Source organism: Quercus suber, unplaced genomic scaffold (genome assembly GCF_002906115.3).
Source record: "Quercus suber isolate HL8 unplaced genomic scaffold, Cork oak 2.0 scaffold_166, whole genome shotgun sequence".
Classification (NCBI taxonomy): domain Eukaryota; kingdom Viridiplantae; phylum Streptophyta; class Magnoliopsida; order Fagales; family Fagaceae; genus Quercus; species Quercus suber.
In genome coordinates this window covers 179,454-251,542 of record NW_027069627.1, presented here as the reverse complement: position 1 = coordinate 251,542, position 72,089 = coordinate 179,454, and the positions used below count along the sequence as shown (strand labels likewise).

General features: G+C 36.2%; 5 protein-coding genes across 5 annotated transcripts; 3 read left to right on the top strand and 2 right to left on the bottom strand.

The window, feature by feature from the left end:
- Positions 1-37,452: 37,452 nt before the first annotated feature.
- On the top strand, positions 37,453-38,382 carry LOC111986921 (uncharacterized). The gene is made up of 2 exons (XM_024018618.2): positions 37,453-38,066; positions 38,175-38,382. The coding sequence occupies exons 1-2, from the start codon at positions 37,453-37,455 to the stop codon at positions 38,380-38,382; spliced, it is 822 nt and encodes a 273-aa protein (XP_023874386.2).
- Positions 38,383-49,276: 10,894 nt separating this feature from the next.
- On the top strand, positions 49,277-51,837 carry LOC112013995 (large ribosomal subunit protein eL13z). The gene is made up of 5 exons (XM_024046374.2): positions 49,277-49,414; positions 50,084-50,199; positions 50,348-50,481; positions 51,123-51,281; positions 51,368-51,837. The coding sequence occupies exons 2-5, from the start codon at positions 50,091-50,093 to the stop codon at positions 51,587-51,589; spliced, it is 624 nt and encodes a 207-aa protein (XP_023902142.1). The 5' UTR covers positions 49,277-49,414; positions 50,084-50,090; the 3' UTR covers positions 51,590-51,837.
- A 4,423-nt stretch (positions 51,838-56,260) lies between these two features.
- Positions 56,261-57,684, bottom strand: LOC112013991 (borneol dehydrogenase, mitochondrial). Its single transcript, XM_024046369.2, has 2 exons — positions 57,489-57,684; positions 56,261-57,278 (listed from the first exon to the last, which is right to left on the bottom strand). The coding sequence occupies exons 1-2, from the start codon at positions 57,524-57,526 to the stop codon at positions 56,507-56,509; spliced, it is 810 nt and encodes a 269-aa protein (XP_023902137.1). The 5' UTR covers positions 57,527-57,684; the 3' UTR covers positions 56,261-56,506.
- Positions 57,685-64,154: 6,470 nt separating this feature from the next.
- Positions 64,155-67,278, bottom strand: LOC112013999 (exonuclease 1). Its single transcript, XM_065777866.1, is given in 10 exon segments — positions 64,155-64,292; positions 64,390-64,428; positions 64,547-64,613; positions 64,615-64,741; positions 65,303-65,426; positions 66,158-66,231; positions 66,329-66,503; positions 66,796-67,005; positions 67,147-67,190; positions 67,193-67,278. Coding segments are annotated over 10 exon segments (924 nt in total). The 5' UTR covers positions 67,227-67,278; the 3' UTR covers positions 64,155-64,262.
- A 152-nt stretch (positions 67,279-67,430) lies between these two features.
- On the top strand, positions 67,431-71,666 carry LOC112038942 (exonuclease 1). The gene is made up of 6 exons (XM_065777848.1): positions 67,431-67,447; positions 67,917-68,151; positions 68,253-68,304; positions 70,689-70,911; positions 71,005-71,151; positions 71,302-71,666. Exons 1-5 carry the CDS (start codon positions 67,431-67,433, stop codon positions 71,087-71,089), a joined length of 612 nt encoding a protein of 203 aa, XP_065633920.1. The 3' UTR covers positions 71,090-71,151; positions 71,302-71,666.
- Positions 71,667-72,089: the final 423 nt, after the last annotated feature.

Sequence of the window (72,089 nt, the reverse complement as noted above, 5' to 3'; positions counted from 1 at the left end):
AATAGTAAACGAGACACAAACTTCCATTATGATTCTGAAAGGTGGTAGGATCCATGTAAAAGTGAAAGTTTCTTATCATTACAAACTAACTGATCTCATAAATATAAGTAGGGCAAGATCCAAAAGAAGGGGGGTGGGGACATTGTTTGAGGGGAGATCACAAGAGAGCTAGAGAGAGGGATCAGAGAAATAGAAAATCATCCTCCATTGTTGCATGTATATCTGGTAGCAAGAAAACCACCTCGAGTAGCCTGGTAACTGAGTTTTTTGGGCTTTAGGTTAGCTCCACCATTCGTCTTACAGGTCTTTTCCTTTTTGAACCTTCCATTGTGAGCTATTCTCTTGTTCTTACACACAAATTAGTTGTGGCTTCTATCTAAATCAAGTTAAACGGATTCTATCCTCCACACCTATGTTTTATAAATTATCAAGATACCAACAATTTGATTTTTTTTTCTTCAAAATATGTTTATATAAAACCAAAAGAAAATACTTAAATAACTATTAATCAATTTTCAAACAAAAATTTACAGTTTAGTAACAGGGAATATAGACAAAGACATGAAAGTATTAATTTAGGACTCATCTTGATCATACTATTGTTAAATATTATATAGGGTCTAATTCTACTTACCTAAATAATTCATCTTTTGCTAAGTAAATAGCCGGGGAAAGGGGAGTAGGGTTCGAACTCACATATTGAGCCACAAACGGAGCCAATATTAGTGGACTTTCACTCAAATCCCTAAAACAAGTTTTTTATTGCTTGATTTATAATAATGTTTTCAAAGATTTTTAATTAAATTCAAACACAGTTTTATATAATATATTTTTTTTTTGTACTTTTTTTAACCTCTTCGGATCCGAGGACGCATGACTACTCGGACATATGAGTATCTCCTCGGATGGTATACGTGCTCATCCCCAGGCGTCCCCCATTGGCGTGGGCTTCCGACTGAAGGCCTTATCTCATCGGATGAAGAGTGTTCCTCATTCAGGGCCTCGGGCCCAATAAGTTGGGCTGGGTTTTTCTCCCCCCACAGATCTAATTCTACTTACCTAAATAATTCATCTTTTGCTAAGTAAATAGCCGGGGAAAGGGGAGTAAGGTTCGAACTCACATATTGAGCCACAAACGGAGCCAATATTAGTGGACTTTCACTCAAATCCCTAAAACAAGTTTTTTATTGCTTGATTTATAATAATGTTTTCAAAGATTTTTAATTAAATTCAAACACAGTTTTATATAATATATTTTGTATTGTACTTTTTTTTTTTTTTGATAACCATATATTTTGTTTTGTGTTGTATTGTATATTTGTATTGGTCAATAGAGATGACCCCTCTTTTCTTTTTTTTTTTCTTTAGTAGAGTGATGTTACCTACACCGAAAAAAAAAAAGCATCAAATCTTTCACTCCCTCACAAGCATTCACCTCATCTAGCCCCATTGCAACACACTTGTGAGAGGGATTGAAAAATTTTGGAGCAATTTTTTGGTAGCTGTAGCATACTAGCATTTCAGTTTTCCTTGTGTTGCTGATTTGGTAAGAATTGAACCAATTACACTTACATATGCATCCTCTGATCTGTATTGTGGAAGTTTTCATGGAAAAAAAAAGGTGCTGATTTTTTATTTGGCAAGGTAAATGTTAAATTATGTTTCAACACCAAAACTAAACATTGTGGGCTCCCAAAAAAAACAATGCGTGTGTTTAAACACTAAAAACTGTAGGCTAAAAAAAAAAACAACGCGTTTAGTAAGGGTGTTTTTTACTGGAGGGCTTGAGTTACGTTACTCATTTTAGGTGTTTAATTACTGAATTTAGAAAACTCCTCTTACTATTTTTCAATTTTTAAACAACGTTGCTCAATGACACTTTTGTAAATATGTTGAAAATCACGGGCCACTTGATTATACAACACATAAACTAACTTCTCTCTCTCCTCAAATAAAAAAATATTAACTTGTCAATTTAAAAAAAAAAAAAAAAAAACACACATACACACACACATACATACCAAATACACAATTATATTTTTTTTACACACTGAAACATGTTATTTGAAATATACCAAACACATTTTTTTGCTTTATGAATACTGTAAATACGTGTTTTTACAACACTTTCTAAACCATAATTTTCACATCATTTTAAATAACGATACTAGAAATCTCCAACTAAACAAACCCTAAGCTTGCGAGCACATAGCTAATGGTAGTTTTCATAAAAAAAAAAAATGCGCTGATTTTTTATTTGGCAAGGTAAATGTTAAATTATGTTTCAACGTCAAAATCATAGCTTCTCTCATTTTATCATAAAACGTCGCACTATGACTAGAGGAATTTGGAAGAGCTGCAGCCACCATGAAATAACTCGAACCCTTTTTACTAAACTTGAGAGAAATGAAGAATAAACAAGTACACACATTTCTGGCAAACATTTTCTCTGTGAATTTTCCTTTTAGTTTTGCGGAAGACTAGAAAACCAAGATTTGTTTGGTCCCCTTTTTTTTCTAGCCAAGTATGCATTTGTCTACATAATGCATTTGTCTATATATATATATATATATTTTTTTTTTTTTTTTTTGAGAAATAATGCATTTGTCTATATAATTGCATGCTCTGCGGCTATCATTGGATGTTGATATGACAACAGGCCATAGAAAATCCCTGCCAAACACGGATGGTTCATTCTATCCATAATGCTTAATAAATAGTGCCATGTATTCTTCTTTTTCTAAGGGCTATATATCTCCACAATATTTTCACAATAAATTATAAGTGTTAAGTTGTTATTGATTTTAAATTTTTTTTTTTTTTTAGAAAGTTATTGATTCTAATTTGAGTCAACCACTTAAATTATATTTTTATCTACCAATAATAGCCATTAACAACTTACCACTTAAAATTTATTGTAAAAATATTGTAAAAATAGTAGTCCTCCTTAAAAAAATGGCAAAATATATATCAAGATCTAGAGAGGGTATTTGGTATCAAATGATACCATGTCAACGGTATCAAAATCCAATAAATGTGAGACATATAAAAAAAATAAAAAATAACTATCCTACTAACAAACGAAAAATATGTGTTAATGGGTAGTTATTTTTGTACACATGTCTCTTGTTTATTGGATTTTGATACGGATAACATGGTACCATTTGATATAAAATACTTTTCCAAGATCTGAGTGCAATTATTCTAACATGACAAAGACTAGACAAGATATGAATGAAGTTAACTGTGGGGTACAAGAATTTAAATAAAACACTTGCGCCACGTGTCATATCCATGGCCGAGGAGTCCATTGCCAAGTCGAGGAGTCCACAAGCTCGTACATTAAGGCCACGTTAGTGCCACATTGCCAGAGGAGGTCCTACTACTGAGAAAAAGTTTCGGAGAGGGGTTAGCTCTAACATGACTAAAGGGGTGGTGGCTACCTCCACATTTAATGCATTCCACCAAAACTCCTGGCTATATTTATGTGAAGTAGACCCTTGAACAGTACTACCTTGATCGCCGCAACTCACAAAGGGTTTGGGAAGGTGTCTGATGGGACAAGCACTCAAGTGGTGTACCGAACGATCAACAAATGGAAAGCTAGGATTGCCTGAAGGGAGCTATATAATGTAAGAGACCCTCCAAATGAAGGGGGGACACAGAATCAGTGGGGAGAAACACCATAGCATTAAGAATAGCAATTTTAATCAAATCTAAGAAAGAGATATTGGAGAACTACCCTCCTCAGACATTGCCAAGGAAGAATTTCTATACACCACATCTGTCTAGTCATTGTTTTTCCTTGTTCTCATATCCGCTTTAGCCCATTAGGGTCGTTGTCATTTTGTTGAAACCTAGCTTTTTAGCTTACTTTTTACAAATTTATTGTATTGGACTCTTTGAGCCTTAATCCACTCATCCTTCGGATGGGAGGACCAAAGTGCTGATTTTTTATTTGGCAAGGTAAATGTCAAATTATGTTTCAACATAATTTTATCATTTTATCATAAAACGTCACACTATGACTAGAGGAATATGGAAGAGCTGCAGCCACCATGAAATAACTCGAACCCTTTTTACTAAACTTGAGAGAAATGAAGAATAAACAAGTACACACATTTCTGGCAAACATTTTCTCTGTGAATTTTCTTTTTAGTTTTGCGGAAGACTAGAAAACCAAGATTTGTTTGGTCCCCTTTTTTTTATAGCCAAGTATGCATTTGTCTACATAATGCATTTGTCTACATAATTGCATGCTCTGCGGCTATCATTGGATGTTGATATGACACCAGGCATAGAAAATCCCTGCCAAACACGGATGTTCATTCTATCCATAATGCTTAATAAATAGTACCATGTATTCCTCTTTTTCTAAGCACCAGCAAAAAAAATATATATGTATATATATATATGTGTGTGTGTGTGTGTGTGAGAGAGAGACATGTCAAAAAAAAAAAAAAAAAAACCTATCCCACTAACAAATGAAAAACATGTGTTAATGGGTAGTTATTTTTACACACATGTCTTTTGTTTATTGGATTTTGATACAGATAACGTGGTACAATTTGATATAAAATATTTTTTTCCAAGATTTGAGTGCAATTATTCTAACATGACAGAGACTAGACAAGATATGAATGAAGTTAACCTTTGTCTATCCTAACTCCGAAGACTAAGAGACTATTTGGTTAGGGTGTTTGAACAACAGTTTTCGATATTTAAACACTGAAAACTGTGGGCTCCAAAAAGACAACGCGTGTTTTTAAATACTAAAAACTGTGGCTCCAAAAAAAACAACGCGTTTGGTAAGGGTGTTTTTTTTATTGAAGTGTTTGAGTTACATTGCTTATTTTAGGGTGTTTAAACACTGAATTTAGAAAATTCTTCTTACCAATTTTCGGTTTTTAAACAACGTTGCTCAATGACACTTTTGTAAATATGTTGAAAACCATGGAGCCCACTTGATTAGACAACACATAAATTGACTTCTCTCTCCCCTTAAATTAAAAAAAATAATAATAATTTGTATTGTGGTTCAATTTAAAAAAAAAAAAAACACACACACACACACACCAAACACACAATTATGTCTTTTCACACACTAAAACATGTTATTTGAAACATTGTACTAAACACATTTTATGTTTTATGAATACTGTAAATATGTGTTTTTACAACATTTTTTAAACCACAATTTTTACATTATTTTAAATAATGATACTAGAAATCTCCAACCGAACAAGCCCTAAGCTTGCAGGCACATAGCTTATGGAAGTTTTTGTTATATAAATATTAGTTCTTCATCATCTTCGTAAATGTCAGCAAATAGATTTGACTAGAGGTACCGGAGGTGTTTCCACCGAATGAGAGAGAAAAGGTACTGGACAGAGGTGCTGTGCTGCTAATGCCATCACGTACGTATCTTTCTTTCATTGGAAACTTTGAAGTAACTACAATAATAACCAATTAACCTTTAACCTTTTTATTCGAATTTAAAAGTTGCGTATAAACCATTAAACCCCCTAAACGGCTTGATTAATCAATAGATTCAATATTTGTTTCAGGCAGTTTTTTTGCAAGATGGAAATTCTACTCTAACCTAATCTAAGTGTATATGTGTGCGAAACTATTTCCTACAGACTTAAACCCCGATCCTTGCTCTCCACACCCCATAAGCATTTAATACTTGTAGAATGACCATCGCGCCGAGAGTGCGTGGTGGTGTTTCAGGGAGTTAATTAGTCAAGATTCAAATCACAATAGTTAATATGGATAAACACACTTACAAGTTACAACAAGAATCATAAACACACACACAGAGACACTAAAGCAGTGTTTGGATACAGCGTTTTACGCATTTCCAACATATGCGTTTTCTCTTCCTTTTTTTTTTTTTTTCAAGTCATGATTGTTGACTTTCCCATGAACAGTGCATACCAGTGGGTCCCGTGCACTGTTCACAGGACCCACAAACTTCACTTTTCAGCAATTTTTTCATTAAAAATAAGTCCCACGGTATTATTCATACATTTAAAAATTATTTTGTTACAGTGTTTTCAATTTTTAATTTTCATCTGAATCCAAACGGACCCTAAATTTAGCAACAATTTCCTTGGACTAAAATCATAGACTACCCTAAATTCTCTGATCTATAAACAAAATTATGCCTTCATATCTTAACTAGCACGTATTTTTTTACACCCCCCCCCCCCCCCCCAAAAAAAAGCTTTGAGAAAAAAAAAATGATGAATTAATGACTATGGATGAGAGAAAAAAAATGATAAATGCAAAAACCAAACAATTTGACACAGAAATAATACCTTTAGTTTCAAACTACTTAATAGCATGTTTCACTCAAGAAAACTACAAGAGAGAGTATAGTTTGTTTCCCGTTTTCTTAGCTATATAGTACCTAAACGTACATACATAGCTAGCCTCCATTTTTTTTTTTTTAATTTTTATAACTGAAATTAGTAAAATAACTAATGAAAATCAAATAAAAAGAAATGAAACTATATATTTTTCAATCTCAATGTTTAAGCATTTTATAGTCAAGAAAACATAATCATTAATAAGATTGATTTTAAACAATTATTTTATTTTAAAAAAAATTAATTCAGAAGACAAAGTGTGAAGGGATGGGGCACATTGACATACTAGTGGTTGATGTCTTCAATTCAATAATATCACTTAATTTAATGTATTTATTAACATTTTTTTTAAGAGGGGGCCGTTGGTGTGGTTAGTTGGTCATTTCCATTTTTAAGTCATCTTGGATTAACATAAGTCTTTTAAATTATAAATAAAATAAAAATAAAAATAAAAAGAGGGATTACCATAAGTCTTGAGCGGGGTTAGGTGTAATTTTCGGAAGTCTAAAATTTAAAATTCAAAGACATATTCTATGTTTTTTTTTTTTTTTTAAATATAATTACTATTTAAAACATTTATACTATAGGGAAAAACAAATTAGGGCCAAGAACATGGCCCCCGGTCTAAATATGGGTACGTCCTTGACATATACAAAGACAACATAAGATCATGAAGTGAATGCCCTTAAAAGGTAAAAACACTCTGGAGGCAAGCCATAATCAATAAATCCATTATAGAAAATTGTTGTGATATAAATTTTACTCACAAGACTTCTATATAGGGATGGCAATGGGGCGGGGTAACATTATGGACAATACCATATAATGTTACCTGTTCACATTATAGAAAATTGTTGTAGATGGGTAACATTATTTAGTATTGTCCATATTTGTAATTCAGTAGAGATGAAGCCATTCACAAACCAATTGGGACCATAGGCACCACCCAACTTTCAAAAATAAGTTTAAAATTATTAAGATTTTAAAATTTGGAGGATATTGATTTTCTCACACATGTTATTGTATCATATGTACAAATGACATATTTCACGTTTTAAATGTAAATATCAATAAAATAAAAAATGAATATTACATGTGAAATTATAAATATTAGTTGTGATGAAGCGTGAATTCATCAGTCGATATATGTAGACAAAAATGATCTCCGGCCTCCTGCAAGTATGTATCCTCGAGTGTGGTCACCGGTGTGGTATCTGCCACAACATCTCTGATGCCAAAGTCAGTATCAGAAGTTATTTAAGAATGAGCAATATAGTGTATCATAGAAATCTCACAGTATCTATCTCAATGTGTACGTACCTTCTTCTTGGCCATGTGGGGGCTTTATATATGTTGTTGTAGCCTCTAGCCGTTGGGCAATTATGGTGGTTCTTAACACCCCTCTGAATAACGTTTTCTGGCCTCATCATGTTGCTTTAATTCTATCCCAACGGTCTGTACAACTGGTTTTGTAACCGTCTAGGGTGTTTATTGGCGGCATTGAATGAGGCGTTCTACCTCGTCAGTGAACTGGGAACTCGTCAATGTAGATCTATCTCGTCGGCCCAGTTTATCTCGTCTATGCTTGATTTCGTCAGTCCCATCAGTTGCCCCCGGATTCCGTGGTCGTCATAACATGTCGTGTTGACCAGGGAAGGTGAAAAGTTTTGGAATTGTAAGCGGTTGTGTTCTTGAGCCGTATTAAATGCGTTGCAGCAGTGCCTTTTGGGTTATGGCCTACGTGGCATATTTTGATTGGGGGAGTTAATGCTCCATATGATGGGTCTTATTGATTTTCCCGCTGGTTTTTTAGCTTCCCAATCCTTGGTTTTAAAACCTCCCCTCTTCTTACTTTTCCCTTCTTACTTTTTTAAAAAAATCCTTCAATCATTGCTCTGACCCTCTTCTTCTTCACCCTTTCTTTCTGCAATTTCCCTTCCGACTGGTGTGCAGTGCGGCAACTTTCCTTATTCAAGGTAATTTCTTCCTTTTGCTTCCTTTTATTTTGCTTATACACATTGTAGCAATTTTCTGATCTTCCATTTCTTCTTTCCTTGCTGTTTTTCTTTCTTTTGTTTGGCTTCCTTCTGGCCTTGGGGTATCCAGATTTTCCTTACTTTTTGTGTTTTCTAGTTTTCTATGTTCAATAGTTCTGAGGTTAGATTAGACTACCCTTCGATTTCATTTCTTTTTGCTCGATTAGGGGGGGCGTTAGGAAATTTTCCATATCTTGAAAATTTCTTTCACGAGGGTAGCAGTTTGGCTGTTGTAGTGGCTGATTTATTGCCTCTACTGCGTCAATCAGTTGATTGGTTTGAGAATTTAGTGAAGGAGGGTAGGACGATGTCAGAAATCAGGTCTAGTGAGCTCGAGACTGGGTTATCGTCTAGCGGTAACCCAGTGGAAGAGGATACAGTCTTTTCCAATCCCCGTGAGGTTAGGGCTTTTTATGCCCTGGAGGAGGAGTGTGGGTTGCACACGGATACCTTGGGTAGATTTAGGGATAGATTTCAATTCCCAGATCGGGTTAGGGTTCGTCTGCCTGGTGAGGGGGATCAGGCCTGTCACTTCTTTCCCGGGGAAGTATGTTTCTATGAATCTGCCTTCGTCTGTGGATTGAGGTTTCCAGTCCATCCTTTCCTTATGGAGCTTTTGGACCGTTTTGGTATCGCTCCCGGGCAGCTCATGCCCAACTCGTGGAGGATTCTGGTGAGTTGTATGGGGATTTGGTTGGCTACTAATGACGGGGACATGCTCAGAGTTGACGAGCTTATTTACCTTTACCGTCTGAAAGCATCTAAAGAGCATAGGTACTACGAACTGGTGCCCTGGGAAAGAAGGACTAGGATCGTCAAGGGTTTGCCGTCCTCTTTCAGGTATTGGAAGTCCAGGTTCTTCTTTGTGTCTGGGGACGATTTTGAGACACCCTCGGGCGAGTTGTGGGGTGATCTCCCAAGGTTACGTCGTCGGTGGGAAACCCCGACTTTAGGTGTGTCGATATTTCTTCTTTGTCTCTAAAATTCTGTTGTGCTTACAACTATGGCTGCTAAACTCTTCTTCTTCTTCTCTTTTTTTTTTTTTTTTAGTCAAGAGACGACCAAAGCTTAAGAATAGGTACAGAGAGCGGGTGCAGAAGGCTATTGAGTACGCGCAAACAATCGAGAGTTGGGACGATCTCATTGATCCCAGGACTCTTTCGTTTTACTGCCTCGGGCCTGAACCTTCTGCCTTCGTCTTGCGGAATCTTGATATAGAAGGAAAAAAAAGTAAGTTCCAACTTCGTCAATATCAGTCTCTTTCTTCTTTCTTTTTTTTCTTTTTATTTTTTTCTTTTTTTTTTATTTATATTTGCGACTAATGTTCTTCTATTGACAAAAATGACGTCAAAATTTAATAAAGATATGTATGTGAAAATGAGGGCAAAGAAGGACGAGCCCTTGTCAAACATTGGGAGAAAGACTGTGCGCATGACCGGGAGGGGTCCATCTGCCACCCCGCCAACCTCCGTCACTCCCCTTGTCTCCGGTACTAAGACAATGAGGACTGCTTCTCCGTCTACTTCGGTGGACGAGCTCCCTACGCCCGTCTCTAAGAGGCCACACCTGACGGAGAAGGAAAAGGAGAAAGGGGATTCTCGTCACTCTACAATCTGGGGGGATGAGAGGCTGGCAGTTGAAAGGGCCCACAGCATCGTGACGGCTGACGATCTGAAAGCTCTTTCTGGGGTCCCTTTTAATACTGTTGCTGGTGGCCATGTGCACAAGCTTGTCCAGGTGAAGTGTTTTTACTTCTTTCATGAGCAATCCTCCCTCCCTTTTCTTTTTTTTTTTCTTTTTTTTTACTGATGACTTGGTACTTCTTTTTAGGCTCTGGGAGAAGGTTTGCATATCACTTCTGAGTATCTTACTCAAGAGGCTAAGCTGGCATCTCTTTCGTCAAGGGTGTAAGCTTTGGAGGGTGAAAACTCAAAGCTGAAGAAGAACCTCATCGACTCAATGGACAAAGCCACTTCTTTGAAGGAGAAGGTCAAGGTTCTGGGTGACAACTTTAGGGTGGAGCGTCAGCTGAACTTGGAGAAGGACGAGCAGCTTCAAAATGCCAGGGAATCGCTGAGGACAATCGCGGTTAGGTCTGTTGAGACTTTCCAAACCACTGACGAGTATAATACAGTGATCTTTAGTAGGTACTTTAAAGGCTTTAAGCTCCTTCGAAGGTACATGGTCAAGCATCCGACTGGAGTTGATATCGAAAACCTGGACTTGGAAGAAGTGGACAAAGAGATGGCCGTTGATGAAGCTGCTCAGTCTGTGGTCCTGCTGGTGATGGTCCAGAGAATGCTCCTGTTGACGATGCTACTGCTGTTGACACCCCTCCAGCTTCTGAAGCTTGAACCTGCTACTTATGTTTTAACAGAAATATTTATTTTGTTTGTTGATCAGTGCCCGTCGTGGCCTTTTTTGTAAATCTATTTTTGAAACATCTTTTTCTTTTATTTTGGGAACACTGTTTTAGCCCAGCGTTTATGGGTTTGTAAAAACAATGGTAATTTGCTTGTTTGCTCTTGGTTTTAACTTACTTCTTGTATTTATCTACGTTTGTAAGTTGCATGCTTTTAACTGCTCATGTGATGTGCTTGGTGAAGCTCTTGCATCTCCTTCTTTCCACTAGCATCTTTCGTTTCTATGAGATACACCCTTTTTGGAATGGTATGCGTTAGTAGCTCATATTCGTCATGGCGTGATTCTGCTACTTAGCCCTTTTCACGGATTTTGTGATCGTCAATAGCATATATCCGTCAGAGCGGAATCTTCCTACTTAGCTTTTTTTTTTTTTTTGGCCTTTTATGACTTACGCCTTCTTCCAAGGATCTTGTCATCATCAGTAGCTTATATCCGTCAAAGCGGAATCTGGCTACTTGGTCATTTTTTACTCTTTTTAACTTACACCTTTTTTCAAGGATCTTGTCATTGTCAGTAGTTTACATCTATCAGAGCGAAATCTTACTACTTAGTCATTTTTTACTCTTTATGACTTACACCTTTTTTCAAGGATCTTGTCATTGTCAGTAGCTTACATCCGTCAGAGCGGAATCTTACTACTTAGTCATTTTTGACTCTTTATGACTTACACCTTTTTTCAAGAATCTTGTCATTGTTAGCAGCTTACATCCATCAGAGCGGAATCTTGCTACTTAGTCATTTTTTACTCTTTATGACTTTTGATCGTATACACCTGCTTGTAGAGAAACATTAGCTGAATAACTTATTTATTAATTCCAATAATGAATAATGAATACATTTCACAATTGTGTTTATTGATGGTATTTCTTCAAGTGTTCTATGTTCCACGGCCTAAGGAGTCTTTACCCATCTATGGTTTCCAGGTAATAGCTGCCCTTCCTAGAGTAATGGATGACCTGGTAGGATCCTTCCCACGTGGGGCCGAGTTTCCCTTAAGTGGAATCCCTGGTAGCCAGGGTTACTTTACGAAGGACGAGGTCACCGATATCAAGTTGTCTGAGCTTTACTCTCTTGTTATAGTAGTCAGTCATCTTTTGCTGATATTCCACCATTCTGCTACAAGCTTTATCTCTTACTTCGTCTAGGAAATCCAGGTTGAGTCGCAAATGATCGTCATTGACTTCTTCGATGAATGCCTCCTGCCTGATGCTGGTTATTCCCACCTCAACCGGGATCACTGCTTCAGTGCCGTAGGTGAGTTTGAAGGGCCTCTCTCCTGTTGGTGTTCTCGCTATTGTCCTGTAGGCCCACAATACATTGGGCAATTCTTCTAGCCAGACACCTTTCGCATCGTCCAGCTTCGTTTTGATAATCTTAAGCAACGTTCAATTTGTCACCTCCATCTGTCTATTCGCTTGTGGATGACCTGGGGACGAGAATTGATTCTTGATGCCTAGGCCTGAGCAAAATTCCCTAAAGCCTTGGCTGTCGAATTGTCGTCCATTGTCTGATATGATCATCCTTGGAATCCCGAACCTGCAAATGATGTTCTTCCATACAAAGCTCTGGATTATGGCTTCGATTATGGTTGCTAACGCCTCTACTTCAATCCATTTTGTAAAATAATCAATAGCAACTAGTAAGAATTTTACCTGACCTTTGCCTTGGGGCAGCGGGCCGACAATGTTGATTCCCCACTGTGCAAATGGCCATGGGGATGAAATCGTCGTCAATTTTTCTGCTAGAAGTTGCTGAACATTTCTAAACCGTTAGCACTTGTCACATCTCTTGACGAACTCTGCTGCGTCCACTTGCATAGTGGGCCAGAAATAGCCTGTTCGAATTATTTTTCCTGCCAGGGATCTGGGGCCAGCGTGATCCCTGCAAACACCTTCGTGGATTTCGTTTAGGATGTACGTTGCTTCTTTCTCGTCGACACATCTTAGGTAAGGCATGGAAAAGCCTCTTTTGTATAGGGCGTCATTGAGGATTATGAATGTGGCTGCCCTCTTTTTGATCTTCCTGGCTTCTTCTTTGTTCTGTGAGAGGTGCCTGTCCTAAAGGAAGGATACAATGGGTGTCATCCAGCTGTTTACGCTCTGGATTGCAAATGTTGGAACCTCTTCGATGCTGGGGTTTTTCTAAACTTCCATCATCAGGCCTTCTTCCACCGCTCCTTAATCTGACGAGGCTATCTTTGAGACTTCGTCTGCCATCGCATTCTGGCTTCTGGGAATCTACACGAACTCCACCTTTTCGAACTCTTGAGCTAGATTCTTCATCAGTTTGAGGTACCTCTACATTCTTTCTTCTTTTACTTTGTATTCTCCCCTGGCTTGCCCAATTACTAGCTTCGAATCACTCTGGATCACCAGATTCTTAATTCCAAACTCTCTTCCAAGCCTTAACCCCGTCAGAATCCCTTCATATTCGGCCTTGTTATTAGTCGCTGGGAATTTCAACTGAACTCCATATTTTAGCTTTTCTCCGTCGGAGGTAATTATGACTACCCCTACTCCTCCTCTCTTATGGGCTGACGAGCCATCGGTCTGTATTGTCCATTGCTTGTGTTCGATGGTGAAGTCATCCTCGTCCAGGTGGGTAAATTTCGCGATGAAGTCTACTAAGGCTTGTGCTTTTATGGCCATCCTGGGGTGGTATTCAATATCAAATTGACTGAGCTCAATCGCTCACTGGACCATTCTCCCTACCGCCTCGAGCTTGCTCATGGACTTCTTGATTGGTTGGTCCGTTATTACTAGGATAGGATGCGCTTGGAAGTACTGCCTGAGTTTTCGTGAAGCTACTATCAGCGTGAACGTGATCTTCTCGATCTGAGGATACCTGGACTCAGCTCCCTGGAAGGCTTGGCTGATGTAATAGACGCGGAGTTGCTTCCCGTCTTCTTCTCGGATCAAGGCTCCACTGACGGCCGTATCTGACACTGCTAGGTACAAGTACAAGTTCTCACCTTCTTTTGACGGGCTTAGAAGGGGTGGATTGCTTAAGTAACGTTTGAGTTCCTAGAATGCAGCCTTACACTCGTCAGTCCAGGCGAAAGCCTGTCTCAATGTCTTGAAGAAGGGTAGGCATTTGTCCGTCGCTCTAGAGACAAACCTATTGAGGGCTGCAATCCTTCCTGTCAGCTTCTGGACATCCTTGACGGTCTTGGGCGAGGCCATATTGATTATGGCTTGCACCTTCTCTGGATTAGCCTTAATTCCCCTCTGGGACATCATAAATCCCAGGAATTTCCCTGAGACTACGCCAAAGACACATATACTGGGGTTCAGCTTCATATGATATTGCTTGAGGGTAGCAAATGTCTCTTTGAGGTCATCCAGATGGGTGAGTTCCTCTTTACTCTTGACGAGCATGTCGTCCATGTACACTTCCATATTCCTGCCTATCTACTTGCTAAACATTCTGTTTACCAATCTCTGATAAATGGCACCTGCATTCTTCAGTCCAAAGGGCATTACCTTATAGCAATAGAACTCTTAGCTGGTGATGAAGGCTGTTTTCTCCTGATCCTTTTCTGCCATTTTTATCTGGTTGTATCCAGAGAAACCGTCCATGAACGTCAGAAGCTTGTGCCCAGCTGTGGAATCTACCAACTGGTCTATTCTCGGGAGAGGGAAGCTGTCCTTCGGGCATGCTTTGTTTAGGTTTGCGAAGTCTACGTACATTCTCCATTTCCCTTTTGTTTTCTTCACCAGGACGATGTTTGCGAGCCAATTTGGATAATGTACTTCGCGGATGAAGCCTGCAGCCAAGAGCTTGTTAACTTCTTCAGTAACCGCTTGATCTCTTTCGGGTGCAAAAACTCTTCATCTTTGTTTGACAGGCTTCCTTTCTGGGTCTACATTCAGCCTGTGTTGGATGACTTCTGGAGGTATGCCTGGCATGTCATCGTGGTTCCAAGCAAAGACGTCTAGGTTTTCTTTAAGAAATTGAACCAGCTTTGTTCTCATCTCAGGACTTAGAGTCGTCCCTATCCTGGTCGTCTTATTTGGTTCTTCGTCGAATAATTCTACTGTCTCCAAGGCCTCCATCTTTTCTTTCTCCTTTTCTTCGATCGTCCATGTATGGTTCTCCTTTGCGCCCACGACGGCCTGGTAACACTCCCGAGCTAAAACTTGATCCTTTGACTTCTCCTACCCCATTCTCCGTTGGAAATTTTATCTTCAAGCAGTAGGTTAACGTGGATGATTTCCACTTGTTGAGCGCTGGTCTTCCAATGATTACATTGTAGGTCGAGGGACAATCTACCACCAAGAAGTCTAGATCATAGGTCAACTGTTTCGGGTAGGTTCCCATTATCACCGTCAACATCACTATGCCCTTGGGGTATACCCTGTCTCCACTGAAACTGACAAGGGGGGAGTCAAATGGACGTAATCTTTTTGGATCCAATTTCAACTGTTGGAATGCAGGGAAGTAAATGATGTCAGCGGAGCTTCTATTGTCCACGAGGATCCTCTTTGTGTTGAACCCTTCTATTGTAAGTGCTATGACCAGGGGGTCACTGTGAGGTTGTTTCACTCCCCTAGCATCTCCTTCATTGAAAATCATGTCCTAATCGGTTCGTCTTTGTTTCAACGAGGGTGTCATGTAAACGCTGTTCACCTGTCATTGATATGCTTTCTTAAGGGACTTGAATGACCCACCTGTCATGGGCCCTCCTACGATCGTCTGTATTTCCCCTATCACATTTTGAGGAGGCTGGTACTGACGGTTATTGCCCCTGGATGTGGACTCGTGCTGACCCTTGTTTCCATCTTGGAATCTATTGTATTCCCCTTTCTTCACAAACTTCTGTAGCTTTCATTTCTGTATCAACTCCTCTATCTGTTCTTTGAGATCTCGACAATCTTTAGTGTAATGGCCGTGGCCCTTGTGAAATCGGCAGTACTTATTCTTATCGTGGACGTTAGGGGATGAGTGCAATGGTCGCGGCCACTTAAGGTAATGCTCGTCCTTAATCTGCGTTAAGATTTTATCGACTGGCATAATAAGAGGGGTGAATTTTACCGCTTGTGGTCCCTTGTCATCCTTCCTCCTAACTCCGTCATTGGTCCGACGATTTGGGCGCTCCCGCTTTTGCCCTCTATGATCATCATCTTTCTTTTCTTTGTCCCCTAGTCTCCCTCCATCCTTAATGGCCGCTAATGTGTCTTCAGCGTTTATGTACTTCTGTGCTTTCAGGAGCATTTCAGCCATCATTTTTGGGGGATTCTTTGCGAGTGACGAAATGAGCTCTCTGGATCTCAATCCTGCCTTGAAGGTCGTCAGTTGCATCTTATCGTTTGCTTCGTCGACCTCTAGTGTTTCGCGAGTAAAGCGTTTCACGTACAACCTCAGAGTTTCCTTTTCTCCCTGCCTGATGGTAAGTAAATGATCCGCGGTTCTCTTAGGACGCTGTCCTCCAATGAAGTGATGCAAAAAGGCGTTGCTCAACTGCTCGAAATTGTCAATAGACGATGTTGGCAGCTTTGTGAACCATTCCCTTGCGACTCCTTTGAGAGTGGTTGGGAAGGAGCGACATAGTATTTCGTTTGGGGGCTGCTAGAGCCCTAGGGTCGTCTTAAAGGTGTTCAGATGATCCTGAGGGTCCTTTAGCCCATCGAATGGTTCAAGCTGGGGCAACTGAAATTTTGATGGTACTAGACACTCAAGGACCGCTAGGGTGAATGACGAATCTGTTGCCCTAACCATTCGATCTACACTTCGATCTGTTTTCTCCTTGATGGCGTTTCTAAGTTCGTCCATCTCCCTCCTCATCTCTTGGAGAAGGTCTGAGTTATGCTCGGTTGGAGTAGCGGGCCTTTGATGGTCACTTCTTCTGTGGCTATCTCCCTCGTCATCTCGGTTCCTTTTATATCGATTCTCTTCTTGTTGAAGCTGTAGCTTTAGCTCCTGATTTTGCCTGGTCAGTTCTTCAACGGTGGCTGCGAGGGCTTGAACTTGTTGAGCTAAGGCTGCAGAACCTGGATTAGACTCCATGTGAAACTATTCTTCTGGATTGAACACGAAAATGTCCTTCCCTACAGACGGCGCCAAACTGATGAAGCGTGAATTCGTTAGTCGATGTATGTAGACAAAAATGATCTCCGGCCTCCTGCAAGTATGTATCCTCGAGTGTGGTCACCAGTGTGGTGTCTGCCACAATGTCTCCGATGCCAAAGTCAGTATCGAAAAGTATTTAAGAATGAGCAATATAGTGTATCAGAGAAATCTCACAGTATCTATCTCAATGTGTACGTACCTTCTTCTTAGCCATGTGGGGGCTTTATATATGTTGTTGTAGCCTCTAGCCGTTGGGCAATTATGGTGGTTCTTAACACCCCTATGAGTAACGTTTTCTGGCCTCATCATGTTACTTTAATTCTATCCCAACGGTCTGTACAACTAGTTTTGTAACCGTCCAGGGTGTTTATTGGCGGCATTGAATGAGGCGTTCTACCTCATCAGTGAACTGGGAACTCGTCAGTGTAGATCTGTCTCGTCGGCCTAGTTTATCTCGTTTATGCTTGATTTCGTCAGTCCCATCAAGTTGCACAAAGCGTACATCAAACAATTGTAAGAGAATAAGTCAATGTAATGTGCAAAGTGCAAACTAGTCCAATTTCAAACACTAATGATGCCATATCCATTTATTTATTATTTTATTCTGTCTTTGACTCCTATAGAGTATAGAGTCTATAAGCTATAGTACCAAAATATTTCTGGTTTGGATGGTGGAAACACTATTACCCATCACTTATCACTCAAATATCATTACTTATCACCTTGTAGCTCATTTCTTATCACTTAAAAATCCTTAAGTTACATCCCAACTATGTTTGGCACTACAACCCGGTTAAAGTTTTCATTCCCAAAACTTAAAATACTCACCTTTATGTGGGACCCACGAATTGAGCATTGTGTTTGCCCACAGTTAGGCTACCCACGTGACCCTTCAGCCTAGTGTTGACACCTTATTTTGTACCCGCATTTAACCTCACTTAGAGGGTAAAATGGTAATTTTGCCTTGAAAATATGCATCTTGATTCTGGCCATTAGATCCTTAATCTCATTTCACCAAAATGATCTTGATATTGTAACGATCAAATCGACTAGTCATAAGCTCTAATCGAACCACCCGATTGAAAGTTATCATCAAATCAAGTTTTAATGGTCGAGATGCACTATCACAAATTGAGTCCGACTATATGTGATTATGAACAATTAATTTCAATTGGTTATAAGTGTAATCAATTTGAGATCAATGATATGTCATAATTTGATTAGTTAAGACTACATTTTATGATGAGGTTGCATACACCTAATTAATTAGATAATTAAACATTAATTATTCAATGAGTAATTTGTGTAATTATCTTTTAATTAGAGTAAATTTGAAACTAATTAAGTCTGAAATTGGAGTGATTGAAGTCATTTAATGTTAATTGGGAGCTAATTTGGGACTTATTAATGTTAATTGTGTTAAAACCATTTTCTAGCAAATGACCTTTACTCACCATTTTATTGATATCTCTCAAAATATTTTGAAAATGAGATAAATTTTCTCAGAAACTAGACATTTGAGGCTTTAATTTGAGTACAAGAACGAGACAATTTCAATAAGAATTGAGTTAGATATGATTTTTCGAAGTTGGCTCTACAGGCTATTATAGCAGTTACGGGAAAACCAAATTTCAGCTTACTCCTCATTTCTACCAATCTTTCCATTAATGCACCAGATTTACCTCAAGGCTAAAATGAGGTCTAGATTCACGATTCTTTGTCAACCCTCATTAAATGGCATTCCATTCGTATTTCCTCCATCACTACTATATAAACTCTTCCTCTCTTTCATTCTAAGGCACACAAAAACTCTCCATCTTCTCCTCTCTTGAGTTATAGGAAGTTCAGTAGTCTTGTCATATTTTGATCTTCTTGAGACTCAAGGTATTGAGTGAGACTCACTCTTCCTCTCCTAACTCTTCTTTTCCTCCACCCTTAGGACCTCCCTCAATAGTCTCCTCCTCCACCATATGGATCTTGCATAAAAGTATACCCTCTTTCCCTAATTGTTTTTTTTTTTTTTTTTTTTTTTTTTTTTTTTTTTTTTTTTTTTTTTTNAGTCGTTACTTTGGCATCAACATATATAAAAAAAGCACCAATGCAGCACCATATATCGCATAGATTAAACAATATAAGCTCTAACAAAGTGCTACAAATTTTCGATTTTCTGACAAAAAAAAATTTCAAAAACCAAAATTTGATCCAGAGTAGAAAATTGAAATTCGGTATGCTCTGTTTTGTGGAGAGTAAAACAGAGCATGTCCGTTGGTTGTAGTCCTCGTTGTTGCCATGGATTATGCTCTGTTTTGTGGAGAGTAAAACAGAGTAGTCCTCGTTGCTGTGCTCAGCCATAACGTCAAAATCAAGTCCGATGGAGGGGATTTTTATGCATAGAAACCGAGTCCTCTGGACTTGATTTCTATGTATAGACTCGTTTTCTGGCCTACGTGCAAACACAAAAACAGGGAATAGCTACAGTAAAATCGACTCCAGAGGACTCGAATTGTTAGAAATGAAATTAGTTTGAAAGTTTGCCTAACTAATGATATTGTTTGGGTTTGACGGTTATTTTCTAAAAAATCCCTCAGAACTAGTGTTTTAAGATATTTGATTAAACAAAATTACATATGACTATCGAACCTAGCCAACGAGTTGAGTTGGCAAGTTCCCAATGCCAATTAACAGGGCCTAAAGTAGCTATTTTAAGTGATTGAAACAAAACAGATTTAACCGTGGAAAACATCATAGTGATAAACTTATAACATAATTCTCTAGGGAGGATGACTTAAAATTTGATACGTGTAAAATGAGTAACTGTTTAGTTTAAAAACTCAGATAATCTACCCTGAATATATCAAAATGCCACAAACAAAAAAATAGAGTATACACGATCAAGTTTCACTTTTCAGTGAAGTGATTAGTACAAAAACAAAAAATGAATGGTGCAGCAACATTGTCCCCAATCAACATGTCATTACTAAGGTATTCAATTAAATTTTTTTTCCCTTCTACATATTTTAGTTTCTGATAATCTTCTTCTAAAAAAAAAAGTTTCTCATAATCTTTTATGGGTTTTACTCTGCTAGATTGTTTGGGCTTCTGACGCCAAAAGAGGCCCAGAACAAATCAAGCATTGAGCTAGTATTTTGTTCGGATAAAGTACTGGGCCTCTTACTTAGTAGCTTTGAAATAAGCTTTAAATTTGGAATAACTTTTAAATTTTTTTTTAATAGTATTTTTTTTTTCTCAAAGCCAAAAACGACAATTACCAAAACCGACAAGGATTAGGATACCAAACAACGACACGGATTAGGATTTTATTAATTATAAAAACCCAGAGACTCTCTCTTCTCATATAATATAATTTATTCTTTATTTTTTGTCGCCGCCGCCAAACCCCAAACAAAAGAGTTCAAAAACCCTCCTCCTCCTCCTCCTCCTCCCGACTAGCAATAGCATCATAGCTCTCTGTTTCCCCAAAATAATCAAACAAATCTTGAGGGAGGTTGTTATCAATTAAATTTTTTTTTCCTTCTACATATTTTAGTTTCTGATAATCTTCTTCTAAAAATAAAGTTTCTCTTAATCTTTTATGGGTTTTCCTCTGCTAGATAATTGGGGCTTCTGACGCCAAAAGAGGCCCAAAACAAATCAAGCATTGAGCTAGTATTTTGTTCGGATAAAGTACTGGGCCTCTTACTTTGTAGCTTTGAAATAAGCTTTAAATTTGGAATCTCAATTTGGAATAACTTTTAATAATTTTTTGAAAAATGTTAACATGTGCCGAGGATTGTTGGCTAAGAATTTATTTTAAAAAAATTTTAATATCACTTTTATAAAAATAAAAAAAAAACTATCAAAACATTAATTACTTTTTTTTCTTTTTTCATAAAAACTTTTTTTAATTAGATTGTTAATTAATGTCCTAGTGTCAAGGTTACTCTATTTTTTTTTAATGGTATTTTTTTTTTAAGCCAAAAACGACAATTACCGAAACCGAAACCGACAAGGATTGATTTGGGATACCAAACATCACACGGATTTTATTAATTAAAGAACCCAGAGTGACTCTCTCACTTCTCATATAATTTGTTCTGTCGCCGCCGCCAATCCCCAATCAGAAGAGATCAGAAACCCTTCTCCTTCACATCAAAAAAAAAAAAAAAAAAAAAGAAACCCAACAATAGCATCATAGCTTTGACAACAAAATAATCAAACAGATCTGGAGGGAGGTTGTGACAGCCACAAACGCAGACGAGGAGAATTTGCTTCCATGGATTCTCCTCATTCTCTGTTGCAGCCATCGTCGTGCACAGCCATAGTCAAACGCAAACGCCCAATCACTACTACTACTACTACTACTTCTATCAACGATCTTCCCGATTGTGTATTGATGGAAATTCTGGCTCCACTGTCGTTACCAACTGTGGTGTTACATTGCAAGTGGGTATCAAAACGCTGGTTTCTCTAATCTCTGCTCCTTGCTTTGCTCGACGCTTTATTACACTACACCCACATCTACACCACCCCTTTAGCCTGATCTTCTACTACCATGATTGCCACTTAAGCCGACGGCTCCTCATAACAACTAATTCTGAATCTGAATCTGAATCCGAATCCGAATCTGAATCCGAATCTGAATTGAAATCCCTGGCGTCTTATCTACACAATAAATGTGATCCTAATACTAGTTCACTTCTAGCTTGTTGTAATGACTTGCTGTTATGCCGCGTTAAAAGGGTGCAACAACATTGTCCCCCAATCAATATGGTCTCTTACTCTATCATCAATCCAATCTCTAGACGATGTCTCGCACTCCCTCCACGTTTAGTTCCGCATTTTCCTCCTCATGGTTTTTTGGACATACGGCTTGGAATTATCTGCAGCTTTGACTACAATAATGATAAACAAGTACAACTCAGTTCTAGTTCAGGTAGTGCTCATTCCTTGGTCCCGCACCAAGTTTAGCACCCAATTTAAGGTACACATTTTCTCTTCCGACACCGGAGAATGGAGCGACTCTGTGGTTTTGTGTCCTCCCAACCTGGACGGATTTAGCTTCTCTATCATCGCTTTACCCACTATCCCTTATAAAGGTTTTCTTTTTTGGTCTATTGATGGTGGCCATCTTCGGGTTTGATCCTTACAACAGTACATGTTGTGTGATTGAGAAGCCTGTACAATTGGAGCAAGGGCCGCAATCCTGCCTGAATATATGTTGATGCCAAAGTAACGACTGTTAGGACTTAAGAAAGCAATCTTACCTTTTAACAAAAGAATCTTTGAATTTCAACCAAAAAAAGAGACAGTAGTGGCATTATATAAGTTTATTTATACTCCTCCATTAATCATTATGTATGGGGATAGAAGAAAATTTTTCTTTGCAGTTTCTTTGGAGATATTAGATAAATTTTTGGCAATATGTTTCTTTACCTATCAGTTTCCTGAATATTTTGGCAAATGTTTTTGACCATTCCCGTCTTCTTGTGGTCAATGTCAAGAGACTTTACCAAGTTTATTAACACTTTCAATCAAGGACTTGCATCAAATCCTTTATTTGTACTTTTTGTTTCTGAATTTTAAATTAAATCTCGTGGTTGGATTTGGGTAGACTTCAACCATTACAGACAAAGGAGGATCGTCTAAATCGAGTCCAGAATTACAGAGAAAGGAGGAACGTCAAAATCAAGTCCAATGTTTTTTCTGCATAGAAATCAAGTCCAGAGGACTCGTTTTCTGTACATAGAAACCGAGTCCTCTGGACTCGATTTCTATGTACAGAAAATGAGTCCTCCGAACTCGATTTCTATGTACGGAAAATGAGTTTTTTGGACTCGATTTTTGGCGTCCACGGTCCTAGCTACAATGAACTCGACTCCAGAGGACTCGAATTGTTAGAAATGAAATTAGTTTGAAAGTTTGCCTAACTAATGATATTGTTTGAGTTTGATGGTTATTTTCTAAAAAATCCCTAGTTCTGATGCACATGCATGGCACGTGAAAAACTCTATCATAATATTTTTATAGCAAAAGATAAAAATGTTTTTTAAGGACGTTGATGTGCATTGATAATAGTTTAATTTTGCATATTTATATCATTGTTAGAAAGCATTATCATACTTATTTTGAGTTAATTCATGCATTTTATATTTGGTTTTGGAATAATGGTGAATAATCAATTTTGTACTTAATTGAATCTTATTGCGTGAATTTGTCTTTTGTAGGAGAATGAGATTAAATAAGTGAATTTGTGCAAAGAAGAATGCTAATGGGCTTTACTTTTACAAGGGTCATGATGAAGTTAAAGAAGGCCAATCCAATTAAATTTAAGTCCAATTGGAGAAAGGAATCAAATGAAATTTGCACTAAATCCAAGTCCAATTCGGATTAGGATTCCAACCTGCACATTAGTTAATATTTTTGGCATAACTTTCAGTTCAGGTGTCCAATCGAGATAATTCAAGTTGGGTTGGAAAGTTAACTTAAAGAGCTATAACTTTGTAGTTTACCAAAAGTCCGAATTTTGATGTTAAATGGGCCAAAATTGTCAGTTAAATGAAGCCTAAAAATATGATATTTTCTCCAAACGGGAATTCAACTTGTAATAGGATTTCTTAACCTATTTAAAGGCTCTTTAGGACAAAATTCAGGAAGGCGAATGCTAGGGCTGAGATGCAAAACAAAAAATTGGAGTAAGAGGCAGTGCCACATGTGGCTTCTCTATAGTTTTTCTTCATGATTGCATTTGTGACTATTTCTTTTTTTATTTTATTTGTCTAGTTTAATGTTTAGTATTTTATTCTTGTGTTTTATTTCAATTATCATGAGTAGCTAAATTTATAATTAGGGTTAAGAATGAAACCTTGTTAAGGATTATCAGTAATATTTATGTGATTTGATTTTTCCTACAATAATTGTTTTTTAATGATTTAAATTGTTCTTGCTTCATATTAGTTGATTAAGATGAGATTTTAGATATGAGTTCAATCATGTTTTTCTCATTATTTAGGATTTGTCTTAATTAATTAAATGTTTGGTTTTTTATTTCTTAATTTTAAAATTTGATATTTCTTGTGATTTGTTTGACTACGGATACAATTGATGATTTGATTTTATATATAGGAAGCAAAGAAGAGCATGCTTTAGATATTTAAATAGAAGTTTTAATGATAATATTTTCCATGGTAACAAAATTGATTTCTAGATTATTATGTAGTGGTTGGGAAAAATTAATGATTGTAAATATATGCTGATAAGAATTACCAAGGCGGATTCCAAAACCTTAATTCATTTTTCTAGATTGTTTACATCTCTTTATTGCTTTATATTATATCTTTGCTTAGTTTAATTATTTTCTTAGTATATTTAATTTCAAACAACCAATTTTTATTAAACTAGATTAGGATTAATTTGGTTAAGATTTGATTAATTTTCTTATATTCATACAAGTTCTTGTGGGTTCAACCTCATTTCTGTCAAACTATACTTCAGTACGGTTCGTACACTTGCGAGTACTTTAAAATTTCACAATAGACATGGAGAGAGGAAAATGAATATATGACTGAAGTGTTTGTATCCTATAAGGAATGAATTGCAGGCCTAGAGCATGAGACAAATGTAATCTGTGATGCAAAGAATATGTTTACACAATTCAAGTGAAAAGACTACATAATCATTCTTTTATGTTGGATTTTCACTTCAATCTCCTTCCCTTCTCTCCCTAAAATGGAATAGAAAAATATGTAATGATGCTAATGCTACAAAATATTGACCAAAACTTATAACAAACAAAATCAACCACCAAAAACTAGTCAAAATGAATTTCATATCATAGACCAAAAGGCTATAATAAACTGATATTTAGACAATGTTCATAAAACCCTTAGAGATATCATAAATGTAAAGTTTTCAGGATTTATTTCACCTAAAAAAAATGTATTTTACTACTTTTTTTTTTGAAAATTTAAATAAAAGAACCCAGAATTCAGATTGCACACGTAGAAAACTTGAAAATTAAAGGTTTTGATTAAATTCTCAATGAACATCACGTTGACCATGTCAATCATGTTAGGCTATATGATATATTCATGAAAAAAAAAAAAAAAACATTTTGCTGATCAGTGTATTCATCAGCATTGCAAATCAACATGAAAATAATATTCCAATGCCTGGTTTACTAACGGTAAAAAACACTACATGTGTGGTTCAACCAAAGTCCTCAAATTCAAAATCCCAAGGCCCATTAATTCCAAATTCTTAAAGTCAAAACAAAATCTTTAATCCAAGCCCCTAACACGGCTACACCCATAAATTCCAAATATCAAAACAGGGAAGTTAAAGTGTTAAACTATATAAGCCCATACATTGTATAAAACAGTCAAATTAGAACTTTCTTCAAAACTAAAGATAACAATCCGATTAATTCTCTTTGTCCAAAAAGAGCTCATACAATCATGCCTTCAACAATTTATCCCCACCAATTCAACCCTCTTCTAAACTTAATTAGACAGATGATACAAATCATTTACTATTATATATTTAAAACAAAAGCTGAGAAAAAATCCAACAAGAATGACTTCTTTTTGAAATATAAGAATTCTATAACATATTGAACTTTTATTATTATGGACATGTATGAGATGTATTTATAAGTGTGAAAAGATTGAAACTGGAGTATATTAATGAAATTTGGCATAAATTATTTTTAACAGAGGCCTATTTTTAACAATCCATATCCAAAATAAACTATTTTCAAAATAAAAGATAATATTCCCTAGAGTGTGTGTAACCTATTGTGATCAATTCTACAGGCCCCTCAATCACAAGGGAATGACAATATCTACTGTTGTTGTATGGATCAAACCTAATGATAATGGTTGTTGAACCAGAATTTTGATCAATACACAATCCAAGAGATCGTTCAAAGAAAATCCAGATTCTTGTTTGTTAACTCATCTGCAAGAATCATTCCACTTATCCCATGTATAACCTTCTCAAAATGTATAATCATAACCCTAAAGGGGTGGCTGAGTGGTTCTTAAGGTTTTATGCTATTCATGAGATCATAAGTTCAAAACCTCTCGCAAAGTCTAGATACCCTCATTTGTCAAAAAAATAAATAAAAGTTTGTGTAATCATATACGTGTAGATACCAATATTGGGGGAAATGTTTGTATCAATTTCAGAAACAACAATAACAATACTTGAGGCTATTTTTAGCAAAAATAGAAAATGATTTCAGTTACAAACGAGCTAAAAGGACGAAAAATTGTGAAAAAAAGATTGTAGAAGCATGACAAAGCCTAATCGCAATACGACAGCTTCTCCCCTGAAATTTTTTTGCATTAATCTGTTAAAAACCAATTTTATAGCCATCAGTACCAATCATTTTAGGAGATTCCTTTCGAAGTTCCAAACACCTAGTCCTTATTGAATTTTTTTGGTGCCTGCTAAAAGATAAATAGCCTAGCTCTGCATTCCTACAATTGGAGTAAGACTGTGAGAGTGAGTATGGAAATCGTAACATAGAGCATATCCTAAGTTTCAAGTTTCAACCCATCTTTATAGCTAATAAAATCATAGAAGTTAATGTTCCATCAAGAATTTAAGAGTTGAACACTAGCACCTACAATTACAGAATAATTTATAAATTTCCAAGAAAAATTTAAAGATTATTCTTAGATAGAACTGTCATTGTGAATAGCAAGAAAAGAAAATAAAGTAAAAATGTTTATTAAATCTGAAGGATAATAATTTATTGTATAACTTCGCTTGAAATAAATGACTACAATTGCTTTGCCACCCCTGCATGGGTAAAGTTTTTGTATATCAAACTTCGAAATTTAACATAACAAGGCATCAAAACTAGATCAGGAAAAAGAATATTCCAAGGCATAAGAGGATTTACCTAAGAAGTTTTCCATCTAGTAAAAAGTCATTTCCATCTTATAATTTTTTATTTTTTTATTTTTTTTATTCATATCAATTTTTGGCCAATTTTTCAGAATAGTTTTAATGTTACCCGAATGATCCTATGTGCCGCATAACTTACTCATAAATAATGGTGCTAAAAGGAGGGTGTGATATCTTTCTTCCATAGCTTGGTTCAAGTAAAGCATGTAATTTTATAAATAAATAAATGAGAGGAAGTTTCAGAAGTAGGGACTTGACCTGGTAGGAAAACCTTTGCAACATTCTCAACTGTTATTGTAGGTCCATATAGTGCCTATGCCAAAGAGACTATTTTGTGAATACACTTTGTCAAGCTTTACTAGGCTCATTTTGCTCCAAAAAATACTGTCAAACTAATAATCTTGATTGTTCTCAAATGATGAGCTTAATGTAAGGAGCATTCATATATCGGATCCTTAATGTCCATTAAGAAATTAACGCAAATGATTAGGCAGGGCATTTAGCATGATTTTGGAAATAATGGTGCAAAAAGATAGCAGGAGTAGTAAAAAGGAACAAAACTAAAAGATTACATTAAAGGATGAATTTTGATAAATAAAAGTTACCAAAAAGTAACAGGAATTAAAAATTTTTGCAATAACAGCATTGCACAACATAATAGAAAGGCAAATTGAAACCATAATACAGAAACCCAAAAGCAGCATAACATTAATTACTATTGGGGGTAGTCAGCAATGGCATCTTGTTTCTGTAAGGGAGAAGATGGAATGGGAGTTGGCCAAGATGGTAGCACAAAGGTTAAGGCAAGGGGCGTAAAGACATTATATGGGACGATTTGAGGAATATCACAAAAAACTTCCATGGTTCTGCTCTGCAAGTTGCATAATACAACCTTCGATTGTATCAACAAATACACGATATCCCCATCATTGGGATGAAAAGCTAGCACCGAGACTTCATCATAATTCTGGCTTACATATTTCATGAGCCATTTTTCTGAAACCATTTCGTTGATATACACCTCGTGCTTCAAGAGCCATTTGCCTCTTCCTCCATTGTTATCAATATCATAGTAATTGAGCTCCCAAATTTCCAAACGTGATCCTGGAAATGCAATCTGAGATATTCTCAGGCAGCCCTGAGACACTCCGAAGCAATCAATATTTGTGGCCAATTCTACAGGCCCCTCAATCACAAAGGAATGACAACATCTGCCGTTGTTGTATGGATCAAACCCGAGAAGACGGCCACCCTTACCACACCAAAAAAGCAAACCTTTATAGGGAACAGCCGGGAAGTGACATTGATAGAATTCAAATCCCTCCTGGCCTGGAACCAACACCACTGACTCGCTCCATTTACTGGTGTCAGACGAGAATATGTGTACCTTAAATACCTTTAACTTGGTACTGAAATTAGGAATGAGCACCACCCTGAAACTACTTCTACTAGTATTGTAGTCATAGGTGCAGATGATCCCAACCTGGTTCAATAATAATCGACGAGGAACAGGAGGGAGCGCAAGACATTGCCTAGTGATTGGATTCATGACAGAGTAAATCACTACTCTATCTTTAGCCTTATGGAAACATAAGAGCAAGTCATTACACGAAGCTCTAAGCCAATTAGTATGATAATTGTGACTATGATATCTGTCTTGACTTTGTAGATAAGCAGCAATAGTTTTCAATTCTGGTTTGTTAGAAGAATTAGCTATGTGGAGACGTTTGTGTGAGGGGCAATGAAAGAAATGGTTGAGCAACATAAAGGGCTGTTCTTGTTCTTCTTGTTGGTGGTGTTGTGTAATAAAACGGCGAACAAAATAAGGATTAGAGATTAGAGAAAACCAGCGTTTTGATACCCACTTGCAATTTAACACCACAGATGGTAACGGCAATCGAATCAGAATTTCGATCAATACACAGTCCGGGAGATCATTCAGAGGAAATTCAGATTCCCATCTGCAAGAATCCATTGGACACAAACACAGGCAATGAGAATACTGGATATACGAAAATAAGAAAAAAGTTAGATGGCTAAAAATGGGTAGCCATCTAACTTTTTCTCGAGAAAAAGAGACACAGAGTCGTTGGGCTCGAGGTTTCTCTAAGTTACTGCATAAGAATTTAACTATAACTCTACATGATACTGCATGACACAAACTCTTACCATTTTTTTTTTTTTTTGAGAAGCACCCGAAACGATACACCGGTATTGACCGTTATTTGAAATATATCGTATCGCTGGCCAAACCGATACAACCTTCGGTATGGTATTGATTCATTTGTTCAAAAATGGGTATAGAGAGATGGGTATAAAGAGAGAGCAACAAATCAGCATTCAAAATAATGGGGAGAGAAAGAGAGAGAGAGAGCATATCTATAAAAGGTAGTTGAGAGAAATAATAAAAAAAGTGAGAAAATTGATTATTTAAATAAAATAGGTGGTAGAATAAATGGACTGATGTGGATGATTTTGAGAAATGGGTATGTAAAAAATAGAAAAAAAAAAAAAAAGTAAGTTTTTAGTGTAAAATAGACAAAAAGTTTTAGTTGGACTGAGGCGAATGCTCTAGAGTTAGAAAGTCTAAAAATAAATTCAAAAGGTAGAACTCACGAATTTTTGTAATGTATATCAAATGGAGATTAATAATTGGAAACAAATCCATGTGATTGTATGTCTTTGTTTACCGAATAGGTTGGAGGCTTCTTTGGATGTGAGTACTGCTACAAATTGTCTATGCTCATTGGCTCATTGCTTTCTCTTCTTCCTCAAAGTGCACTACGTGGTAGCCAAAATTAAACATAATGTGAAACCAAAAAATGTATTGGAATGAATCTTATAAATAAATAAGCAAATAAATAAAATATAAACAAAACAAAACAATTACTTGAAGGAAAAAACAAAGGGCCAAAGGGGTGTTGAATCTGTTGATAACTTGGAATCATTTAAAAAAAAAAGTAGCCGTAAATTTTGGGAATTGTGGTTCTTCATTCTTCAAGGTAAGATAAAGAAAAAAAGAAAAAAAAAAGAAAAAAAAAAGGAGTTGATATCAGTTATTAAGTTTTGTGTGTTATCCAAATAATTGAAAAAAAAATAGTAAAGAAAATAATTGATAACAATTTAGTTGTTGTTTCTATCTAAAAATTGCTACAATTAGTAATTGAATTAACTTTAATAGCTGAGAAAATAAAATCCGATAATTTTTTTATAAAAATAAAAATAAAAAATTTGTTGATAAAATGAATAAAGAAAACCTAGATGATGCCAGTAGGCAAAAAGAAAATCGGATAGATTTTTTTTTTTAAAGAAGTTGGTTTCAATGTATAAATAAAAATATCGGAAAAAAAATGAGAGAAAAGATTATATTAACAACTAATTTTCTGAATCTATCCTAGAAATTGATATGAACAAAATATTGGTTGAATGTTTTTTCTTTTTTGATTTATAACAAAAGAGGATTGGAATCTCTTTTGCTCAATTGCAATTTGTTTTCTTCATAAAATGTAGGTGTATGATGATATACGAGAAACTAGTTGCCTGGAACCGTTATCCTATAAACATGATGGGAACGTAGAAATGTTCTCACCAACCTGACTTTGGATACACATCACGGTCGAAGGGATAAAGTCGAAGGGATAAATAATTAAGTTAAAGGTTCATAAAAAAAAAATAATAATAATTAAGTTAAAGAGTTTAAACTCTACTATCATGTAGAGTTTTAGTTTACCGCTATTTTTTATATTTATAAATATATATATATATATATATATATGTGTGTGTGTGTGTGTGTGTGTGTGTGTGTGTATTATAATAAATACAAAAGTTTAGCATAAAACATTTCCTCAATTCAGAACTAATTATTCATGATTTTAGACTTTAGTATCAATTAAAAGGAAAGAAAAAAACGCAATATAAAAAATAGAAAGCTTAAAAGTTACCATTGCATACTAAGAAAACAAATAATACTAATAAGTTAATGTAAATAAGTTACCATTCTGCCCTAACAAAAAAAAAATTACAAAACTTTAAAAAAAAAAAAAAAAACTTTTTTCTATATCGGTCTGTACGCCTGGTATTGCCTGAAATTGGCCGGTACAACTGGTACATGGCCGGTATGTCCGGTATTTTTTCCGGTACGAAACAGGGGGGGTTATATGTACCGGTTTGCTTGCCGGTACGGTATATACCAGCGGTACCGGCCGGTACGGTACGGAATCGACTCTCTTGTTTTTGAACACAGATCTCCTTTCCCTCTTGGTCTAATCTCCACTCCCTCTCGGTTAGATCTCCATAGACAATCCGTTACTCAGATTTCCTCTCCCTCACGGTCTAATCTCCACTCCCTCACGGTCTAATATTCACCCCTTAAGTTGCCTCAAGCATCATCTCTGCCACAAGCACCGACCCACAACGACAGATGCACATGCAAAGAATCGTTTTAGTCAACCCACAAGCACCGATCTCTGTCGCCAACATCAAAACCCATTCTCGTTGATCCACAAGCACCAATCTCCGCTACCAACATCGATCCACAAGCATTTAAACCCATTTTTGTCGACCCACGAACTCTGGTCTAGTGCCACCAACACCGATCCACAAGCGACTAACATTAACACCGATCTGTCTCTCTGTTGGTTTGTCCGTGTGGGTGTTTTTGTGTGTATCTGAGGAAAAAGAAGATTAGTAGAGGGGAAGTCACTAAGTTCGTTATGCACGGAGAAGAGAGAGAAAAAAAATATGCGAAATGTGAAATTAATAAAATAATAGGATACACATCTACAGTAACCGTACATATATACATGGTTACTGCAGCACATGTATAAATATATACAATTTTAGAAAGACTGATATGAAAGATTTTTGGGGCAAAATGTGTAAAATTGGTTGCTTTTTGTATTTTGCAAAGTTTTACATTCACTGATGTGGATGCTCTAAACACGATAAATTGTTTACAAACATTGGATAAAATTGTGCAACACATGGGACTTCAACTAGTATCAATATATAGACCCAATCAAAATTCACATTATATTAATATGAGAAAATTTGTATTCCTAATCTGGGTTGGAATTGGAAATTTATGATTGGGCTAAAAGAATAATTGTAACTAGACTCATTACATGCGTTTTGCGAGTATAATAAGGCTTTTTTATTATTATTATTATTTTAGGTTTAGTGAAATGATGTTTAAAAGTGAGATAAAGAAAATTTCTTAATTTTTAGGATTTTAATAAAAGTTTGAAAGCCTAAAACTTTGGAACTGTTTTTAAAAATAGTAAATTACTCTTTTAAACCGATTGTATTTTTAAATTTAAAATTATTGAACTAAAAGATAGGGGTAGTTTAGAGATTTTAAGAATTTGTGTGAGGATATTTTAGTATGCAAAATATTGAAAACTAAATAAGGAATCATGTTATTAATAGTATAGAAGAATAGATATAAAAAAGTCCATTTACTCTTTTTTTTTTTTCAAATATTTGCTAAATATTTAAATTCTATCTTTTTCAAATATTTGTTTTGTCTTGATTTTTTTTTTTTTTTGAGATAAATGTTAGAAATTATTTCATCTTTTTTGTGGCCATGTTCTTTGCGTCTATTGTAATTTTTATTTCCTTGTTCTTGTAATATTATTTCTTGGTAAATATTATTTTAGTCCTTAACTTTACTATTCGTCCCTAAACTTTAAAAATTTGTTTTTCACCCTTTCAGTAGTTCATTTTTCATTCCAAATTATTGAAAATGTTTCACTTTCTATCTTTAAACTTTAGAAAAGAACTTATTCATCCCTAAATTATTGAATTTTTTTTTTCTCATCTCTATTTTTGTCTTTAAACTAAAATAAAATAAAAAAAAAAAAAAAAAAAAAAAAAAAAACTTTTACAAAGTTGAGGGATGAAAAAAAATAATTTAAAATTTAAGGATGAAAAATGAACTTTTGATAAACTTTATAGATCAAAATAATATTTTGCATACCCTTATTTCTTTAACTATGTTCACAACTTTTTTGATTTAAATATTAGTTTCACCTTTTGTTTTGTCCTACTTACCATTTTACCATTATTTGTTCTCAATGTAAAAAATTCACTCAACCTCATAGCGCAGGAGGCTCACAAGCTAGTTTTATTTGCATCAATCTGTTGTGATCAAATCTGGATGCTTAGGAACAAAGCTACAAGAGAACAGCTATCCATCAACCCCTATCATCTGAGAGGTGAGATCAACAAAGTTTACAACCAACATCTTCAAGAGCATGAGATATGGTGTCACCAATGAATTCTATTCATGTACATGGTGCCCCCTACCCTTCCTTCCTCGAGAAACTTTGATTTTGTTGCCCGAGACAACCACACTTGCCAAGCTACCTTGTGCCGTGACCACTCAGGTAAATTCTTTTGGCATGGACTTCTTTTGATCTTGCTAGAGAAGCAATATGGACTGAATAAAATGGAACTGCTTACACGTGCGATGATGTGTGATTGGTCTTTGCATGACACTTGGCAAATTTCTGTTGGTTTCTGAATAATGATAGCAAAACCTAGCAGCAATATGTGGCGCTTTGTAATTGGCTGTATTTTGTGGACTTGGTAGTATGACGTGTCAGCTTGTGATAGGTCAGGAATTTTCCCTGTCTACACGTGTTATGTCCCGGACAAAGCTAGAAAAGCCAAACCACGTGGATGATACAATTGAAGTCACGCAGCTGAAGTTACCAAGTTGTTGAGGATTCAAATATCTGCTATGTTAAGTTCTGTTAGTTCAATTTGATTGCAATAAGAATTCCTATTATTTAGGTTGGTTGTGATTAGGTTGGTTCTCTATTATTTAGGAGATTGAGTTGATTGTATTAGGATATTGCTTAGCCAATTGTTACGGTTATTTGAATTATCTAGTAATCATTTGTAATTGCTATCAGAAGCTGTATTTAAAGACAGCAAGGAAAGAAGTAAGAGGCAAGCAGAAATTAATCTTAATTCTCTTCCTTTCTCCCACGTTCAGGAGGTTGGTTGCCTCATATACAACCAAAATTATCTTTTGTAAGTGCTATTACCCCAGATTTATCATGAAGGTTGTTTTTGAAGGGGATGCTTCTTGGGTAATTCACCCAATTTACAGCTCTGCTAATTGTCCACATTGGCTCATTATCCCACTGATTGAAGACTAAGAATTTTAGTTTCTCAATTTCCTTTTTGGTGTTTTCTTCAGTTCTTTGCGAGGGCAACTCTATAGCACGCTTGCTTGTTGGGTTCCTCATACAATCGAGAAGGAAGCATCCCCATCACTTCTATTCCCCTCTTTGTTTTGGTTCTTGTGAAGCAGATAGGATGGGCTCCTCTAGTATTTTTTTCTCTTCATACATTACTTGTTTCACATTAAGAAAGTTAAATTACATCATTTATTGTATACCTAGGCTTGGTATAAAGGAATTCTCATCAATAACATGACAGACGATAATGCTCCATCAAGAATTAAGAGTTATCAACCAGCCCCTAAAATTTCAGAACAAATTATAAATTTCCAAGAAACATTTAAAGATTATTTCTAGATAGAACTGTCAATGTGAATAGCAAGAAAAGAAAATGAAAGTAAAAATGTTTACTAAACCTGAAGGATAATCATTTATTGTATACCTAGGCTTGAAATAAATGACTACAATTGCTTTGCCACCCCTGCAAGGGGAAAGTTTTTGTATATCAAACTTCGAAATTTAACATACCAAGGCATCAAAACTAGATTAGGAAATTCAATATTCCAAGGCTTACGGTTTACCTAAGAAATTTTCCATCTAGTAAAAAGTCATTTGCATCTTATAAAAAAAACATTATTCATATCAATTTTGGCCAACTTTTCAGAATAGTTTCAATGTTACCCAGAGGATCCTATGTGCTGCATAACTTACTCAAATAATGGTGCTAAAAGGAGGGCGTGATATCTTTCTCCCACAGCAATGTTCAAATACTTTAGAAATTGCTCACTTCTAAGTAAAACATGTAATTTTATAATATAAATGAGAGGAAATTTCAGGAGTAGGGACCTGACTTGGCAGGAAAACCTCTGCAACATTCTCAACAGTTATTACAGGTCCATGTAGTGCCAATGTCATGGAGACTATTTTATTGATCCATTTTGTCAAGCTTTACTAGGCTCATTTTGCTCCAAAAAATACTAACAAATTAAAATAATCTTGATTGTTCTCAAATGATGAGCTTAATGCAAGGAACATTCATAGGATCCTAAGAAATTAACTCAAAACAATTAGGCAGGGCATTTAGCGTAAGAAGTAATGGTGCAATAAGATAGCAGGAGTAGTAAAAATGAACAAAACCAAAAGATTACATTAAAGGATCAATTTTGATAAATAAAAGTAACCAAAAAGTAACAGGAATTTGAAAATTTTGCAATAACAGCATTGTGCAACATAATAATAGAGAGGCAAATCGAAACCATAATACAGAAACCCAAAAGCAGCATAACATTAATTACTATTGGGGGTAGTCAGCAATGCCATCCTGTTTCTGTAAAAGGGAGGGGAGTTGGCCAAGATGGTAGCACAAAGGTTAAGGCATGGCGAATAAAATGATGACCAAGGCCGCTCTGAGGAATATCACAAAAGACTTCCAGGGTTCTGCTCTGCAAGTTGCATAAGACAACCTTCGATTGAATCGTTAAATACATGATATCCGCATCACTGGGATGAAAAGCTAGCACTGAGACAAAAGGAAAAATCCGGGTTACATATTGTGCGAGCCAGGGAGATTTTTCTGAAACCATTTGGTTGAAATAAAGCTCGTGCTTCAAACACCATTTGCCTCCTGCTCTACCTCCATTATTATTACTATCTTTGTCGAAGTCCAAGAGGTCCCAAACGCGTAAACAGGGATGCTCATTACGATAAGGGTACCCTGAGACCTGAGATGTCCTCAGGCGGCCGCGACACAGTCCAAGGCAATCGATTTCTTGGAATTGCTCCAATTGCACAGGCTTCTCAATCACACAGCAACATGTGCTGTCGTAAGGATCAAACCCGAGAAGACGGGCACCATCAATGGACCAAAAAAGAAAACCTTTATAAGGGATAGCGGATAAAGGGGTGAGAGACAATTTAAATCCGTCCAAGTTGGGAGGACACAAAACCACAGAGTCACTCCATTCTCCGGTGTCGGAAGAGAAAATGTGTACATTAAATTGTGTGGTGAACTTGGAGATTGACCAAGGAATGAGCACTACCCTGAAACTAGAACTGTGTTGGTTATCATTATTGTAGTCATAGCTGCAAATGATCCCAACCCGCAGGCCCAATGAACTACTATGAGGATGCGGAACTAGACGCGGAGGGAGTGCGAGACATTGCCTAGTGAATGGATTGATGATGGAGTAAAAGACCATGGTGACTGGAGGACAATGCTGCACCATTTGTTCAGCTCTGTCGCACCATAACAGCAAGTCATTACAAGAAGCTCGAAGCGAACTAGTATTAGGATCACATTTATTGTGTAGATAAGCAGCTAGAGGCTTCAATTCAGATTCATTCTGAGTCTCAGAATTAGTTGTTATGTGGAGACGTTGGTTTGAGCAGCAGTCAGGGTAGTAGAAGATCAGGCTAAAGGGGTGGTGTACATGTGGGTGTTGTGTAACAAAGCGTCGAGCAAAATGAGGAGTGGTGATTAGAGAAAACCAGCGTTTTGATACCCACTTGCAACGTAACACCACAGATGGTAACGACAGAAGAACCAGAATTTCCATCAATACACAATCGGGAAGATCGTTCATACTAGTGATTGAGCGTTTGCGTTTGACTTCGCATGATGGCTGCAACAGAGAATGAGAATCTACGGAAGAATCCATGAGCGACGATGAGTCGCAAACTCAAGATTTCCGAATCGATTACACAGAGAAGAAGAGATAGACTTTGGGGTTACTACGAGTTGCCTATACCTCTATGCTACTAAGGAGATGATTCTTTGTTGGGTTTCTTCCTTTTACGTACTAAAGTATCCTCATACGCAATTTTAAACTCTCTAAAATACTTATATTTTTTTTAATTAAGTAATTTTAAATTTAGAAAACACAAATAGGTTTGCTAAAATATATATATATATACACAAACAGGTTAAAAAAATAAATTCATATAGCTTCTTCCATTAGAATAGCTAGTAAATAACGTACAAATAACTAATTAAAAAAAAAAACTCACTTAGATTAAGATCCTAAGAATTAGAATACTATATCTATCTCACTTTTAAACATTATGACACTAAGAGACCGTTTGGCCTCAGCTTTTACGTTTTGCTTTTGCGTTTTTTTCTTTTTTAAAAAAAAAAAAAAAAAAAAGATGAAAGATAAAAGAAAGATATATGGGAGGTTGCATGAAACTTCCCTAATCTGCAATGCACCAGGTCCTCTTCATGTTTTTGGCAATTGTTGAAACCTTGTGAAACAAAACAAAACATTCAGATTTGATATATACAACTCTGTTTCCTTATATTGAAACGTTGAAATGTTTGAATGAAATTTTCAGCCTACAAATACACCCCAAAACTACATTCCATCTCACAATATACACAAAAAAACACCCTCTCATCTGCACAGAGACATAAACACAGTTCATTTCTCTCAAAGACCTCTCCACAGCCACATGGACTCCTCACAATCTGTCGATGCTGCAACTCATGTCACTGACAGGGTTCTCTATCGCCGTCTGGTAGAGATTGGAGTAGATGCAGAAGAGTCCATGAGGATCATGGCGTTTTGGATGTGGGTAGAGGCACAAGGGTTTATTGAACTGGTCCCTAAGATATCTGCCAACAATGACCAGCTCTTGGCAATGGTGGCTGATGAAACCAAGGCCATTCTGGCCGCTCTTGACCCCAGTTCCACCACGCCAATTACTCAAAATCTCTGCCCTATCACTTCCCTGATTTTGTACCCCGTCTCGGTCGAGGAAATCTTTGGGGACAAAGACCTCGTCTCCGAAGGTGTCTCTGAGGTTCACAACCAAGTTTGTGGTGTTCTTTTCAAGGATGTGTTTGAAGAAGGAGACAAGAGTGGAAAAACTGAGGGTAGTGTGACCGAAGTTGGGGAAGGTTCAGGCAAAGACGGGAATGAGGGCGGTGGGAAAACTTTGAACCCTTTTGCCAAGGAATGGGATCCTGCCGTAGAGCGCTCACCTGAGGAAGATAGGTGTTTGTTCCTTACTTTCTCTAATGGCTATCCTCTCAGTGACAACCAAATTGTCGAGTTCTTTAACCAGTAAGTTTTTTCTTCTTCTTCCATTTTCTTCTTTTATTATATAGATTAGTAAATGCTCTGGATACATTTTTCCGTAATATGGTTGTCTTTGTCTGATAACGTGAGCAGGAAGTATGGTCCTTGCGTTGAGAGGGTTTACGTGCACAAGCCAGATCCAAATGCACCTGCTTTGTTCGGGAAAATCGTCTTCAACACTGCCTTGGTTACAACTATGATCATGAATACACTTCATCAGGCTAAGTTTAACGTCGACGGCAAACCGCTTTGGTGTAAGCGGTTTGATTTATCTAAGAAACATGGCGGCGAGCAGAAGTGATTTTACATCATGCCATCATGTTTAATTTGAGATTGTACTCCCTTGTCTGTCATGGTATTAGACTCTTCAGTGTATTCCATGACTTCGAATAAGTTTTTTTTGTTTTTTATTATACATGGTGAAGCCATGTGTTTATCTATTTGTAACCCACAGTGAATGAAGGTATATTACCAAGATGATTTTAGAAATTTCAAATCATCAACTATAATAATATTGCTTTTTTTTTTTAATATAAAATTGAGTCTTACATTTAACTCACCATAAGTATTGCACATGTACGATGTGATTTTATTATGTGATACACTATAAAGTATATTAACGTTATTAATATTTGTGTTAAGTGAAACTATATTAATAAGGTTGGTAGTGGCAGCACTAATCACAAATCAGACAGTAGTTAGTTACTAACTTTTTTCCCTTGTGGGCTCCCATGCGTGGGACCTGCGACGGTGAAAACATGTTGCCTATCTCAGTATAGGCAATTTTTTTCCCTACGGCGGTGAAACCCAGTGTTTTTTATTTTCACTTCTCTCAACGCTATCTCTCCCTCCCCTCTCTCCTTCACTCTTCTATCAACATTCTTTGTAACCATGGATGACCTCACTGGTAAGTGGGCCCGCCTCTCCCTCAATACACGTGAAACTCAAACAATTCCTTTGGCCCCTGAAGTGGAGAACAATAACAGAGTATTGGTGGCTAAGCTCTTCACAAAACGCCGTGTCAACATCGAAGCGCTATCTCGCACATTGAAGACTATGTGGCGGTCTATACAAAATTTTGAGGTTCGTGACCTCACTTCAAACACTGTTCTGATCCTTTTTTCCAACGAGGTTGACGCGAAGAAGATCCTCTCTCAGGGACCTTGGTCCTTCGATAAGTACCTGATTGGACTGTACAAACCAAGCGAATCTGAGTCCGTGGATGACGCAAAATTTGACACCGCCTCTTTTTGGGTCCAAATCCACAACCTCCCTCTTAGTCGCATGAACAGAGCAAACGCTGAGATTATTGGAAGCTCGCTTGGTAAGGTTGAACAAGTAGACGCCTCACCCACCGGCGAATGTCGCGGTCGCTGTGTGCGAATCCGGGTTGCGCTAAATATTGAACAACCTCTCTGCCGTGGTCGCTTCGTGGACATGGGTACAACCGGACCTCTATGGGTCTCGTTCCAATATGAGCGCATGCCGGTGTTCTGTTACTGGTGTGGGCTCATGAATCACGATGAGAAGGATTGCCGGTTATGGACGGACAGTGGCGAAACTTTGGAAAAAGAGTCCCAACAGTATGGACCGTGGTTGCGAGCCACCATGGCAAATCCCCAGCAAACTCAAGTTGTGCACACCAAAACTCCACCGCCCACGGCACCGCCGTCTACACAACGCCCAACACCATCCCCCATTACGCGCCCCTCACCAGTGATGGAAAGGGCCCACAACTTGCCGGAAAATCCTCCTTCCCTTTCCAAAAATGATAACCCCGTGATCTCCGCAACGTATCCCGAAACCACGCCCACAAATAAAGAAATTCTTTCTGACCCGATTCTCTTCCGTACGCATATTACGGAAATTGATCATGCTTTAAATTCTTTTCAAAATTCAAACCAACAAACCTTACTTACACAGCTAGACACCACCCCAGCCACAAATACTCCAGCACCTCCATCACCATATACCCCAAAGTCAACCAACACAAAAAAGAACACCAGTGATGCCATAGTAACTCACGTGACAACCACACTCCCCATAACTGACCATACTTTGCACTCTTTTCAAAACTCTCACCAACCATCCCTACATACACAGCTAGCCAACACTCCAGCCACATATTCTCAACCATCCCCATCACCATGCCCCCCAAAACCAGGCATCACCAAAACGGAAACCAACGCAGCCAAAGTGACCCACGTGACTGACACCATGCCCCCCATAACTGACCATGATATCCATGCAATACACCAAAATTCAAACAGTTCCATAACGTCCACCCCCCTTGACCTTGTGGGCCCAAAACAAAGTTCTTGGCGTCGGCTTGGGCCACCACGACACATAATGGACACCAGTGGGACCTGCGACCACATGTCAGGCTCTAAACGGAAGTCCTCTGAGGAGGTGATCATGGAAGACTCTTTTGATGAAAAAAAACAAAAGCTGCTAAATGAGGAGGCACGTACTCTGGGCAAACTCATGGCAGACAACCTAGGATCGGCGGTGGCTGCTTGGCAGCACCGCCGTACACAATGAGTATTTTGAGCTGGAACTGTCGGGGGCTTGGGAACCTCCGTACAGTGAATGCTCTCAAGAGAGCATGGAAGAAACAAGCTCCCATTTGTGTCTTCTTAATGGAGACGAAACTCTCTACTGAACAGCTGAACAACATGAAAGGAAACTGGGAATATAACCAAGGATTGGTGGTCTCTAGTGATGGTTCAAGTGGTGGCTTGGCACTCTTATGGAAACCCGGCACTCAGGTACATGTCAAAAATTTTTCACGCTGGTTTATTGATGCCCATATAGTTTGTGATATAACAGGTATAACATGGAGGCTAACTGGCTTCTATGGCCACCCTGATACAAACAAGCGTGAAGAAACATGGACTCTTCTTGAATCTCTTGGAAGATCAAACACTTTACCTTGGCTGTGTTTGGGTGACTACAATGAAATTCTCAGCCAAACGGAAAAGGCCGGAGGACGCCTTCGACCTGCCAGGCAGATGGACCGTTTTCGTATGGCAATCTCACACTGTGGTTTCCTAGACCTGGGCTATCGGGGTTCTCCATTCACATGGTCGCGGAACCATCCCACTGAGGGCCGCATTCGCATACGCCTGGATAGGGCGCTTGCCACCGTTGCATGGAAGTCCAAATTCCCCGGTGCATCAGTTCAACATCTTTCAATGTCCGCCTCAGACCATTCCATGATTGCAGTACATTTGCCACCCTTTAAGACTCGGCTAAAACGTCCTCGACCACCTTTCCGCTTTGAAGCAATGTGGCTTCATGACCCACGTTGTGCTGAGATAGTGGAAGAGGCATGGATGGAGGGACTCTATAATCCAAATGGTGCCCCCATTAGCAACTGCCTTGAAAGTTGTAGAGCCCGGCTATCTGCATGGAACAAAACTGAGTTTGGCCACGTCGGAAAACAGATTGCAAGGTTGGAAAAGGAATTACAATCTTTGGAACAACATCCCCATCCTAACCATGAAAAGATTGAAGAGGTCCGTAAAGCTTTGAATTGCTGGTTGGATGCTGAAAACACAATGTGGCACCAGAGGTCTAGACACTTGTGGATCACTGATGGGGACCGAAACACCTCCTTTTTTCACCAAAAAGCCTCAAACCGTAAAGACAGAAACCTCATCCGAGGCATTACGGACTCAAATGGGGTATGGCAGGAGGATGCTCAGGCTGTGGAAAGTGTTGTTCTAGACTACTTCAACACCATTTTTCAGTCCAATGGCCCTACAGATACTACTCAAATTACTGCAGCCATTCGGCCTGTGGTCACTGCCCAAATGAATGAGTACCTTTGTCAGCCATTCCAAGCTGATGAGATACACAAAGCACTGAAGCAAATGCATCCGAAGAAATCCCCGGGCCCAGATGGTATGCCCCCACTCTTCTATCAACATTTTTGGTCACTATCGGGTGAGTGTGTTACAAAATCTATACTTGACTTTTTAAATTTGGGAATCATGCCCCCAAAATTTAATGACACTCATGTCGTCCTCATCCCGAAGGTGAAAAATCCTACCAAGATAACAGAATTTAGACCCATAAGCCTAAGCAATGTCATCTCTAGATTAGCTTCCAAAGCTATTGCAAATAGGCTTAAACGTTTTCTCCCGGACATTATTAGTGAAAACCAGAGTGCATTTATGTCCACTCGGCTTATTACTGATAATGTATTAGTGGCTTTTGAGACCATGCATCACCTAAATCAAAAACGAAGTGGCCGGGTTGGAGAGATGGCTTTAAAGCTTGATATGAGTAAAGCTTTTGATAGAGTTGAATGGGGCTGCCTTCATGATATAATGTTAAAAATGGGTTTTCATACTAAATGGGTTAACCTTATGATGCTTTGTGTTACCTCTGTCACATATTCAATCAGGATCAATGGCGAGCCCCGTGGCCATATCACCCCTACGAGAGGCTTGCGACAAGGGGATCCCATATCTCCTTTTCTTTTCTTGTTTTGTGCAGAAGGACTATCCGCCCTCCTCAATCAAGCCTCTAGAAGTGGGGCAATCCATGGTGTTGCTGCATGCCCACGAGGTCCACGAATCTCCCACCTTTTTTTCGCAGATGATAGTATAATCTTCTGTCGAGCCACTAATGCTGAATGCGCTCACCTAGAACATATCTTGGAGACCTATGAACAAGCATCTGGCCAACAACTCAATCGTGACAAGACTGCCTTATTCTTCAGTCAAAACACAGCACTTGAGGTTCAGGAGGACATTAAACATCGTTTTGGGGCAGAAGTTATCAGACAACATGAAACTTACTTGGGTTTACCCTCCCTGGTGGGTCGATCAAAAAGAAATACCTTTCGAGCGCTTAAGGAAAGACTAGATAACAAGCTCTCGGGGTGGAAGGAAAAGTTGCTCTCACAGGCCGGAAAGGAAGTCCTCATTAAGGCAGTGGCTCAAGCCATTCCCACCTATACAATGAGTGTCTTTAAGCTTCCAAACTCCCTTTGTGACGAGATGACTAGTACGGTTCGTAATTTCTGGTGGGGTCAAAAGGAAGGAAGAAACAAAATGGCTTGGTTAAGTTGGGAAAAAATGTGTGCACCCAAAAAAGATGGAGGTTTGGGCTTTCGTGATCTCAAAGCTTTTAACATGGCACTCTTGGCAAAGCAAGGCTGGCGCCTTCAAAGCAACACACGCTCCCTAGTTCACCGTGTTCTCAAGGCACGTTACTTCCCTGACCGTGACTTCCTCCATGCTGAATTGGGCCGAACACCCTCCTATGCTTGGAGAAGCATAATGGCTGCCCAAGACGTTGTTAAGGCTGGTCACCGATGGCAAGTGGGTGATGGCACTTCTATACAGATTTGGAGAGATAAATGGCTGCCAAAGCCCTCTACTTTCCGAGTCATCTCTACGCCAAACACCTTAAATGAGGCTGCAACTGTTTCTGAGCTCATTGATGAAGTTACAGGAGAGTGGAATGTCGATTTGGTTAAGCATGTTTTTCTACCTGATGATGCACACACCATCCTTGGCATCCCACGTAGTAGCAAACGTAACAGAGACCGCATGATTTGGGCCTACACGCCTAAAGGCACCTTTACGGTGAATAGTGCTTATAAAGTTGCCTTGTCCTTATCTCAATCCAAAGCAAAAGAAGAAACATCAGATGCTAGCAGCCACAGTCAGTTTTGGCAGAAAATCTGGAGCCTCCGGATTCCAAACAAGCTGAAAACCTTCGCATGGAGAGCAAGCCGAAACATTCTCCCCACTAAGGCGAACCTCTGCTCTCGCGGAGTGATCGATGACCCTACCTGCGATGCATGCGGCCTGAATGCCGAGACCAGTGGGCATCTCTTCTGGGACTGCAGACATGCACATGAAGTTTGGACCGCTACAGGTATTCCTTTCGATAATCTGGGTGTACACTATCGCGACTTCATCGACCTGTTATGGTACCTCATCTTCAGGCAGCATGTGGGCCAAGACGTACTTGAACTCATTATCACTATCGCATGGTGCATGTGGTACAACCGGAACAGAGTACGGCATGGCTCCCCACGGCAGTCTTCAAATGAAATCCTACACAAAGCTCGCACCGTCATGGAGGATTTCCAATTGGCTCACTTCGCATGTCCTCAGCCCACGGATCCATTAGACACTCGCTGGGTTCCTCCTTCAAGTCCGTGGTTCAAGGTAAACACAGACGCTGCTATCTTCAAGAATCTTGGCTCAGTGGGCATCGGTACAGTGATTCGGGACCACGCAGGAATGGTCATCGCAGCCCTCAGTCAGCATCTGCACTTGCCATTGGGTCCTTTGGAGGCTGAAGCAAAGGCGATGGACGTAGCGGTTTCATTTGCATGGGATGTTGGCGTACAAGAAGTTATTCTTGAAACTGACTCCCACGTGATTTTCTCTGCTCTGTCGGGCTCCACCATTCCACCAGCTACAGTGCTTCACGTCCTTGAGAGCATCCAGCAGAAATTGCATGTTTTTAGACACGTCAAAGTCCAACATGTGAGGCGCCAGGGAAATAAAAGTGCACATGCCTTGGCACAACATGCAAAGGGTATCCACGGTTTTATCACTTGGTTGGAGGAAAATCCACCAATAATTGAATCTCTACTACTCCAAGATGCTATGTATTCATCTGTTACGTAATAAAAAGTTTCAGTCTTCCTATCAAAAAAAAAAATCATATCGAAAATAAAATTAAATAAATAGTCCTAAATTTTTAATACACGACATTCTCTATTTAGCTTAGCTAGTTTACAATCTATTATATATATATATATATATATATAAAGAAGATCATTCACTTATTTAGTGCTAGAACTCACATGGTATAAAATACCAATCTGTATGATAATTTTTTTAATAGATTTTCAACCTATGGCACCTGCTTCTAATAATTGTGCTCATTATTATCAGATCAATACACCAATCGGTTTTTGGTGTAGCAGAGATTGAACCTTAAATCTTTTATTCAACTATTAAAGACTTTACCAATTAGGTTAACTAGAACTCATTGTATGATAAAATTTGAATGCAAAAAATCATGAGTAAAGCTCTGCAAAGTATTCCTTTTTCTGATTGGAAGAGATTGATTATACATAAGAATATAAGATAATAGGAATTAAGGGTCCTTCTTACTCATTTAGTGAACAAAGAGGTTCAAGCTACCAAATAACTTGACCAAACCATAAGGATTTTAATTGTAAAAGCTTAGTACTCAAAGTTACTTGCCCAAGGAGACATCTTATGTACCATTAGCTGAAGAAAGGGCACCGTTATCCTTTCCCTTGACAATAACATGCTCTTGTATGTAAATGAGAACTGAATGAACAAACATTGTTAAAGATTGCACGAGTATTTCAGCATCCTTGCCATCATTTAGATGCAATATTTCAAATATTTCACCTTAATTAATATAAAACATTAAATTAGAAACCTATACTAAATGTAAATGAAATAAGTTGAAAACACCAATTCTAAACATTTGATTCTGAACATAACATATTTAATCCAAATTAACCACGAAAGATCAAATTGAAAAGTACACACACCATTATATACAAGTACAATGCCAAAAGTATATATCTTAGAGCATCACCATCAGGTGTGTCAAATGTCAAATATTTGGCATTTGACACACCAACCACCAAAAACAGAGCATCATGAGGTGTGTTAAATCTATCAAAATTTTGAGACATGCTACAGTCCCGTTCCATCTTTGGAACGGTACGGACAGATGTGTTAAAAAAAAATTTATTCAACTTTTTCTCTCTCCTCTCAATATTTTATTCAAAAATTTCTCTCTCTTCTCATAGATTCAACTCGTGTTCTCTCTCTCTTTCTTCTTCATATCAGATTCCCTCACCCTCCCTCACCCTCATCGATCAAGCCGTCCTCACTAATCAAGCCGCCGCCATCACTCTAGTTTGAAGACTCCATCGCGGCCGATCTGAAGCCGTTATCACCGCCGTTGTTCTGAAGCTTGCCTCAACTTTTTGATGTGCATCTCAGCCACACCACTGATCTAAAGCTGCATTGTCCACAGCTCTCGTTGCCAATGGTTGGTTAAGTTTGGTCATTGATTGATCTGTTGGGTTGGGGTTTTGTGGAAGATTTTGAGCTCTCTCTCTCTCTCTCTCTTGTTAAGGTTTATGGATTTGGAATTTGTTGGAGGATCCGGTGATTGTGGTTGTAGTTTGTGGTGGGGTTGGTGGTTGTAGCGGTGGTTGTTGGTTCTTGGGTGGTGGCGACTGCCACTGGATTTTGCATTTATGTATTTGTTGGGTTTTGAAGAAATATATTATTTAATGTGTTGTATATATTATTTTACTGTTTAGAATCAAAGAATAGAAGATGTGATAAATGGTGAATTGTAAGATGGTGTGTTAAAATAATAAAGTAGGTTTTTGGTTTGTATGACATTTTTTATAGAAGACCTAATGGTGATGCTGGATTGAACAAGAAGAAATGTGAAATTGTAGTTTTGGCCAGCCGCAGCCACCATACAAATTAAATACAATCTCTTTCACCCTCTACTAGCATATTCCTATCTTCTTTTTCAAGAAAAACCCTTGTTATAATTTAACAGTCTTCTTAAATTTAAATTATATATCTTCTTAAATTTGTTTGTCGTGCGTTTTTTTTTCCTTCTAAAATTATAATCTGCATCCTCTAACTTAGTCTTTTTTTTTTTTTTTTTTTTTTTTTTTAGAAACTGGTCTAAAATTTAATTTAGTCTTGTAACTTCACTTTTTGTTCAATTCAAATTTTTTAAAGTTCAAAATTTATTTAATTCAGTCACCTCTCTGTTAGAATTACATTATTAATGACCCCAAAATAATGTAGTTTTGATTTTTAAAAACTTTTCCAATTAAAAGATATGAGAAATTAATAAAAATATGTTTTTTGAAAAATATAAAATAAAAATAGAAATGAGATCTAATAGAAAAGATCAGAGAAGACAACTATAGGCTATTGCTCTTGGCAAATTAAAATCTAGCCCCCAACCAATTGGAGAAAGTCTATCACCATCAAGAAACTCAGGCAATCCAAAAGATAGCAATGGTGTCTCTCTCACTGCCATCCATGATATCATGGAAAGTCTTTTTCCGTTAAAAACCCACATGCACACAAGCAACAATTTTTCAATTAGTTTGGGTTTAGGAGGATTGTGCCTGATGAAAATAAAATAAATTTAGTATTTTTTTTTTAGGAAAAAAAATATTTTATTTTTTTTGTTTTGTTTTTCTATTTTTTAATTAAAAAAACTTTGAAAAAAGAAAACAAAATTCCATGGCCATTAATGGTAAAATTCTGACGAAATTTCAACAAAGACCAAATAGGAATACTGAATTGAATAAATTTGAGATTCAAAACACTGAAAATGAAGTTGCAAGGTTAAGGCTAGGAATGCTGCTTTATTGGCAAAACTATGTTGGAGAATTGCTTCAAGCCCAAACTGCCCTTGAGCACAAATGCTAATAAGCAAATATTTAACTGTCACGGGACTTAGAGAAGGAGGTAGAAGCCTCCCTGCTTCAAAAATTTGGGTTGCCTGCAAAGAAAGGGGAATTATCTTCAACAAAGGTTTGAAATGGGCAATTGCCAATGGGGAAGAGGTGGGCTTATGGGATGATTTTTGGCTCCCATCAGGTCCCTAAAGGAAACAGATTGAGGGACCCCTTACCGAGGGACCCCTTACCAATGGAGAAAACGATATGTCAGTGAAGATGCAAACATTATTAATGACATCCAAGGTATACCTTTAGCTTCTTGTCCATATCAGAAAGAGAGGCTTATTTGGGCTTTCTTAAAGGATGGTTCCTTCTCCCTAAAGTCTGCATATCTCCTTGCAAAAGGTTTGAATCCTTTGAACCTCAATACTCATCCTTGTAGGTGGGTTTGGGATGCTAACACCGCACCGAGAATCTAATTTTTTGTGTGGCTCTCATCTCAAAATAGCATTCCTGCCCGTGAAGTGCTTGGTTCAAGGGGTTTTAACATTTGTATGACTTGTGAATTGTGTGGCAATACAACTGAATCTACCATCCATGCCTTGCGAGATTGCCCTGGGCTAAAAGAGTGTGGACAGAATTGGGCATTTTGAGTACAAATCAGGCTTTTTATGATCTTCCTCTCCTGAAATGGCTAAAGAGCAATTACAGCTCATCTGAGTTTTATCCTCGACCTCATATTCCCTGGAAAATGCTCTTCCCTCAAGCACTTTGGCAAATTTGGCTCCATAGGAATAAGATTTTATTTAGTGATGGTAGAATTGATCCTAATGTCATTGCTCACTGCATTAAAAAAGGTGCTGAGTTCTTTGTGATTGTTCCTGAAAATCCCAACAAGCCGAGAAGGGTTCTAGCCCAAGTGACTTGGAAAAAACCCCAAGTTGGATGGGTGAAGTTAAACTCGGATGGCTCAATTTTGGGAAACCCGAAGAAGGCTAGAAGAGGGGCTGTGCTCAGATGCAGTAATGGGGATTGGATTTTGAGTTATTTGAGGAAGCTGGGGAACAGTTCAAGTATCTTGGCTGAACTGTGGGCCCTTAGAGATGGGCTTCTTTTGGCCAAACAGCTTAACCTAGAAAACATTTGTATGGATATGGTTGCTGAATTCCTTGTTTATTTACTTTCTAATTTTTCTGTGGTTAACCTTAGCCTTGAACCTTTGTTATCTGACTGCAAGAACCTGATGAAGACGTTCCTTAACTACATTGTGGCGCATGTCTATAGAGAGGCGAATAAGTGTGCTGATAGTTAGCTAGGATGGGGGCTGATCTTCATTCAGACCACCTTATTTTGTATAATCCACCACTTGTGGTGGAAGATCTATTGGCTAGTGATAAAGTTGGTTATGTTTGTAACAGACTTGTGGTTCCTTAGTTTGTTTTAATATATATGCTTGTTTAACCCCCCAAAAAAAAGTTGCAAGGTTGAATTGAGCTTTAACTAAAAGGTCTTATTGCCCAAAAAACTCTTTAAAGTGTAAAAAGACTAAAACATAAAACCCTACCCAACTGCAATTTCATTCTTTATTTTCTTAAGGTAAATATAATTTATTAAAGTGAAATAGTGGGGGAAAATAAATAGGCCCCAAAAGAGGAGAGGGGAAATAGGCCCATCCCACCTTAAAAAAAAAGGGGCAAAGTTACAAGGAAGAAAGTAAAGAAAGGGACAAAAACAAAGTCCACATACACAAGTAGAAGTACATTCGTTAACCCCATAATATCCCATTGTACCAAAAACCTTCTTCTCTCTAAGCCGCCGCTCACCTTCAGACCAAATCCACACCGCACGCCACCGCCATCTCCCACTGGTAAGACTCTCTCTCTCTCTCTCTCTCTCTCTGATACTCCTTCCTCTCTCTTCCCTTTCTCTTACCTGTTCACTCTATCTCTGTTTGTGTAGCATGTAAGGTGTATATATATATATATATATATATTGATTTGCATCTGGTTTTATTTACATTAGATTGATTTTGAGGTAGATAGATAGAACCAGTTGTAACATTTTGCATTTGTTTATTGTTCATCTATACCACAGCATAGAATATTAGACAATAGATCATAGTGGATATGATTTTGCTGTAAGTGTGGGAAACTAGAGAATTAGCTCCTGGTGATGGTGGGTATGTTTATTCTTTGATGAAAAATGGGTTTTATTTTTTTATTTTGTATATAGATTTATTTATGTAGGAGAATATATTTAAAAGAGAGAGAGAGAGAGAGAGAGAGAGAGAGATGTTATTACAAGAACATGGTTTATTAGCGTTTAGTGGCTTTCAAAAGCATGTTTTAGATTAAGCAGTGATAAACAAAAAAGAGATCTTTATTTGTGTGATTTTTTTTTTTTTTAATTTTAAAAAGAGATGTATTTTTTTTTGTTGTTGTTGTGTGCATTCAATTTGTGGCTTGCTCTGTGTCTAAGCTTTTCCTTGCTCACTTTTTTGTAATTCAATTTGTGCATAATTTGAATTTATTTACAGGTAAGAAATGGTGAAACACAACAATGTTATCCCTAATGGGCATTTTAAAAAGCATTGGCAGAACTATGTAAAGACATGGTTCAATCAACCAGCTCGGAAAGAGAGAAGAAGAATTGGTGGGTATTGTAATTTCTCTCATTTGGGTTTTCCCTATTTTGGTCCTGAATTGCTAAATTTTTTGATTGTTAATACACACAAATATGATCCACCCTCCCATTTGATGCTAAATAATTTTGACTGACCAATATGTTAAATAATTCCTAGCTCGCCAGAAGAAGGCTGTCAAAATCTTCCCCCGCCCAACTACTGGAAAACTCCGTCCTATTGTACATGGGCAGACACTGAAGTACAATATGAAAGTGAGAGCTGGGAGGGGCTTTTCTTTGGAAGAATTAAAGGTGGGATGTTTTTATGTCATCCTTGTACTTCTGTTAAAGTTTTCCTTCCAGTATGCTGACTTGTGAATTCTGTGTTTTTTTACTACTTGTCTATATGGTAGGAAAGTCATAGTTTTGTATTAACTTTTATTTTTTGAAGTTCTCCTTGATGTTGGGAAGGACCATATGAATCATCTGTTATTATTATTATTTTTTTCACAGTGCGGATTTTCTGAATTTCGATAATTATTTCTAGAAAATGGTATTTTAAAAATATTCAAGGATAAATGGCTGCTCTCTCAGAACTAGGCATAAGGCTGATTCCTGTCTTCTTTCTCTCCTAAATAGTAGTAGGAAAATGCTATAAGTACCACTAATTTTATTACATAAGGCTTATAATATGACATGGCAACTTATGTAATTGGTGCCACATCAATAAAAATAACCCAAAAAAAAAAAAATCCTTTTTTTAGAAGTTCCCCTAGCACCATTGTTTATGGTATATAAGCAACATGTAAGCAAAACCCATTCATGCAATTCTTGCGTGTCTATAAGATGGGCTGTATCTTTTGTTTGCTGCAACTTGTAAGCTTCTGCTGGTATCATATCCTGTTATGTGTTATGGTCTAACAGCTTAATCCCCAATATTCTTTTATAAACAGGCTGCAGGTATTCCCAAGAAGTATGCACAGTCCATTGGGATTGCAGTTGATCATCGCAGAAGGAATCGTTCTTTGGAGGGTCTTCAGGCTAATGTGCAGAGGCTGAAGACATTTAAGGCCAAATTGGTTGTCTTCCCAAGGCGTGTTGGCAAATTTAAGGTTTGTTTTAATGTCTGAACTACATTTATTATGCTTAATTATGTAATTGTGTTCCCTGATGTCTCATTTTCTCACATTTCTTGCAGGCTGGTGATTCTGCACCTGAGGAACTTGCATCTGCCACACAGGTCCAAGGCCCATACTTGCCCATTGTACGTGAGAAGCCATCTATGGAGCTTGTGAAGGTTACTGAAGAAATGAAATCATTCAAGGCATATGACAAACTCCGTCTTGAGCGGATGAACATCCGTCATGTTGGTGCCAGGCAGAAGAAAGCAGCAGAGGCTGAGAAGGAAGACAAGAAGTAATTGGTTTAATAACATCGAGAGCACCCTTCATATTTTTGGATGTTGACGAGTCTATTTCATTTTTGGTTTGAGCCATTCATCTTATGAACATGGGTACTTTTAATCTAGGTTTTATGAATTTTGTGGTTTGCATGGATATGTTGAGCTTTATTCGGTATTGGTTTTGGTTTTTTTGTTAGAATGAGTATTTTTTGGAGCTCTGCAGCTATAGCACTATGGACCAATAATTGATATTTATAGGTTTTTTTTACATTGGTATAACTTAGCATTGCCTTGAGGAGCTTTTTGGTCTAGTTTCTGCCTTAGTCATCTTGTATTGCTGCCTTGTGGGGTTTTGTTTTGTTTATTTATTTTTTTTTTTGGTCTTAAAAGTTTTATTTGATATATAATTAAATTATTTGTATGTAATTGGATATATTTTTATATATTTTATTTATAGTTTATTTTTTACACATTCTATTATTATTTCTCAATATTTGTATGCCTTTACTCTTACCACTCTAATTTCCCCTCATTTTCTTTTAGAACAAATTTTAGCTATAAATTTGGTTGTAGTTTAAGGTTATTACTATATTCAATATTTTTTTATTGGATGAAAATTTTGAAAAATTTACCATTGGATTATATTTTGTTATTATATCATTCATGCTGCAAAATTTTTAGAATATTACCAATTAATAGTTGTATCATCAATCAAATATTTGAATTTTTAGTTTTTATAATCTAAAAAATATGAAAAAAAGAAGAAGTTTATAGTTCAAATAATAAATTACATCTGATTGATATAAAATTTTACATGTGTGTTAATAATAGAAAGAATATGCAATTTAATGATTAGACTCTAAACATATATAGTCACATTAATTTTTTTAAAGAGAGTTGTAACCTTAGAGCATTCATATCAGTGTAGCTATTTAATATATAACTATAGATTCAAAAATAATAATAAATAAATAAACTCATGCATCAGTCTCACCAAACTAATCTAAAAATTTTAACGAGAAGTAACCACTGTAGTGCTATGGTGGTAGGCTTTGGATTTGTTTGGTTTTGATGGGTTTGGATTTTATTGGCTATGGGTTTGTTGGGTTTCTGATGGTGGTGCTGTGGTGGCAATGGGTAGGTTTGTTTGGTTTTTATGGGGTTTTGATGTGGGTTTTGTGGTTTTGATGGGTTTTCATGTGGGTTTTGTTGGCTTTAGGTTTTTTATGGTGGTTCCGTGGCGGTGGTGTCGTGGTGGTGGTGCTATAATGGTTAGGTTTGAGCTTGTTTGGTCTTGATGGTTTTTTTATGTGGGTTTGATGGGTTTTTGTTGTGGGTTTTGTTGGCTTTGGGTTTTGTTGGAGATTTTGATGGGTGGTGTCGTGGCAAATTCTAATGGTAGTATCGTGGTGGTGGTGCTATGGTGGTTGAGTTTGTTAAATTTTTTTTTTTTATTTTTTTGGAGTTCTTTATGTGGGTTTGTGATTGTGATGTGATTTTTGTCATGGGTTTTGTTGGGGTTTTAATTGTCGTACTATGGTGTTGTTATATATGGTTGTCCCATGGATTTGTTGTATATGATGAATTAGAGGTGTCCACGGGTTGGGCGGGTTGGTTTTTGACCCAGCTCGAACTTGACCCCTCGGAGTCGGGTGGACAGAAGACTGACTTGAGACCGACCGCCGGCGTCAATCGGTTGGATCGGTTTTGGGTTCAGGTGGAGATTGGGTCTGTTCGGGTGGAGACCGAGTTGTCGTCGAAGCTGCAAAATCATCGCCAAAGCTACAAAATATATCCGGAATCTGCAAATCATCACCGGAAAATGTAAAAACTCACCAGATCTACATCAAAATCGTCGAAATCTACACCAAAATCGCTGAAATCTACTGGGAATGGCCGGATCTGGCTAAATCTCACCATATATGGTTGAGAACTCACTGGATCTCCTCGGATTTAAGCATGATTTTGCCGGATTTTATATAACTTTTGTTGGGTCAGGTGGCTTGGGTTTTGGAGAAGAAAACCCGCCACTCGACCTGCCGGTGTCAGGTCTTGGGTGTGAAAACCCTAAACCGACCGACGGGAGCGTCGGTTCGGGCTGAACTCGGGTGGAGACCGGGCGGGTTGGTCGGTTCGACGGGTCACGGTCGGGTCTGGACACCCCTATGGTGAATAAATGAGTAATTACATAGCCAACCCGTCCATTTGCACCCAAGCACGGTGTGACTTTAATTCTACTGGGTCTTGCATACTCCAATTGTGCTATCGCCCTACAAACATTTGTGGAGACTAATGTGAATGCTTTTAGGCTACACCTAAGTTTGTAACTAAATTTTGTCATTTCTTTTATGACAAAGTTTGGCAACAAACTTAGTTGTAGTCTAAGTCTACAATTTCACTTAATATATTTTTATTGGATGTGAATTTTGACAAATCTATTATTGGATTACATTTTCTTCTTATATCTTTTATAGTTACAAAATTTCTAGAAAATTAAAGATTAATAGATATGTCATCAATCAATTGATTAAATTTCAATTTTTTGTAATATAATTATGTATATAAAATAAGTTTATAGGTCATATAGTAAATAATATCTGATTGACACAAAATTTGATATGTGTGTTAAGAGTATAAAAAACATACAATAACAATTAGATTTTCAAAATACATAACAATGCTAATTTTTTTAAAGAAATTTGTAGCTTTAGGTTACAACCAAGTTTATAGCTAAACTTTGTCATATATATTATTGTTTAAGGGACTTTTCTTATTTGGGATCCTAATTTTTTTTGTTCAAAAATACCCCTACACTCTTGTGTTTAAGTAGAGACAAAACTAAAAGATGATATGATAAAAATACAACTCTAACTTCCACTAAAACATTGCCTACAAAATATGGTTACTTTCCTATTGATTTTCAAATTGTTTTATCCACATATAAATTAGATTATCAAAAAAAAAAAAAAAAAAAAAAAACCTTATTGCAGGCACAATGTGCATGTGTAAAAAAAAAAAAAAAAAAAAAAAACCTTATTGCAGGCACAATGTGCATGTGATGAGGCTAATTTCTTTTATATATGTTTCATTAATGTAAAAAATAATGCATTAGGAATGGAATCCAACCAGTCTTAGCCCTAATTGGTCTCGTTTCCCAAATAGCTATATGCTATTAAGATATCCTATTTTCAAACATTATTAATAACTCGATTCTTAGGACTATTTGTTTTTAAAAAGTAGTGTTTCCACTTTCCATTTTCTATATTTTATATTCAAATTCTAAATTTGAATATAGAAAAATATTACATTTGGTAGTGTTTGGTAAGTTGTTTCGAATACATAATTTGGGTATAGAATACATTATACCCAGGTTTAGTCATTATTTATTTTTTTTAAAGTAACTTTTCTCACTTATACACACTCATATCACTAAAAAAAATAACATTGTGGCATTATTTACAAATATGCCACTTTATTCATATTCATAGAAAACAAAAATGCAGAAAAGTTGTTTTCATTTTTTGTATTCAAATCCAACTTTTAGGATACTGAAAATGAAAACTAAGTACAAATGCTAAAACCAAATTAGTTTTTTAGTGGTAGATCTTACAAAAAACTGAAAGTGAACACAAAATATTGCACTTTTTTTAGCTAACCAAACAGACCCTTAATGTCTATAAAATTTTCTTCATCAGTAACTGCAAACTAGTTTTGTTATAATAACATTGTTACTAATAAGGGCATTTTTTTTTCTATACCTAAGGGACCTGCAACCCTTCAGGATGTACGAACTCCTCCAGTGGGTCCCATAAGGTCATGGACTCATCGGTCTACATGGGATATATCCTATAAGGCCATAGACCCATCGGACTACATAGGATGATTCCGGATAAGCTGGTCTTTCTTCAGAAACCCTACCAGATGACTACTCTTGTAACTGACAAACTGTAAGGCCTTGACTTATATCGACGGATAGGAGTAGGACCACATCGATGAACAATAACAAGCCCCATGACAAGGGGTAGAAAGTCTCAAATAGAAAAAACCCCTTAAATAGTAGTGTGTCTATATATATATATATATATATATAACTCTACTCCTATTGAATTCTATCCATTGATTTAATGTTGTAGGCATATAATATAAATTTATATTGGTTATACCATATCGTATTTGTACTATACTTAGCAACTTGCTGGGATCATAAACCACCTTTTTTTTTTCAGAGTTAATGCTATAATACTCTTAATATCTACAATTTGTTGTTTCGAAATGCACAGTGTTCTAACTTCACAAAAATTATCATGCTCAAAACAGAATGATAGAAGTTCAAAATGAATTCTCCAGCTAGAAGTCACAATGTCATTTGCACATTCAACATTTGCTGGGAAGTCATCTCACTTTTCCATATTTTCATTGCCTAAGGAAATTGGAATTCGATTTTCTTAATTACTGGATAGACATCTTCATATAAACTTAGATAAGTAGGTAACACCTTTAGAATCCTCCACTAAAAAAATTAAAATAAAGAAATACTAATGATTTTTTTATGATAAATAAAAATTATAATTAAAAAAAAAAAAAAAAAAACTTTGAACACTAGCATAGCACGTGTAAAGAGGCTAGTTTTACATGGAAAATTTAACATAGCCTCACAAACATTAATTTCAGTGAAATTTTCTATGCATTTAGACTTCCCATTTTTTTTGCTCTCGCACAGTGTATCCTTAAGGTTTTCAACCAGAAACTAATTACTGTTCGCACTGGGTGAACTCACGAAGGGGTAAAGTGTTGGTCTAGAAAATTCTTTTCAAAGTGCAGGTAGTAAGACTCGAATTGGGGAGCACACCCAGTCAAACCCAGTACAAGCACCTTGAGACCGAGAGCCCAACCAACTCGGCCAACCCCCTGGGTTTAGACTTCCCATTTTATTCTTTATTGTGGATACATACAAAAGCCTGCATTCACAACTTTGGCGCCTCCATCAACGAAAAGATTATGTCCACTCACATATTTTGAGTCATCACTTGCAAGAAAGAGAGCAGCCTCAGCAATATCCTCTGCCTCGAGACTCTCACCCTTGAGGTTGGAATAAAATTTAGAACCTGCATCAGCTTCGACCTTAAATGCATTCGTTACCAAAGGTGTAACAACCATATAGGGTGACACAATATTCACACGAAGGCCAAAATGTCCAAGCTCTACTGCTGTATTTTTCGTTAATCCATCCACAGCATGTTTTGAGCTTGTGTAGGCATGCGGTGCAGCGCCTGCCAAGGCTGAGCTATCACTAGCAGTATTGATTATACTGCCTTTGCGAGTCGGGATCATCACACGGGCTGCATGTTTGGTGCCAAGGAAAGCACCTACTAGGTTTACTCTAAGCACTTGCTCAAAATCAGCCTGGGTGTTCTCAAGGATGTTGAATTTGGGTACCCCAAATATACCAGCATTGTTGTACATAATGTCTAACTTATTGTACGTGGAAACAGCATGGTTAACAGCATTTTCCATATCAGTTTCCTTGGTGACATCACAATGGACGAAGGTTGTCGATTGAGGATTTAGTTCTTTGCATATAGAGTGACCCAATTCATGTTGCATGTCTGCGATTACAACTTTAGCTCCATGTTTTGAGAATAGTCTTGCAGCAGACGCACCAATCCCGCTAGCCCCACCAGTAATTAGTGCCACTTTTCCTTCTAGCCTGTCGCATTTTTACATGATATTATCTCTTACTAGTTAGCAATTTGGATACAACACTTCAGTTTGTAAAGGTTATGTAGAAAAAATTGTATTATTTCCTAATATTACTAATACAAAAATTATTTACTCAGAAAGAAAGGATATTTTTATAGAATATTGCTCTTTAACAAATTAAACATATGGAGGCAAGATAGATAAAAAATTTTAATACCTTCTTGCTACTTGTGGGAGTACTGAGAAACTTCCCATGGTCGATGGAGTGAGAATATGTATTGGAAAAATGAAAATGAAGCCCAAAGACTATTACTAGATTGCTTTGCGATTTCTCCTCTAAGTTCTAACGTAGCTAACTTATATAGAGGCAATGTCACACTCCCTGCATTCCCAAGTGTGACATAATAGCGTTTCTCCAAAAAAAAAAAAAAAGTGTGACAAAATAGCACTGTTTGTTTACTAAAAATAACATTGCTTCCCAGAAGAATCGGTACACATCAAGTTAGACTAACTAGGGCCATTTATTAAAAAAAAAAAAAAAAAAAAAAAAAAAAAAATTGGGCCTTTTATTTGACTAATTCTATCAAGGTTTGCATCATGTGCTCAATTGAGGAATTCTAGGGACAATTTTTTTTTATCACAATTTTGATGCAGAATTAAGAGTGGTGGAGAAAAAGTAGTTGCACTGACCCTAGATTGGGAGGACTAATTTTAGTTTCGGTTTTTACAAAACTAGTCACATTCCCATGCAATGCACGGGAATATGTAATTATTTTGTAATGTATTATAATAGAATTTTTTTACATAAATTTTTTGAAGATAATTTATCTCTGAAACTCTCTCTCTCTCTCTCTCTCTCTCTCTCTCAATTTATCATTTTATTATTTTGGGTGTGTTTGATTGATATTATTTTTCAACCACAGTGCAATGATTGCTTTTATTTAGTATGCTATAGCTTCATATTAGCATCAATGTCAAAAAGTTTTAAAAAGTCAACCCACTTGGTAAGCAAACCCGCTAGCAAAAAAAATAAATAAAATAAATAATACAGTAATTAGTTTAAGAATTGTACCTTTGAGTTTGACAAATCAACTTCAATTTATTCAAAATAGAGAGACGAGAAGATAGATGTAAGAGGATATCATATTTCAGATTTTTCTGGTGAGAAGAGAGCTATGTACCGAGTGAGGGTGGGGGAGATTTGGGTTTCCGATGAGAGGAGAGGAAAAGAGAGATGGATTTGATTTCAACAATGAATAGAGTGAAAGAGACCAGTGAGGGACAGGAGCAAAGGAGAAGGAGAATTAGTGAATTAGAGAGATATTCATAAAACGTGAAAATAGATTGTTTTCTAGGTTTAAGTTGCAATGGAACTCGATGTTAGAAATATCGAGTTTCAATTTATTTTTCTTTTAAATTTGCAAAGAACTCAAGTTTATTTATATTGAGCTCTATTTATTTATTTATTTATTTTTTAAATTTGAAAGGAACACGATGTTCAAGAAATTGAGTTTTACATTACACAGAACTTGATTTTAGGAAACTCGAGTTCTATATATATATATATATATATATATATATATATTTTTTTTTTTTATAGAAAAGCCACATCACCGGGTGCCATTGTGGCAAAATACTCATAGAACTCGATCTCTGTAAAATACAATTTCATGTAGAACTCGATTGTCTAAAAATTGATTTCCAAAATGGTGGTATTTAGCAAATACGAATCCGATGTACCAATTTTTGTATTCCACTTTATGTTCTACTAATCACAAGTTGCCATGTATTTGTTTAACTTTTTTTTTATAAAATAGCCAAAGTTTAAAAGGGGAAAAAATAAATAAATAAACATGTGACAAGTTGTAATTGGTGGAACATAAAGTGGAACAAAAATGTGGTATAGAAGATTTGTACTCATATTCTACCTCATATTTCACAAACAATGCTATTTTGCTGAATATTTTGGAAATTAGTGTTATTTACCAATTTTTCCCCTCTTATCTATACTACTATTTAAGGACTCCTACTTTTGTATACCCAAAGTACCCTAAAATTCATTGATTTAAATAAGGACAAAGTTTAACTATAAAATTGATACCTTACTCAATAAAATAAACGTTATTACATATTTGAAAAATCTAATCATTGAAGTGCATATTCTTTACGCTCTTAATACACATGTCAAATTTTGTGTCAATCATATATTATTTACTTTATGATCTATACGCTTATATTTTATGCATAACTTTAAACTATAAAAGCTTGCAATTTAAAAAAATTATTAATGACATAACTATTGATCTTTAATTTTTTAGAAATTTTGTAAGCATGGAGAATATAAAAAGAATATATAATCCAAAGGTGGATTTGTCAAAATTCACATCTAATAAAAAGATATTGAGTATGGTTGTAGTATAAGATTATATCCAATTTTGTAACTAAACTTTGTACTTTAAATGATATGGTTAGACATGTAAAATTGCTAATTAAAAAATTGCAAAATTTTAGTTCAATTTAAAAAAACATTTTTTTTTCTAACCACATCCCCCCCCCCTCTCACTCTCTCATCATCTTTTTTTTTTTTTCCTTCTACTAACTCCTTTTCTCACATTATGGGATAATTACCAAGCAGTTATCCAAATTTCCATAATTAAAAAAAAAAAATCCAAATTCAAAATTCCACACAAACCCATTATGAAACAGTTATCTAAACTCAAAACTCCACCTCCAACCCCACTACTACAGTTATCCAAATAGCTTCTTTTAATTGTTTCAAATAAGTTTTTTTTTTCCTCTCTATCTCATGTTTCATCTCTATCTCTCATGTTTCATCTTCATCTTTTTCTTTTTTCCACTCTGTCTTGAGTAGTGAAGAGAAATTTTTTTTTGAGAGATAATTACAATATACTACTAATCTTGTAGCTTGGATCCTTTCACCCCTAGACGGCTAGACCCCCCATGTACAGTGCCAATTCAACTACAAGTCTCTTGACCAGTAGAGAGATGAAAAAAGTAAAAAGAAGTGAGAAAAGTTTGAGAAAGTATAACAATAAGTTAGAAAATTAGTAATGAAAATAAGAGTTACAAATAAGAGAGAGATGGCATTTTGATTGTTAAATAATAAAGTTTTTAATTCATCTAAAATGAGTAAATATTAAAAAATATAAGAAAAATTGGAAAGAAAAAGAATAATGACATGGCCACTAACTTATTGAAGCAAAACCTAATAACCAAATGGCAAAAATGTTTCAAAACAAAAATCATATATGTATGACAAATTAACAGTAAATATAGATAAGAGCATCTTAATTATGCCAAAAGAAATACACAGTTAGAAATTTAAGACAATCCTTATTACAAACCAAAACCTAAAATTTAGAGCTTTCCCACTAGATACGAAGTAAATAAAAATCAGAAAATTGATAATTAAACGAAGGTAAAATAAAGCTAGTGTTACTCACTAATTGATTGGACCATAGTTGTCAAATCGTGAATCGTATCGAGAATCGATTTTTAATTTTTTCGTATCATGTATCGTATCGTATCGTGTATCGTAAGATACAGAAACACTTAATAAAATTTATAAAAAATTATAAATATACACATATAAATGATATATTCATTATAAATTTTAAATATGTTCAACTAATGACTAATTTATTCTTCACTTATGTAATAATATTTAACAAACTAACTAAATAAATCAAACTAGCATGTGTTCATAACATACACATTAAAATTACTTAAATTTAAAAGTGATAATAGATTACAAATGACTCAAAAATAATAATTTATTTTCATCATATTCATCAAATTGTCTAATCAACCCCATCTAAGTCAACGCTAGCATCATATTTATAATTTTGCAAATTTATTTCTTCATTAAAATTTTCTTCATCGTTATTCGTCATTAACATTTACTATCTCTTCTTGTTCTTTCCATTTCTATAAATTTTTTTTGGCATTCTAGTTTCTTTGACTTATAACAGTAACGATTAAAATAAAAATAAAAATAAAAAGTAAAAAATATTAAAGTGAAAGATAAGTGTGTACTGTGTAGTCAATTGTAGGAGCGAGGGGAAAAAAAACTTATGAATATGTTATTTTAGTAAGCTAAATTAAGAAAACTAATAATTTTGTGTTAAAAACAAATCTAACAACTTGTTAGATTCAAATAAAAGTACAAATTTTAACAAAAAATCTCATTTTAAAGCATTTGTCTATGTATCGTATGATACGTATAATTTTACGATACGATACGATTCATACGATACACACACTGTATCATATGATTCATGAGCACTTACGATACACCGATACAATACGGAACTTTTTACACACGATTCGATACGTATCGTACGATACTGACAACTATGAATTGGACACGTTTATATGACATCTCATCTTTTGCAAGATGACCACATGCTCGCTCAAATAGACTACAAAAATAAGGCAAAATAAGAAGTCATCGAGAGTTAATATGATGAGTAATAGACAAATAGTAAAAATAGTAGCAATGATTTGAATTAATTAATTAAAAAATAATAATAATAGGAAGAGAAGATTTTATTTATGATTGTAGCAATGATTTGAATTAATTAATTAAAAATAAAAATAATACGAAGAATAGAGATTTTACTTATGACATGAAAATAAGTACCCAAAAACTTATTGTGTAGTATAGATTTTTATTTCCTCAAAATTCTCTAAACTTTAGATTCAAAGAATCTAAAGTTTGGATTAGAAACAAAAGAGAATTGAATAAGGATTTGAATTTATGAATTCGTGTAAATACAGATATTCCTGAACCTTTTATTTTATTTTTATTTTTAGTACCTTTATTTTTTGTTTTCTTTTTATTTTATTTATTTCATTTTTGAAGAACTAAAAAAAAAAAAAAAAGTATATTTTTTGTTTTCCCATACCGCTAAAACACTGTATATCACATGCCAACAATTTCACAGAAAAGTTTCCCGCCATGGGGTTTTGGGGGCATAATCATTGATCACAACCACATTGTTTTGCTTTGTAACTCACTCTTTTCTTCTCTTCTCTTCTCTCTATAAAAATGTCTATGATCCAAGATTAGAGGCCAGGTAAAGGACTCGGGTCCTCCTAGCTCAATAGCTGGTATAGAAAGATTTAGAAAACAAACATGGGGATTCAGGGGCTTTTACCACTGTTAAAATCGATAATGGTACCAACCCACATCAAGGAATTGCAAGGTTGTTCTGTTGCGGTCGATACCTATTCTTGGCTCCACAAGGGTGCCTTGTCTTGCAGCAGAGACCTCTGCAAAGGCCTACCCACCACCAGGTATATATATATATATATATATTTCTCTCTGAGCTATCAATTTTGGGCAATGGGTTTTGTTGTGTTGGTCATTTGGGTTAATGGGTATGTGGGTTTCTCTTGGTATGTGCCCCTAGTCTTGAAAAGAAACTCTTTTTTGAAAAGAAACTCTTTTTTTTTTAAGAGATTTGGGTAATGTAGTTGAAAAGTTCATTGCTTTCGTTGAATTGGGATAATGGGTCTTCTTTGTCTTGGCCATTTGATGCTTTTGAGAAAACCAAAAATGCCCAAAACATGGAAATAACATCTTGCACAATCTTTCTGCTCTACGTGGGTTTGGATTGTATGGCAAGGGAGTTCATGGAGAAATGGAAAAAAAAAATAGCTTTTGTTAAATATGATAATTTGGTTCATTTGTCAATGTGTTTATTTGGTTGAGTTATAGAGAGGGTTCATCATTTATTGCCCTGAAACACACTCTCTCTGGTCATTTCCACTAACCTTTCAACATATTTCCGCTTTTGGGAGTATGGGGAAGGTTCATCTTAATCAGTTTTGCTGGAAATTATGAGGAACTTAACTCAGTTAAGCCCACTAGTTGCAATAGGTAATGTTAGGTGGAGTTAAGTTTTGTTTATCGAATCCTGAAAAAAGGAAAAAAAGATATTAAACTTACAAAGTTGGTATATTTTTTTTTGAAAGTTTACTGACATTCGTATAAAGGGGTTCCAAATATCTGTGTTCCAATTATATCTACAAAGTATCTGACATATTGTCTAGTGGTTGAAAAATGGGAAAGAATGTTGTCATCAACCAAGAGAAATTATCAATTAACAAATGATGGAAGTCTATTTGTCACTTCTATTTTGCAGATCTATTGTATTTAATACCGTGCATTGTGTTTCATCTTTTAGGCACATTGAATATTGCATGCATAGAGTGAATCTGCTCCGGCATAATGGTGTTAAACCTATTCTGGTATTCGATGGGGGTCTTTTGCCAATGAAGGGTGAACAAGAGAACAAGCGTGGCAGGTATGCTAGAAATCCTTTGAAGTCTCAGTTCCACTTCACTTGGTAATGCATAGCTGGTAGGTTTTTGCTTAAGTATTCACTACATGGTTGACTTTACTGGATAAAAACCAAAGCCTTATCCTAACTAGTTGGAACTGGCTACATTAGCTTTGCAGCTCTTTTTGGAGTGCTAAGAATCTAATTTTTTTTTGTATATTATTTGGACTTCTGATCCAATTCTCCACTTAAATTACAAATGTTCAATGGAACACATTTCACTTTTGTGGATTTTCTTCTGGCTATAGAATGAGTCTGCATGATGGCATTTTTCCAAAACGGAAAAAAAAAAAAAAAAAAAAAAAAAACAGAGTTCCAGTTTGGACAGTTATTAGCTTTTTTACCCTTGGGTGTACAACCTTTCCAGTTTCTGTTCTTGTTTTCCCTAGCCGGATGTGGTAGGTATTCTCATATACATTACTGAAGCCATTAGCCTTTACCTTTTCTTGGTTATTGGTCAGGTCCTTCTGGTTTTCTGACTTGAGTAGAAAGTAAGAACTCCTTCCTACAACATTTCCTGTCTCTGTTTTTGTTTTGCCCTCAGTGGATGTGGAATGGTCTTACATTCACGTCCTTATGCATTGCTGTACAAGGTTTATGAATGGAATACTGGGGTTGTTGCACTAGAGTATGTTCTGGACTTCTTTCCCCAGCTACCATGTATTTTAAGTTCAAAATATACAAGGAAGTTAGTACCAAGTATGAACTCCTCATTGAATTTGTAAATCTTAATGGAAATTATGGTCTTACCAGGAAACTTTGGAATTCATAGGCCAAATCATCTTCCACCTAAAGAAAAGAAGGAAATTAATTTATTACATCAATGTGAGGCCTCAGAAGATTTCAACAGCTAACTATCAAGTGAGTTTAACGGAACTTTGCCACAACTCCCATTTATATCACTCACAGGGTTGTTAGCAAGAGGGACAGTGCCCATGCTTTTGGACTCAAGCAGGGATGCTGGCAAGCAGTTGTTTACATTCAGCAGCCTCCACATTGATGTATTCCTTGGGACTGAGAGAAGAGTCATCCTCTGGAATTGGATGATTAGGTGACATCCGAGGGGCCCTGAATTTTCTCTTTGCTTCAAGGGATGCAAAGCCTTTAGGTGTTAAGGAAAACAAAATTCCTCAACTTGTGCATAAAATCAACTAGAACTATGTGAAGTACTCAATGGACTAGAAGGACAAAATGTTAGAAATATTTGGTACCAGACAGTGCCATAAACTTATTGACAATTATTTTGACTTGTATAGATTCTATCATCCCTAATATTGTGTCCTCTACCACAAATTAAAGGCATGCTGTTAGCTTGTTAGCCCTTAAAGGCAGTGAACTTTAATAAATGCGTTAGGACCACAGAAATTACTTATAATTTGTCCAAATATGACAGCAGGCACATCAGCAGTTTGTGTGCAAAGGAAAGTGGACATTTTTGTAAGTGGTGCCCAGGAAACAGATACATTCCAGATGTCTTAAGGAATTGATCCTGCAGGGCAAGGGATGCTCTTAACAATTTTTGGCTCTGAAGTATAAATCAGATAGAAAATTTGTCAGGAAGCAAATTGCAACTCCAATATTAACTTGTTAGAATGGTATATATTACATAAGAAAAATAATATAAATATAATCAAAGCCAACAAAAAAGAGCTTCAAAGGATACAGAAATACTTAGTCAAGAGATTCTTCTGAACTGGCAATTCTATCTTCTTCCTTAAACTATCTGGATTAAATTGTTTGAATTGGGGAGTTCTGTCAAGTACCAGGTTAGAACTAACATTCTCTACCTGTAAGTCCAAAGAAGATGGAGAGGTTGAGCACAATGACAATTAGTGAGGATAAAATTTAAGCAAGTTGTGGCAAAATTAATTGCTTCAATTACCCAAAGTCAAGTGACATAATTCATGTCTACTACAAAACAGAATAGCCGAGAGCCTTGTAGCTCAATTGGAACCTCCTTGTGTTTCCAACGGAGACGTTCACCCCTTCCCCAAATATCGAATTTTAATAAAAGAAAAAAAGAAAAAAAAGGAAACTACCACGCTGAGAGACAGAAGCTTTTCAGATATATCAGAATTCTCATAGTCATGTAAAATAAATAAGAGTTTGGTGACACCTAGGTGCTTGAGAAATATCAACTTAAGATATTTGAGTATAGAAAAAATCATGTAGATGGTAAAAACAGAGAGTATAGCCAAACAAAGATATTATTAGCAAGAAAAGGAGATTTAACTATCATACACAAGAAACACAAGACTTGCATGCTTTAATTGTTTAATTGGTATTGGAACATATAGACCAGCATATACCTCTAAGCCTGGTCATAAAGTTTGAAGTACAATATGGTCGTAGATTATTAATTTTTGTATGAAGAATAATATGGCCGCTTGACCCCAAAACATATTTTAATACAGTTGTAGTACAATACTGTCATAATTAACACAAGTGAAAACAATTTACCTAATTCATCATACAAAAATTCGAAAGCAACTGCACGAGAGAGAGAGAGTGGAATTACCTGAAATGGCATTTTTGTAAATGGGTCAAGATCACCCTTTGCTATGCCTTTCGCTGTCTGTTGTGATATCAATGTATCCCATGTCAAGGAATGATCAAAATAACTGAAACTAATAGAGCAAAAGCATGCAGAGAACTAAATTAACAAGATGAATTGTGAGAAAAGGATATGGGCCAAGGAAGTCCAAATCATCTCCAATATTATCAGGTATGTCAGATAAATGTACAATATCTTCATTGATAGGATCATAAACCCGTTGATGCTGGAAAGTCAATATTGCTTTCCTGAACAATTCTTCATAGGATGGAGGGATGGAAACAGTGCTGTACCTCAAGTGCTTAATTACCTGTATTGAACCAATCATCATTTGGAATATATTAGAAAAATAAAATAACTACAAATTCACCCAAAGAGGTTGAAAAATTTCTCTAAAAAAAAAAGAATCTGCAAGCCAATTAAATAAAAAAAAAAAAAAACTTCATAAATGCTCACAATCAAAACATTTCCTGGTTATAACTTCATTTTTCTTATTTCTTGGATATACCTTCATTTTTTTTCATGTGTAGAATAAGTGCAAAACTCTCAGTCTATCTAGTTAAGCACATGCAATTACCAAGTGCATTGACAATAAAACTCACCTTGTCGTAACTTTTGAACTTTTTAATTAATGCATAAGCCCTTTTCAGGCCCATTCCTGGCAATGACTGCAAGTAGTCACATCCACTCAGAATACACATCTCAAGAAGCATTTGCTTGGTGAACCCTGCAAAACTGATCTCCTTGTTCTGTTGTAGCATCGAATGTCGAAACTCAACACCTTGCCCAAACTTGTCCATCTTGAAGATAATCTGGTTTTAAGAAAGAAGTTTAACCAAACATATAAAGAATAGGCCCACAACAGTAGGAAGAGAATAAGGATTTTTTTTCCTATGAATCACAATAGAAATTGTGATGAGACAAGTTAAACATATCAATTTTATTTAACTCACTCTGGGACAGCCGAATGGTATAAGATCTGAGTCTTCAGTGATAACGCTTCAACCTGCTTGCTGACTGCCAAGAAGGTCATTTGGGCATCTGCCTCATAAGGAGCCACACGTAAGAAACGTTCTCCTGCTTTAACACCTTCCACATGAAACCATGTCAATGGAAGAGCAGATTACATTATAACCAAGTAGATTAATTTTTATTTCAAATACCTTGGAAAATTAGTCGACACTTGTGTTAAAAGCCTTTCCCTACCTGGATTAGTTCACATGCAATCAAAGGTGAGATGTCAACGGCTTTCTGGTAGCACTCATAAGCAGCAGCAGAATTTCCTTCTGACTCATGCTCAATAGCACGTGAAAGATTTTCCTTCCTCACCCTGGTAGACAACATTATTTTAGTTAAAGATTTTAACTTTTAACCATGCACTCACGTCAATGATCAAAAGTTAAGCAAAATCCTTTACAAATCAAATAGACTTTTTTAAGACTAAACATCCAAACCATTGGATCTCAGTATGGAGAAAAATAAAGAAACAAATATGTAGTGAATAGGTGAAACAAAATATGTAGGAATAGGTTTAACAAAATAGTGCCAAACAGACGTGCACTTCCATGTTTTGTCTTTCTAAGGTAGATCAAAGAGACATCTAATAGAAGGGAACTTCTCATTGAGTAGCTGGATAGAATTACAGGTGCAAGAAAGTAATGGAAGGGCTTAATTTAAGTGATTCAACTCCATAGTACAAAGTGAAAATAGAGTCAAGATGAAGGCAATATATTGACCAACTTGTCCACCGTTTCTTAAATTTTACAGTAAAGAGCTCTTACTTTCTACACAAGTCAGAAAACCAGAAGGACCCAAACAATAACCAAGAAAAGGTTAAGGCTGATGGCATCAGTAATGTATATGAGAATACTATACCTGAGAATGATTCTTTTAGAGATAACCATCTTAAGGACACAGTCCTGAAAAGGAAGATCTGCCCAAATGACTCTGTTGAAAAAGTAGGTATTATGACTTTTTTATTTAGTTATGTTTTGATAGTACATTGAATAATCTTCATACTTTTTCATTCTTTTAACTTCACTGGTTTAACTGTTTTTAGGAAAATGTGCAATCCAAGCTTAAGCATGTAGATTCAGCTCTTCCTGATACTGGTATGTACCAATGAAAAGAGCTTTTTGTAAAAATTTTCTTCAGAAGAAAAAACTTATTAATAGCTTGTTCATATACTTTTATTCAAACTGAAACTGCATGAATTCTTGTTGATGAGTGTATGCTTCACTAAATTAGACTTATATGATGCATTCATCTGAGCTTATGCTTGTTGTCTTGCCAAATAAAACTTTATTTATCAATTAATAACTTCTGTGATTTGCTTCGGTTGACATTTATCTTTGCGGTGGTGCATTTGGAACTTTGGTATGGTCCCATATTTACATTTAAAAATGCTGAAATCCACAACTATCTAGTTTAAGTGAAAGTTATTTGGTTTATTGAATTCCTGCTTTATCTTAATAGAATGTCAGTTGTATGTTGTAATCCTTAGAACCCTTGGTTCTAGAGAATAGGTGAGAACATGCAAAGTTCTGTAAAAAGGAATCTTTATATAGCATAATAGTTGCTATGGTAGAAGACTGTATTAACCTCTAGAATAATTGCTTGTGTATGGTGGCATAAGAGAAGAGGAATGCTTGGATTTTTTTATTTATTTATAATAATAATGTCATTGGTGTTGAAGAAAAGAAGCTCCCTTCTGTTGACTGATCAAAAAATTGGGGTAGCCCAGACATCATAAATGTGGAGCTTCATGAATTTGTTGAAAAAAGTCTTGAGTCAGGGTGGTAGTGATCTATCATAGAAGTCTTTGATTAGTATAACCAAATCAGAGTGGCTAGATTGATGATGGTCCATGCTGTCACTGAACAATTGAAGCAGGCCAGGGAAAGAACCGTCTACTAGGTAGTTGGTTGTGTTCGAGTTTGGACAAAAACCAAATGAGTCAATACTATGGTCAACTAGTATGCAATGATGAAGGTAGAAGTGATATAGAGAGTAATAAAGACATACAGAAAGGACATCCTGTGGAGGAATGTAAGAGAGATGAAGAGGATGTGATATATTGCATGAGAGGATAAACCACTGGGATGAGTAGTGAAATAAGGTGAAATAAAGGGAGGATGAGAAACACATGGCTTTACAGAAACAGAAAGGAGACAGAGAAGGCCCTGAAGGCATATGACAGAGGCCATTGAGAAAGATCAGAAGCTTCAGCCATCAGATAAGGAGAAAATATAGCAGAGCAAACCATACAGAGATTAAGACATTGTTTGCCTTAAGGAAAACTAAAGTAAAAAACCTAGCGGATGAGCATGAGGTGTCACAGAATGGTTGTCCATATAAATGGCAGTGGACAATTATAAATATGTTATTTTAGAAGTGTGTGTTAGATTTGGGGTACCTGAAACAACTAGATTTACTTTTGTTGAATATTGACTCAAATTCCTATTTTGAGTTGGTTACCTATTTGAGTATTCATGATGTAAAAGTATGTCTAATCCTTGTCAAAGAAGTTTGCATTTCTTCATTGAAAGCTGCCTTAAGGCTAAATTCTTTCTGAGATTTCCATGCAAAGTTTATTCATAATCTAATAATCATCAATCATATATCATAAATCATGCAGATTTTTTTTTATAAATTTTTGAGAAACACATGGCTTTACAGAAACAGAAAGGAGACAGAGAAGGCCCTGAAGGCATATGACAGAGGCCATTGAGAAAGATCAGAAGCTTCAGCCATCAGATAAGGAGAAAATATAGCAGAGCAAATCATACAGAGATTAAGACATTGTTTGCCTTAAGGAAAACTAAAGCAAAAAACCTAGCGGATGAGCATGAGGTGTCACAGAATGGTTGTCCATATAAATGGCAGTGGACAATTATAAATATGGTATTTTAGAAGTGTGTGTTAGATTTGGGGTACCTGAAACAACTAGATTTACTTATGTTGAATATTGACTCAAATTCCTATTTTCAGTTGGTTACCTATTTGAGTATTCATGATGTAAAAGTATGTCTAATCCTTGTCAAAGAAGTTTGCATTTCTTCATTGAAAGCTGCCTTAAGGCTAAATTCTTTCTGAGATTTCCATGCAAAGTTTATTCATAATCTAATAATCATCAATCATATATCATAAATCATGCAGATTTTTTTTTATAAATTTTTTCCCCATCTGTCTGTCTGTTAGAGAATTTAACAAATGTTGGTACATGTCATGAAGCCATGAACCTTTACTTAATTATATCAGGAATACTAAGATGCAGTCAGGAGTGGACTGTTATAAATCACTTGGGTATAAATGATACTGGATATCCATTTACATTTGATTCAATTCATTTATATGAGTTGTTCTTGTCTTATTAAAGTACCTTTTGAGTCCAGTGCCAGAATTTTAACATATCAGAAAGTTCATATTGTATGTTTCTTTACTTTAGGTAACTATGCTCCTAACCTTGACAATTTGATGTGTTTCTTTACTTTAGGTTACTGTGCCTCTAACTTCGACAAAACATCTATAGAGACTGAAGCTACAGAAGAAAAATTTGGATCCAACATTTCCCATTTAAGCCATTATTCTGAAATATCAGAGAAATCAATGGAAAAATTTGTTTCAGTAATAACATCATTCAGATGCTCCTCATCTGGTTCTCGTGCCAGTGGTCTCCGTGCTCCTCTGAAAGATGTCCAGAATAGTTGTACCACTAGGTAATATACTATAACCCTGGTTCTTGTGCCAGTTTATTGTTACTTTTACTACTAGCATCATGATCATTGACTTGGCGTATATATTCACTAAAGGCCAACCATTGCCGTGGACTTCAGCCAATTTGCATATGTACCAAATAACCAGAGGAAGACTGCCTTAGCATCTCGCAGAGGCTGAATTTGTATTTAATCATAATTGTTTTTGGCTGATATCCAAATGATCCATCTCAGTTGCAACAGGTGATTTATAGAGACTTGTCACTTTATTTTTCCTTGTTTATCTACCATTGCAAGTTTTGCCTATACTTCCCTGTTTTTCTATTGCAAGTGGGATTGTAGCTCAATTTTTCCCTATGCTAGTTTTATTTATTACAGTTTCCTTTTGTTTAGGGCTCGCTTGCCTCGAGGACTTGTTTTTAATTACTGGAGGCCTTTGGTTAGACTGCCACCTGCCTTATTGATGTGTTTGCGTGGTTTTTAACAGATTTCTGAAAGTTTAGAAATCACTATTAGATGTTCTTGTGCTTTGATCTATGCAAAGCTCTTCCGCATTGAAGCAAATACTAAGTGGGCAGTTTTCTTGCAGCTGTAATTGCTCACCTTTTGCTTTAATGTATTCATATGTAAAGGATTCAAATTTGTTGAATGTTGTGTTACATTCTATAGATCATATATTGTGTCACTATTGAAATCAAATCTGCATCACAACAAATTGATAACAAGGCTTAAACATTAATGTGATAGGGTTTTTCTCACTGGCAGTGGTAGAGCTAGAAAATTATCTTCTGGGAGTTGTTTTTATTCTTATAGATATATAATATTATATATTTGTATTCATTATGAACACATAAAATAAATAAGTATCGCCAAATTACAAGATAATTACTGTCAAAATGACGTTTATTTTGAATTTAACCATATTGAACAATATAATATATTGCTTTGCTAAAATGTTTATAATATGTGTATACACACACACACACACTACGCTACTCTCTCTCTCTCCCTTTCAATCCAAATGAACCACTAGTGTAACTTGACTTTTAGGCTTTTCGTGAATTTTCTTTTTTGAAATGGCAGAAAAAAAAATTTTGATTTTGATTGTGGCTAAACACACTTTTTTTTTTTCCTTTTTGGTCTAGTACACAGTAAACAAATACTCTTATTAAGTTCATATA

Coding starts and splice junctions, on each gene's coding strand:
- LOC111986921 (XM_024018618.2), top strand. CDS start 37,453: ATGGACTCCTCACAATCTGTCGATGCTGCAACTCATGTCACTGACAGG. Junction 38,067..38,174: donor ATTGTCGAGTTCTTTAACCA/GTAAGTTTTTTC, acceptor TAACGTGAGCAG/GAAGTATGGTCCTTGCGTTG.
- LOC112013995 (XM_024046374.2), top strand. CDS start 50,091: ATGGTGAAACACAACAATGTTATCCCTAATGGGCATTTTAAAAAGCAT. Junction 50,482..51,122: donor TTTCTTTGGAAGAATTAAAG/GTGGGATGTTTT, acceptor TTTTATAAACAG/GCTGCAGGTATTCCCAAGAA. Junction 51,282..51,367: donor GGCGTGTTGGCAAATTTAAG/GTTTGTTTTAAT, acceptor CATTTCTTGCAG/GCTGGTGATTCTGCACCTGA.
- LOC112013991 (XM_024046369.2), bottom strand. CDS start 57,526: ATGGGAAGTTTCTCAGTACTCCCACAAGTAGCAAGAAG. Junction 57,279..57,488: donor CTCCCACAAGTAGCAAGAAG/GTATTAAAATTT, acceptor AAAATGCGACAG/GCTAGAAGGAAAAGTGGCAC.
- LOC112038942 (XM_065777848.1), top strand. Junction 68,305..70,688: donor TTCAGCTCTTCCTGATACTG/GTATGTACCAAT, acceptor TCTTTACTTTAG/GTTACTGTGCCTCTAACTTC. Junction 70,912..71,004: donor CAGAATAGTTGTACCACTAG/GTAATATACTAT, acceptor TATTCACTAAAG/GCCAACCATTGCCGTGGACT.